Source organism: Equus caballus, chromosome 19 (assembly GCF_041296265.1).
Source record: "Equus caballus isolate H_3958 breed thoroughbred chromosome 19, TB-T2T, whole genome shotgun sequence".
NCBI lineage: Eukaryota > Metazoa > Chordata > Mammalia > Perissodactyla > Equidae > Equus > Equus caballus.
In genome coordinates this window covers 63721538-63791097 of record NC_091702.1, presented here as the reverse complement: position 1 = coordinate 63791097, position 69560 = coordinate 63721538, and the positions used below count along the sequence as shown (strand labels likewise).

At 39.1% G+C, this 69560-nt stretch overlaps 1 long non-coding RNA gene across 3 annotated transcripts; it reads left to right on the top strand.

Moving 5' to 3' along the window:
• The first annotated feature begins 19050 nt into the window (after positions 1-19050).
• On the top strand, positions 19051-69323 carry LOC111769114 (uncharacterized). 3 transcript variants are annotated; one of them, XR_002801889.2, is made up of 6 exons: positions 19051-19239; positions 26474-26560; positions 40648-40833; positions 51004-51765; positions 52369-52424; positions 68689-68991. It is a non-coding gene; the product is annotated as an uncharacterized lncRNA (long non-coding RNA). The 3 variants fall into 3 exon arrangements; XR_011428884.1 differs by lacking the exon at positions 68689-68991 and having other exon boundaries at positions 52369-53559; XR_011428883.1 differs by lacking the exons at positions 51004-51765; positions 52369-52424 and having other exon boundaries at positions 68689-69323.
• Positions 69324-69560: the final 237 nt, after the last annotated feature.

Sequence of the window (69560 nt, the reverse complement as noted above, 5' to 3'; positions counted from 1 at the left end):
TTTTTGTGTGATTTACAGTAAATGTGATTTTTAATCTCATGATATTGGCATTTTCAGCTATACCTTTAATCACAGAACAAAAGATTTTCTTTTTGGTCTCCGGCTGAGGGAATTTCGGGTGGAGAAGCCTTGGTGGTGAAGCGATGGGGGACACCAGGAGGAAGACGTGGGGTGGTGAGCCCCACACCCCTGCTCGTCTCCCCAGAGGGGACAGGTTTCACGAGAAAAGACGTGAAGTAGCTACTTCTTTGCTTACTTTTTTCTTTAAGTGGATTTTGATAGCTCTCCTCTGTCAGATGATACTTAAGACCCATTTTTCACCCTGCATGACAGGGAAAGAATGGGGTTTAAAGGAAATAGAGCTCTCCTCTGCTCCTGGCTTGTTGATCTGGGCAAGGTCCTTACTGCCTAGTGCCCTCAAGGGATGGAGGGACGAGTTCCTGCTGCCGTTCTGAAAGGGTTTAGAGAATGAATCAAAGTTTACAAAGTGCATTGACTGAACAATCAAATGGAAAAGTTTTTTTTTCTGAGGCGGATTAGCCCTGAGCTAACATCTGTGCCAATCTCCCTCCACTTTCTATGTGGGTCTCCGTGACAGCATGGCCCACCAGCAGTGTAGGTCCACATCTGAGATCCAAACCTGTGAACTGGGCCGCTGAAGTGGAGCATGCTGAACTTAACCACCACAGCATGGGGCCAGCCCTGAGAAGTTTTTAACAAATACAAAATATTATTAAAATGGAGCGTGGGTTATGTGCAGTAACTTTGGTTTGAAACAGTCTCTTAAAAATTGAATTATCTTTTTTCCCCTCTGATTATAAAAATACTTAATAGCAGTGTCATCTTGTCTTACACCCGTTGCACAAGGGCGGTAGAGAAGAGGGTCAAAATGCAGTGATAAGCATATGATGGCTTGTGTGGGGAACCACAGAGAGCTCGCAGCATTGTGCTGCCCACCCTGTAGCTGCTATGTCAGGAAGTGATCAGGAAGATGGCTCTTCTGTTCTTGCCTCATCAAGTCCCCCTACTTCCTATTTTCTGACTGGACTACGAGTTTTGTGCTAGTTTGAAAGTTTCTCACGTCTTTGGACCATGCCAAAAAGCAATCCCACGCTCTTGCTGCTGGAATGTTTTTCGCGTTCATTGAATTTATTGTGACCTGAGGGCTCCCATCATACAGGGAACTATCATGAGAAAATCTCCTATGATCTCACCCTTGTGTTGCATGGTCACAGCTCACTGGTCATCCCTTACCTCCTTGATGAGTTCCTTTCCCTTGACCCACAAAACAATACTGGCTTAGAGCCTAATCATCCTACGGCAAAGTCTGCTGTCAGGTCTTTCCTATTTTCACAGAGTTTCTAATCTGCTTTTTGTGTCTTAAATAAGTTCCTCCTGAATGTGAGTGGACAGTTAAAGATCCCTAGTTATTTGAGGAAAAACTTTAACATGAAATGAACCCAGAAGAAGCAAAAACAATGTAGGAAACAAAGATAAAAGAAAAGACCAAACAGATTCTCAGAGAGATAAGAGAAGATAACGAAGCTATGAACAAGAAAAGGACACAAAAAAATAAATAGTAAGAGAATAAAAAGAAGTCTACATATAAAAGTTAGGAGCAGAAGTTTAAAATTAAACCAAAGGGGTGATAGGAATTTGAGTAAACGTTAAGTCTGAATTGTGTCCCTCCACCACAGCCCCACATGGAAGCCGCAACCTGCAGGGCCTCAGAACATGCCTTTGAATGTACTTCAGAGACCGGGCTTTAAAGAGGTGATGAGTTCAACGAGGCTCCTCGGGCGGCTCCAATCCACTCTGACTGGGGGTCTCGTAAGAAGAGGAGATTAGAACACACAGAGAGACGGCAGGGGCTGTGCGCACAGAGGAATGGCCACGTGAAGAGGCAGCAAGAAGATGGCCATCTGCAAGTTGAGGAGAAAGCCTCGGAGGAGACCAACTCCACCCGCAACTTGACCTTTGACTTCCAGCCTCTGGAACCATGCGGAGAGTGAATTTCTGTTGTTTAAACCACCCATTCTGTGGTACTGTGTTATGGCAGCCCTAACAAACTATTACAGTAAGTTTCCCAGAAAATCGAATTACAACAAACAAAACAAAACAATATGAACAAACCAAAACGAGAAGATGGAAAATGTGCAATGAAAGGAGAAAATGAGAAACAATCCGAGCAGTTCAAGATTTCACAGAGAGAAAATGGACAAATAGAAGGAAGAAAGGTATAAAATAAGTAATATAAGAAAATAAGATTAAAAATTTTGCCAAGTGCCTGGTATAACAATCGAAACAAACCACACACCCAATCATACCATTGTGAAATTTGAGAACGCTGAGAATAAAGAGCAGATCTCAAAATCATCCAGAGACAATGAGAAAGAAAAAGAAAGGTCAAAAGTTGATCCCACTTAGAATGAAACAGAAACCAGAATGATGTCGAATTTGTAAAGAAGAAAAAGTGTACGTGAACAATTGTAGGTGAGTAATTATTAACTCATTTTATTGATTGAATTTGTTTCTATGACAATATCTTACGAAATTTCAAGGAAATTTTCTACCAGAGTAGGAATGACTTGTGTCTAACCCAAATTATTAAACACCATTACACTTAGTAAGTTGTGATGTTTTCTGCATCCGTGCTCAATAAAAGTTAAAGGAAAAGAAGAGGACAGACTAAAGGTGATATGGCAGCAGGATATGCTGCCACCAAAGAATTGTACCATTGTGCTCATCTGATGACATTTGGGTAACAGGATTGTCTTCTAAGCCACAGAACTAAAAGAGACTTTTTCAGAAGACAGAGAATAAGAAAGCAAATTAAGTTGGAGTCTACTCAAGCAAGAAAATAATGAAGGAAATAAGGATGTCAATGCTGAAAAAGAAATGTCTTAGTGCAGCCAAGTTTTAGTCTTCAAATAATTAAAGTGCCCTTACATGGAAGAGGGATTAACCTCTTCAATGTGGACCAGAGACCAATGGATGGAAGCTTCAGGAAGAGCTATTTTGGTTCAATAGAAGGTGTATTAGTTTTCTTTTGCTGCTGTAACAAATTGCCACAAACTTAGTGACTGAAAAGGCCACGAATGTATTATCTTGTGGTTCCAGAGGTCAGAAGTGTGAAAGGGGTCTCACCGGCTAACACCGAGGTGTCATAGGGCTGCATTCCTTCCAGAGGCTCCAGGGAGAATCTACTTGCTCATCTTTTCCAGCTTCTTCAGGCTGCCTGCATTCCTTGGCTCATGGCCCCTTCCTCCATCTTCAAAGCCAGCAGTGTAACATCCTCCAATCTCCAACTCTGACCCTCCTGTCTCCCTCTTATTAGGAACCTTGTGCTTACACTAGGTCCACCCCAATAATCCAGGATAATCTCCCCATCTCAAGATCCTTGACTTAATCAGAGCTGCAAAGTCCTTTTGCCCTATAAGGTCACATATTCACAGGTTTTGGGGATTAAGATATAAAATCTTTGGAGGGCCGTTATTCTGCCTACCACAGTAGGCACAAATTTTCTAATGGCCATGGTGATTTAGACATAGAATGGATTTCTTGGGAACCAGTAACTTCCATCCATTGCTGGGAATGTCCAATCAGTAGGAATGCTGAGGGGGGATATTACAGGCAATTGCAGTAGGTGACTCTTAAAGTCCTAATAATATTGACTTTTTTTTTTGGTGAGGAAAATTGGCCCTGAGCTAACATCTCTTGCCAATCCTCCTCTTTTTGCTTGAGGAAGACTGGCCTGGAGCTAACATTTGTGCCAATCTTCCTCCACTTTGTATGTGGGTTGCTGCCACAGCATGGCTTGGTGAGTGGTGTATGCTTGCGCCCAGGATCTGAACCTGTGAACCTGGGCCGCTGGAGAGGAGCACGTGGAACTTAACCACTACACCACTGGGCCAGGCTCCACAATCTTGACATTTAAAAAAATAATTATTCTGTTTTTCATGATGTAGAAAATTGAGTCTGGGAGTGTATGACACTAGAGCAGCTGGATGAAAAGAAAAAAACTTAATTAATGTTATAATCTATGGTGTTGCATGCACATATTTTAGAATTATGCATGCACAATCTAAAAGTTAAGTAAGAAAAATAGTTTGATGCTCTACCCTATAGAATCAACAAGTGGATGGGGATGATGGAATATGTTGGTCAGCTCTAATAATCAGAAAGCCTTTTTAAAAACATGTTTCCCTATCCCATCAACTCATTGGTCCTATTCTGCTTTCTGGAGCCACACAGATTAAGCTCCACCTTTTACATAAGACAGCCCTTCAGATACATAAAGAGGTCTGTCATATGCCCCAAGTTTATTCTTTAGTCTAAACATCTTCTGTTCTTTGAATAGACTATAGTGCATAGGCATTTATTTCATACTAATTCTGGACATTACGTTTCTTTTCAATTTAATCTCAATGGTTAAATCAATTGGCTAATTAAATTGGTTAAATTTAATCTCTTTGGTCTATCATTCTGGCCAACAATATATTTTTAAAAATTTATTCTTCACAGTTTTTAAAAACTTTTGAGATCCCATGAGGAAAACATTATTTTCATGACACTTGTAGTCGAGGAGGGACCTCTATTTGTTGGGATTCATTCCTGCATTGGGTGGAAAGTTTTAGTAAATGGTGTTTCAGTTAACCAGTGCAGCAAACTTCATTGAACATTCCTAAACTAAAGCAATTTGGGGAAATATAAAGAAGTGGCCTTTGCTTTCAAGAATCAGCTTTGATATTCTGTGATGCTGTGCTTTGCCTATTTGTCAGGCTGATCACGGAACCAAACGAACTTGTTATCAGTACCATACACAGGAGGCTGCCCTCCACTGATGAAACCCACGAGAGCTCAACTCTATTGCTTGGTTTATTCCTCTATTACTCAAAATAGGAGGGGAAGAAGGAAGCATTTTTGTTTACTCTAGAAAATTCTTACTCTTCCAAATAGAATATTTCCTCTCTTATTACCCCTAAGCACCAGAGATGCCCCAAGGATCAAGATGAGACTAAAGCATAGGAGAGAAGGCGGTCAGCTGTGTGGTGTCTACTCTCATATATTTCTCACCGTAGCCTGTATGTGTTGGATATTCAGTTATTTACCATTCATTCCTTTATGCTCAGCCTTGCCCACTCCTAGTAATCTCCTTTAGAATTCAGGATTTTTTCCCCCGCAAATCTCTCAGTGTGGATTAGTTTAATAAGGCAAATTTATTCTCTAAGTTTTAGAATTAAGCTGCATCAGATGATTGAGAAAGGTCTTGGGCAGAAACCCTAAAACAGGGAGCTGAAGAAAGGAGCTGCAGATTCCAACCATTGGTCTGTTCCACAGGTGTGCCCACCACCTGCCCCATCTAGGATGGTTTGAACCGCGACCTCCCTGCCCCAGGAGGCCGTGGAGCTGGGCGACAGGAGCTGAGCGCTAAATGAGTGTTGACAGTCCAGGAATAGACAATGCATTTGGCATCTTGAATACAAACAACATTTAAACATAAAAAGGTCTAAAAGTTAGTTAGCATTTGGGTCAGTTTAAAAATACACACATACATAAAACCCTGAAGAAACAAACAGTGTCCTGCAATTGAGTCAGGAGAGAAAAACTAGGTCATTTTGACCCAAATATTTACCTTTCTCCAACTTTCTGGCCAGTTTAGATAAAATATAAGCACATTGCCCTCATTACTCAGATAATCCTGTTTCCATTAATTTGGCATTTTATTCAGTAGATAAAAATAACATACGTGGTTTATTTCAGAAATGATAATTTTATGAAGTTATCTTCTTTTCAATGCAGCCAATTCACCAGACTTCACGAGAATGGAATGAATAAGTATTACACATTTTTTGGCAGACTTTACTGAAGATTTGGAGGGTCCTAAAGAAGGGTCATGTCACACACGGCAATCCATCATTTTCCTTGCCCTCATTCCCCCTCTTTTTTGATTCGAATTTCCCCGATGATTAGTGATGTTGAGCATCGTTTCACACACCTGTTGGTGATTTATATGTCTTCTTTTGAGAAATGTTTATTCAAGTCCTTTCCCCATTTTTTAATCGTTATTTGTTTTTTTACTATTGAGTTGTAAAAGTTCCTTATATATTTTTGATATTAACCTTTTATCAGACTATGTGGTTTGCAAATATCTTCTCCAATTCCATAGGTTGTCTTTTCACTCAGTTGATTGTTTGCTGTGAAGCAGCTTTTTAGTTTGATGTAGTCCCACTTCCCTATTTTTGCTTTTCTTGCCTGTGTTTTCAGTGTCATATCCAGGAAATCATTGCCAAGTCCAACATTCTGAAGCTTTTCCCTTATCATACTTTTAGATTTTTTGAGTTGCCAATTGGTGCGGTAGATGGTAGACGTTATTACCTTACTCTTGAGTCTTTCCTCTTCCTTCACCTCTACTCATCGCTGACATCACCAGCTTGAATCAGAGCTGCTTATGTGCATGACGCCCCTTCGGCTGGGCAGTGCATCATCTGTCCTGCTTTGAAAGGTGGCCTCAAATGGAATATGTTTGAAAGTATTCAATATTTTCTATCTTCAGGCAGGCTGTTGCTAATTGGTAATGATATGGACATCCTTTGGCTGCTTAAAAGTCCATTAAAAGGGATAAAAGGGGAAAGGAGGTGTTGGTAATGATGGAGTGAGGCTCAGGAATTGTATCTCTCTTTGCAAAAAGTACACTTAAGTCTTTTTATTTTAACCTTTCTCTGGACCACCTAAATGACTATCTTGGTATATGCGCTGACAAAAAGAATGTAAGTTTACCGTCTCCACTTAATCCCCACCCACTCACTTCTTAACCTCCTGTAGCCTGACTTCTGTCCCATGCATCATGGAGAGCATACTGCTTCCAAGAACAATACTGACCGCTTAATTATGACTGTCAAGCAATATGACAGACATCCTTCCAGAGGAAGCTCTCTAGTGTGAAGAAAGCTCAAACTAGGAATGTATTAGTTAACTTTTAATGTCTCTCCACCAATCAACTTTTTTTAAAAGACAGAAGTAATGTATTTGGAGGCAACAGTTCAGACAATGCAGAGTTGTTTAAAGAAATGTTTAATTATTTCGTCTCTTCCACTCCAGTCTCTGAGTTATCAAATGTTAACCGTATGGTGTGTATCCTTCCAGAACTTCCTCTATATTTATACAAAGATGTACAATAAAATTGCACATACACACACACACACACAGTGTTTTTAATTTTAAAAATGAGATTATGAAGTGTAAGTAGTTCCACAGTTTACTTTACTGACTGATATATTATTGCCATCTTTCTAGGTCAATATATGTGTATGTCACTCATTCTAAAATAGCTGTATCATCTTGCACATAAGGGAGATCCCGTAATTTATTCAAGCATTCACATACTGATAGATATCATATCAGGAGTCTCATGGCACATCCCCTTGACCACTCTGATTTCAGACACACTTGAAGTGGACAGTTCCATTTGAAAATAGAATCAGCTTGAGCTGACTGCATGTTGCTCCAAGCATGTGCCTTGAGTCTTCCTGCTTTTTACCTCTGGAGCTTCTCTAAGGCTGTGCTCCCACCTCCTGACCTCGGTGGACCATGCTGTAAGCTATTCAGGTGGCCAGATCAAGGGCCTGTTGCCCTCAGAGGTGATCAGTTCCACTCTTAATTTGGCTCTTCTGTCTTCCCTGTCTCACTCTCCCTGGGCTCTCATTCTTGCCTCTGGAATCGCCTCCCAAATAAACTGCCTGCACGCAAGTCCTTCTTGCTGATGACCAACAAACAGATGGCTTTTACTGTTGAGAAACAGTGCTCCTTGAAACTTTTCTTTTTTTAATGTTACGTATCAAAGCTTCTTAAAATTTCTAAGTGTTAAATTCCCAAAATGAAATGTGTTGTCAGATTGCATTTCTGAATGGCTACAGAAAATCACAGGCCTGTCGGCAGTCATACGAATGCCTGTTTATAGACGTGCTAACCAGCAGGGGCGTATTACCCTAGAATTTTTGCCTCTCTGCTTTGAACAAAACAGTACGTCACATTGCTGTAATTTTCCTTTCAGTGACATTAAGGAGGTCTGTATCTTTTCATGTTCTTAGAGATTTATTTACTTCAATCCATGCAACAAAAATAAATCCCAGATTGATTAAGGATATAAATGAAGAAACATAGTAAAAGTATTCTGAGCTATTTTGGGAGAAAGGTTGTTTAACCATGCCTGAGGGAAGACATTCTTAAGTATAAAGGAAAGACATTCTCACCCATAAATAAAGATGGACGGATTCAACGACATTAAAATTGCATTTTTAAAATTTTAGTTGAGCAAATGATACCGAGAGAAATTTAATGAAAAAATGCAATTGCCAAAAGGCAAATGATGGATTGGCAAAAATATCCACAAAGCGTTTAACAGATGCTATGAGTTGATATGAGAAAGTCAAACTGTCTTACAGAAAAATAGGCAAAGAATGAAAACAGAAGAGAAAAGCCGTGGCGCCTGCTCTGCTCTTAGCAGTGTGATTTTCTGTGTTATTTTAAGTGCGTACAGAGACACGCAAACGGAGGCCCGTGAGCCCAGAACCGATCTTTTCATGAGAATTTGCCCGACAGTTTACTTTGACTTGGGAAATACAAGTCAACTGCTCTGGAATTTGAAGGCCACGTCTATGTAATACAATGGAGGTTGGAAATGATCTAATACATTTTGTCTACCTAGACTTGAGCATAATTTCCTTGTATTATCTGGACTGCTATTCACACACCTAAATTCACTTGGCCTGCATCATTCAACTGATTGCTCTCGATATATTGGGTTAGGCAATTCCCAGACCTTATAAATCCACTTTATGTTTCTTTATAGTTCTCCCCATAATACCAGCCACCAGATAGAACCCCCAAGGCGCCACCAGTCTGCACAATTTATTTTGATATCTTAAAAGCATTTTTTTAAAAATCTCATTTTACACGGAACATAAACTAGATATATTGCCATGCAGAGATGCGAGGTTGGTTAACACTTCTATTTCATCTTTACTCAATGCTCCATGGTGAAATAAAAGTCTTTCTTTATCCTTGTTTGTACTGACTGAAACACCATGAGTTATGGCTCTGTTCCAAAGCTGGTGAGTTATAGAGCCATAATTCTGCTCACACACAAATAAAATGTTTATCTGTATTTGGCCTTTGGACATAGCTTCAGCGGGGGAAAATCTCATGAGATCTCAGATCTGTGAGCTGTATCAGGTGTGTCAGAGGTTCTGTCAACATGAGCTTTCTAGATTAATTCTAAGTTTAAGATTTTAATAGGCTAGCGAAGCACAAAGGTTGGAGCCAGTTTTCCTTCTCCATTGAATTAATCACTTATTGCATGCAGTCTATTTATCCTAAGTGTAGCTAGAGAGAGGAAAACGTCTGCAATGCAAGTGCTTGTTGGGAGAGAAAGGATCAGCTCTTCCTGGTGTGGTTGCTGTTGTTAACTTCCCTATGAAAAGATGTTTGGAGATGGTAGCCTGCGCAAAGTGACTTCAGATGATGTTTTTAGAGCCTGGGATAAACAGAAATCCGATAGTGAACTAGATATTCAAACAACTGAGCTGATTTCATCGACCTTTTACCAAATTGTCTAAACTCTTAGCTTGGAGGATATTTTGCAGTAGCTTAGGTTCAAACTTAAATTCCTTAAAAGCAACTAATGCATATTTAAAAAGGGAAATAAAGCTTCCCTCTACATATTTTATTTTATATCCGGAGCACGAGGTTGTGTGTTTTGTCCACGGCTGATCACATGCTCCTAGTTTACCAGGATTTAGTGTCTTGGGTAGTTAACTGTGACTACCTGTGAAGTCCAGAAGGGTGCATTTATGGTCCTCACATGAAAGACCGCAGCGCAGGTTTATCTGCGAGGCGGTTATGGGAAGGTTATAGAGTGATCTCAGTTGTCTGCTGCGTCTTCCATTGACGTCAAGAGCATTTCATAGTTTGGTATATTTTTAGATTCTAAAGGCATGGCCAATGTATTTAGTAGCATTAATCTCTGACACAGATTCATTGTTACCCCTTTTCATTTGTTTTGAATAGAGAAGTAGCTATGGGTTGGCAAAACTTCCCCACTCTTTCAAGTGCTCTTTTTACTTGGAAAAAGAGGTCCTTAAATATTTCACTCACATGCTATGAAATTAGGAGGCTTTAGTAATTAATTTAGAAAGAAAATGTGATTGGGAACAAGAGCAGGGGATGTGGAATCCCACAGTGCAAGTGCTATTTACTGTATTTATATATACTCTTCAATTCTTTGTGTATATATGCATATATATATAACCATCTTTCTCTCTCTATATGTACGCCGCATGAGGGCTATCTTTCAAAGTTATCATCCTAGGAAGGTTTATAGTTACTTCAATGGTGGAAACTTGGCTCAAAAAATATTTAGATTAGAATTTTAAATTTTAAATTTCTGACAATAGTCTGCTTTAATTACGTGAGGTAGCTTCTAAGTTTATGCACCCATATGTATCCAACCAGGATCTGAAAAGACTGAAGACTGTTCAGTGGTGACTCCACACACCCTCGCTTCCATCTCATTTCATGATGTGAAGAAGCAAGAAAGACACTTGACAGAGAGAGCCCTGGGGTGGGAGTCCCAAGGGGGCTCCTGTTTCTGGCCCTGCAATTTGATTTGTATAACCTTAGGTGAATCTTTTAGCTCCTGAGACAGATGTAAAAGAAAGAAATAATGTTTGCCCCTGGGAAATGCTACGAATTTCTTTGATAGTCACAGAGGAAAGGTTCCATGTGAAACCAGGTTATAATATTTGTCTTCTCAAGAAGCTGACGTGGCTAGTCTTTTGTGAAATGGGTAGGTAGATAGTTGGCAGATGCAAATGAGCTCCCTGAAGAATTTTCACTTTGTTCATTTTGAAGTTTCACAGCCATTTCTAGGACACAAGATAATAAAGATTTAAGACCGTTACCACTGAAAAAATCTCTAGGTCTGGAGGTGGAAGGAAGCCATATAATGGTCTGGGCACCTTATTTTACAGGTGTAAGGACAAGAAAGGGTACTTCATTCTTGTGATAACTTTTTTATTTACTTTAGCAGAGTCTAGACGTTAGTGTGTCCTACCAGTTATTAGTACATACAAGTTAATCCCTGATTATCCCAGAAATCACTTCTAGTAACAAACAATGCTGCCCACACAACATCGACTGTTAGATGACTGGACTTATGCAACAGCTCTTTCACAGAGTCCAACAAATTGTATATTGCTCAAAATTGATTGGCTTCATTTTAGTAAAAGGCTATTTCAATGTTATATACCCTAGGTTGATTATTTAATTTTTCTCAATTTTAGCCTTCCTATTAGAGAAATGGTTTACAGAGTGTTTCTCATAACACATACACACACACACACAAATCCAATAACTTTTTTTTTCTTTAAAGTTGGCACCTGAGCTAACATCTGTTGCCAATCTTCTTTTTCTTCTTCTTCTCCCTTCTCCTTCTGGTTGTGTTACGTGGGACGCTGCCTCAGTGTGGCCTGATGAGCAGTGCCATGTCCGTGCCCAGGATCCGAACGAATGAGACCCCGGGCCACCAAAGTGGAGCGTACAAACTTAACCACTCGGCCACAGGGCTGGCCTCTCGGTACTACTTAATAACTTTTTAAAGAAATAAATAATAGAAATAAGAAAGAAATACAAATTCTGTATCATAAAAATACTAATAGCTATTATTTATCAAGTACTTATTGTGGGATAGTCTCTGTGCTAAACATTTTACCTGCATGATTTCACTTAAGCTCCTCAATAAATATACGCGGTATCTACTATTGTTATCATCCCAAGTTTGCAGGTGAAGAAATAGGCTTAAAGAGGTTCATTAACTCACGCAAGTTCGGTCAGATAACTGGTAAGTGGCAAAAGGGGGTTGAAACCTAGACCATGTGGCTCTAAATCAGTCCTTTATTAAGTGAGCACATACTGAGAATTATACCATATGAAGTAGTGGCTTATAAAAAAATGATTAAAGGACAAAGTCTATCATTTCATTCATACTGAGCCTGATTTCCTCAGGGCCTTGATTTCCAATGGTCAGTAAATATAGCTGGCAGCCAAGGCCAGTCCTGCCAATGCCCTGGCCCAGGGTGGGCTGAGCAAGTCAGCATTAGGAGGCCATCAGACCATAGCTACCCGTCTCATCTATAAGCCTGAGAAGTGCAACAGTGATGGGGCCTGACCAGCCCTGGCCTGGAACCCTCAGGGGATGTGTTAATGAACAGAGAACTGTTGTGTGCTCAATCTGATGACCAGGTCTCCCATGGAGCCCAGGCTGCCCTTTGCTCTTGCAATGACTTTCTGGAAAGGTCTTCTTCCGTTAGCATTATCTATGATGGCTGCAGACAGCTTAAAGGGCAAGTCATCCATTCATAATCCTAAACCTGGATGTTGAAGATGATGGTGAAGAGTGTGTGCTGTGTAGTATAAATGATTCTAAACTGTGCTTCCCCGAAAGCCTGTGAGGGGCAGGCTCTAAGCCTCCCCTTCCTACCTCAACCAACCCCTGCAACACTCTTCCTTCTACCTGATATCTGCCTTGGGACTCTGTGTGAGATTTCATGTGCATATTTCCTGGTAACAAAACATTCACACCCATTAGTGTAGTGCGGAGATGGATTCATTATTCCATTAGGGGGAAGATGCACTCAGACCCCAGGGATGCATTCATTATTGCATCCTTTCAAGATTCACATGAAGGGTGCAATTCATAAGATATGGCACTTTTGCAACTGACAGATCTTTATTTTACGCCTTTTTCTTGTTAGGATATTAAGCCTAAGAAGGATTTGAAGACAAGGCATTTAGAATGATTTTTAAAAATTCCTGTAGAGGAAAGGAAACCCTTTCATAAGTTGGTGTAAATAAAAAAACTTTGGCTCTTATTCCGGAAAAAGAATAATGCATGGAAAACCCCCAATTGAAAGGTCACTTTTAACTGAAACTGAAAGAAACAAGTTCAGGCTATAAAACCAGAGAGAGAGGGACAAGCTAATATTCTTTAAGCTGAAAAGAAATGGGATACTTTTCTAAAGTGTTATCTTTGGGAAAGTTATGAAATCATTTGTCGTTTTTCTTGTTCTAAATTATTTCATCATCTGTTTAGAAAACAGAACTAAATTTCTTAAGAACTTTGAGGAGAATGAATCTAGCCCTACACACAGGGAATCCTCTTTTCTTCTTGGACTTCCTTTAAGGGGAATTTTTCTTGTTGAAGGAAGGGTTTCATTCACATTTTATGTAAAGTTCCCTTACAAGCGGGTCTGATTGGTGGGGGCTCTGTAACGTGGTTAATGTTGGCGTTGAGGATTTTCTGTGTAATTTGTCAGTAGGGGCTACTTCATCTTCAGGGGTCACGGAATGCCTGGGGAGATGATTCTTGTGCTTTGGAAGGCAGCTGGGGTCTTAGAGTTGTCTCCGTGACAGAAAAGTTGTATTCCTGGGTTCTCTTCTGAAGAGGATGGCGCTGGAGCTTGGCTTACCTGCTGGAGTAGTTCTGATACCAGAATTGTCCGCTGGCGTTGGCCCCCTTACATCCTTTAGAAACTCTCCCCTGTATTGCCACAGCCAGAAGCTTGGGAACTAATTTTCCTGGGCTCCTTTGCTATCACGGTTCCAAATTAGCAGAGCTCTGCCACTGAGATGCTCTCACAGGGGACCAGAAAGGTGGCAGAGGGAAGAGGGCAGACATTTACTTTTTCTTTCCCCTGGCCGTGGTGGGGGGCTGAGGAGGAGGTTCCTTGATGTCCTCATGTGGGTGGTTCCCTTTCACCCACTTTGGAGCGTGAGAACCTGAGAGTTGGCCACAGATCCTTGCATGCTTCTGATTTTGAGTGGCAGCAGCTTCCTTTCTGCTAGTGGTCACAAACCTGAAACTTAGGGCAGCTCCTCCTGACTCTGCTCCTCCAGTCTTTCCAATAGTCTTATAAGCACCTACTTCTTCTCTTGAACGCATTCCTGGTTAAAATACTTAGCACAGTTTCTGATCTCCTGGCTGAATCCTGACTGACATAGGGGATTTTCCCCATATTTATGTTTTTCCAGTGAAGGAGACTTTCGTTCCTGGTTGCTGGAGTCCACCAAGCTTTGGAAGAGAAACTTTTAGATGGGTCCCATCTTTAGCAAGCCAATGAGATGTGGTTTTTGATTTTATTTTTTAAAGTCAATTCAGGAGACCATTCAGTTTTTAATCAAAATGATATGTGGCATCGGCTGTGGGTCGGACTCCAGTGGCCTTGGGTGCCATCACTGTGCTAGGAAGACACTTGTGCCTTAGCCTTGGCTGTTAAACTCTGTAAATGTCAAGAGGGAGAGATGAAGAGGCTTCCTGTTAAATTAGCAGTGCTGCCCACCAAGTCAATCATCGCCCTTCTCTTCTTCAATCAATGCACGGTGCTTTTGTCTACCTGTTAGGAACATAGATGAGAATCAGAAAGGAAGTAAAGAGATTCTGAGTAACCCAAATAGACGCTGCAAAGTCCTTCCATTGAGTCTTATATTCTTTTTCCCTCTAGCTTTATTGAGGTATAATGGAGAAATAAAAGTGTATATATTTAAGGCGTACATGTGATGTTTTGATATACGTATACGTATATTGTGAAATGACACTTGTTGTGAAATACGTATATTGTGAAATGATTACACAAGCTAATCACCATATTCATCACCTCTCATAGTTACCTTTTTCGTGTGTGTGCATGTGGTGAGAACCTAATATCTATCGTCTTAGCAAATTTCAAGTAAAAAATACAGTATCATTTACTATAGTCACCATGCTGTGCATTAGGGCTCCAGAACTTATTCATCCTGCCTAACAGAAACATTGTACCCTTTGACCAACATTTCCCCATTTCCCCTACCTCCTTCTCCCGCCCCCACCTCCCAGTCCCTGGCAACCGCCATTCTACTCTGCTTTCACAAATTCAACTGTTTCAGATCCCACATATAAGTGATATCACGGAGTGTTTGTCTTTCTGTGTCTGTCTTATTTCATTTAGCATAATGTTCCCCAGGTTCATCAATGTTGCAAATGGCACTCTCCTTCTTTTTATGACTGAATAAAATTCCACATATAAAATTATTTATATGTTTATTCCATATTTATTAATATTTTCTTTATCCATTCTTCCTTCATTGGAAACTTAGGTTGTTTCTATATCCTGGCTACTGTGAATAATGCTGCGATGAACATGGAGTGTAGATATCTCTTTGAGACGCTGATTTTGTTCCTTTTGATATATATCCAGAAATGAGATTTATGGATCATATGGTAGTTCTATTCTTAATTTCTTGAGGAATCTCCATACTGTTTTCCACAGTAGTTGTATCAGTTTACTTTCCCACCAACAGTGCACAAGGCTTCCCTTTTCTCCACATCCTCACCAAAACTTATCTCTTGTCCTTTTTTTTATTTGAGGAAGATTAGCCCTGAGCTAACATCCATGCCCATCTTCCTCTACGTTATGTGTGGGACGCCTACCACAGCATGGCTTGACAAGCGGTGCCATGTCTGCACCCAGGATCTGAACCGGTGAACCCCGGGCAGCCGAAGCAGAACGTGCACACTTAACTGCTGTGCCACCGGGGCGGCCCCTATCTCTTGTCTTTTTAGTACAGCCATCCTAACAGGTGTAAGGTGGTATGTCATTGTGGTTTTGATTTGCATTTCCGTGATGATTAGTGATGTTGAACACCTTTTCATGTACCTGTTGGCCATTGTATGTCTTCTTTTGAGAAATGTCTATTTAGGTCCTTCGCCTACTTATTTATTTAGTTTTCTTATTGAGTTGTAAGAGTTCCTTATATATTTTGGATATTAACACCTTATCAGATGTATGGTTTGACAATATTTTCTCCCATTCCATAGGTTGTCTCTATTCACTCTGTTGATTATTTCTTTTGCTATGCAGAAGTGTTTTAGTTTGATGTAATTCCACTTGTCTATTTTTGCTTTTGTTGCCTTTGCTTTTCGTGTCATATCCAAAAAGTCACTGCCCACACCAACGTCAAGAAACTTTTCCCCTATGTTTTCTTCTAGTGGTTTTACACTTTCAGGTCTTATGTTTAAGTCTTTAATCCATTTTGAGTTCAGTCTTGTGTGTGGTGTGAGATAAAGGTCCAATATCATTCTTCTGCATGTAGATGTCTAGTTTTCCCAACACCATTTATTGAAGTGACTATCTTTTCTCTATTGTGTGTATTCTTGGCATCCTTATTGAAGGACACCATAAGAGAAGAAAATTATAGGCCAATATCCCTGAGTAACACAGATACAAAAATCCTCAACAAAATACAAGCAAACTAAATTCAACAGCTACATTAAAAGGGTCATATACTATGAACAGGTGAGATCAACCTTTGGGATGCAAGGATGGTTCAGCCTAAACAAATCAATAAAAGTGATACACCACATTAACAGAATGAAGGATAAAAATCATAGGATCATCTCAACAGATGCAGAAAAGCATTTGAGAAAATTCAACATCTTTTCCTGATAAAAACTCCCAACAAATTAGTTATGGAAGGAATCTACCTCCACATAATGTCCCCGGACATTATTTTTCTAAAGACAAGAAGGAATGAGTAAATATAAAAGAACGCTTTATTGTCCAACCGTGGTAGTGAAGGAGAAGATCAGAAGAAGAACAATGAGAACAAGAGGAGGGATTTTCCAGATGCAGTTGGTAGGAAACAGGACTTCTGCTCTTAAATCAGAAGAGGAGCTAGACACGGTAGTCAGTGTCAGTGGGAATTCCAGTTGGGTAGACTAACCAGGGCAGGTGGGCCAGAGAGACAACAAGCATTTTTATATTGCTCACTGCCTGGTTTGTGAAACCTGGTGGTATTACTCTTATTATCCCAGCCAAGTGGTATAGAATCACTGTGGGGAGGAGGTATATGTATGGCAAGTGGTTGGAACAAGCAGCTCAGAATCAGCAGCGTCATAGACTCTTCAGGGACTGTCTGAGTGAGTTCCCCCCAGCTGAAACAGCGCTCAGTCAATAGATTCACTCCACTCTGATGTTATACTCACTCAAAACAGAAACAAGAAAAAGAAAAGTGATTAAGTCATACTACTTCCCAGTGCTTCTTGGAATTTTCCCAGAATTTCCATTCCAATACCAAGATATATTAATTAAAATAGGATCAAGTAAACAAAATATAGAAGATTTTTAGGTGGGAGAATGGTAAACTGCTTGATAGAATTTTACTTACCAGAATAGTCTAGTAAAAATCTTCTTCTGTAGGATTTCTCCTTTATTTTTAACAAAAAAAGGAAAGGAGTGTGCTGCAAATACAGTATTTGCTTCTACATAGTGGAATCGGCTCTATATCATATTAAATTTTTTAAAAAATCCGATTGTGCATACTGAAATACTGGTGTTTTCTAGCACTTACTAACACAAGGGGTGCTCTTTTGGACATGAGAGATTTTATCGACACTTTTCAGTTTCTGAAGGGGCAGGTATTACATGGAAGGTCTGATGTTTAGCCTTCCATGTGGAGTTGTAATTCGGGTGTGATATCCTCCACCCATTCAACAAATATTTATTGGGCAGTGAGTATGTGCCATGGACTGTGTTGTTTTGAGGCTGTCAAAATGACTGGATATGAAACTATCGGATAATTTCCAGGCTTGAGATCAGTAGGCATAGGGTCCTTAAGACAGTATAAAGAAACAGGTGAAATTAATTTAAACAATACATTTTACTTAAACTACCATATCAAAAATATTATAATTTCAACATGTAATCAATAAAAACTTTATCCATGAGATATTTTACATCCCTATTTTTCTGGTACCAGCTCTTTGAAATCTGGTGTGTATTTTCTACATAGCACATCTCTGTTTGGACCAGCCACATTCAGGTGCTCAACAGCCGCATGTGGCTAGTAGCTTCCATACTGGACAGTGCAGATCTGAGACTGTCTTCTCTACCCTTCCTATTCCAGACGAAAAATCATGATAAATCGTCAAGCATTAAAATTCCTCTGTTAAGAATCTCCAGCCACCTGTTAACCTCATTTGTTTTCAGATCTTGTTCCTGGTGGAGTAGATCTGGTTGCTCTATCGCTAAAATGACTCTTTTCTGCCTTTATCCCTTTTCACACACCCCTCATCTGCCAACCCACCAACACTACCTGGTTCAAGAGCTGAATCCACTTCCTCTCTCAGGAAGCCTTTACCACATCTTGCTCTCTGCTCTCCTTGTACTAAGATTGATAATGAGGTTACCAGTCAATATCTACCCGTGGATGTAGCACCTGGTTCACATCATCTCCTCAACGAGAATCCTTTAACTCTTCTACAGCCTCTCTTTACAAGAGGTCAGAATGAGTGTTCATTGATTGGCTGACCAAGATTTGGTATGCTAAATTTTATAGAAGCATGAATAAATTAAACCATTGCACTGTATTTCTTATTCTATGTAATTTCACTGTTTCGTTCATTCATTTATCTACCAATTCTTATTTGAGCACTTATTCAGAGTCGAAGACTGTGCTAGGCAATGGCAATACAGTATTTCCAATACATCATGTGCATCTTTCAACGTCAGCACAATGTCTCACTCTGAATTTCACAAATGTGGAAACTGAAGTTCGTAAAGTTTCAGGAATTTACCTGGGTTGGGGAACTTATTGGTGGTGGAGCTGGGACGAGAAATAAGGTCTTATTTTTTCTCTACCACATTATGCTTCCTCTGCATTGTGATCCCTGGAACCAGTGCACGAGTTTACAAATCCTGTGTAACAATCCTGGATTTTACAGCATACAGCACAGCTAACTAACACCGTTGCATACTGGCACCAATTTTCTGCTTGAAAAATTTCTGTCTCAAGCAGTTTTCCTTTTCTTTACTGTGGCAGATTTTCAAAAGTTCTGCAATTTTCATGAGCAAATCTTAACTTGTGGATTAGAAGCCTTTAGAAGGAAGACAACATGTTCCCAAAAGTTAATTACAGATTTCATTTTTCCATAACTTTCTGCTTCCAGGATTCTGACTCATCAGTCAGTACAACTTTGGCGTGCTCTCTCCAACCGGAAGGGCTGCACGGAAATTTGACTAATGCCATTTCAAGGGTAAAATTCAGTTTAGCCTGGAGCTAGGCCTCAAAAGATGAAAATCCAACTTCACAACACTGTCTTCCACCTTGACAGGTGACAGAGTAAGCAGAGTTTGTAATGTTGGCAGTGTAAGTAGTATATATAATATTCTTTACTTAATATCTGAGTCTATATACACAGCTATGACATTTCTTAAACAAAATCTACTTAACTTTTTTCTGCTTTGAGTATTTTGAAAAAGTGTTTTCCTTAATTAGGGTGCTATTTTTAAAGCTGTTATTGTGGTAGAATATTATCTTCACAAAATATGTTTATTAAAGTATTTAAAATGATATATTTTAAGGAATAGTCTTTGTATTACTGGATCTGAACAACTTGAGGTGCTTATTCCTGGTGTTCACCCCAAACATACTGGATTTGCATTTTTAACAAATCTGTCAGATGGTTTTTATGCACATGAAATTTTGAGAACCTCTGATTTGATGGAGAGAAGAGTATATGTTTAAAAATATTTGTGTCCCTCAAGACACTGATGTTTTCCTTGCCAGCTGTTTTTCCATGTTATGTTACTAGCTGCAAAATCATCTGCTTTAGAAAGCAGTAACTTCTAGTAACGTCTATGTTACTAGAGGTAAAATCAAGCCATGAAATTTATTGACATTACCAGTTATTCTGAAGATTCTAGCTGAATCATTTGCTCAGTTAAATGGATGCATTTATTTAGTTTATTTGAATTTCAATCAGTTAAGTGATCAATAACTATTCTTGGAATAGCTACTTGAGTAATGCTCTGCAGAGAATGCTTACTAATCAAATGCATCACAGAGCTGAGTTTCCAGAGCATGTTGCTAACACTGCCATCATACTGTCAGCCCATTGTATTTACCACTGTGCTCAGTTGCTGTGTCTATCTACCTCCACGTGAATTCCATGACGGTTAGGCAACAAATCTTACTCATTTTTATGTCTCCAGCTCCCAGGACCATCCTTGGTATGTTATAAGCACCTATTTTATGTCTGTATTTGAATTTTCAAGGAACAAATATGTGGCGGCACAAACATGCGTGACCAGAATATGTTGCAGGAAGTAGAATAGAACGATCAGTGGTTGAATTTGAAAACCAGATGTGTTCAGAGAACACAGGTGACTCTAGAGAAATGTTCAAGGAAGGAAGTCTAGGTGGGTTTCAATTTATGCTTATTATTTTAGTTAAACGTAATGAAAATATACTCTATTAAATGTCATATGATACTTTTCCACATATTATTTCATAAGAATTTCCCAATGCTATTAAAAATTCTCTAAGCAGCATCAATGATTGTATAATGTTTAATTGAATTAATGTACACGTTTTGTACTAATCCCCTCAGGATTTTTCCTAATGTTTTCTTTTTTTCTCTCATAAAGATTGCTTCATTGAATATCATTTTACACATTTCTTTTCTGTCTTTGAATTACATTGGGTCAAATCATATTCACGTATTTTTGAGGTTATTTAAATATGAGATCAAAACACTTTACAAAGTCATACATATATCTTTCTATATATGAATGCCTGAATAGGGCATTTCTTAAAGATATTTCTTAAGGGAATTGCTTGAAATTTAGTGATTTCTCATAGAAGTGACATTCTAAACTGCAGTTGGGTTCCCAGACTGCTTTCTGAATTTTATTTTATCCTTAGAACTGGCTGAAATATTACTTATAATCCCAAATCCTACCTTACTCCAACACATTCAAGTATTGAAACTTGAACCCGATTGCAGAATCCAAGCCAGGTCCAGAGGCTTCACACTCCACATCCTTTGAAGCTTAAAGACGTCTCTAAATCTTCACTTCCTCTGAGCCCCAAGGGAGAAGAAGGGGAGAGGATGTGGTTGGTGGGTGGGATCTCCCAAGGCTGGGTGGTCTGGTCCCATGGCAGCTTGAGGAGGGGCTGGTAGCAGGGGATGTGTGTAAGGATAGATGGAGTGGCAGTGTCTACGAAGGGGATACTCATGCTGGTCACTGCACATTCAGGAAAATAAGCTTGATTATATTGGACCTCGACAAATCTGGATTTTACTCTGTAGCGGTGGGGTGCTGTTGAAAGTACTTTCTTTCCGTGTTTCTGCATGGTTCAAACACATGATTGAAATGAAATTGAAAAGGAAAAGACTCACTGTGTGGATTTGTTAATGCTCTGCCCGGATGCCCTTTGGTCCCTTTTACTGCTTCTGTGCACCCCTCCCCCAGCTTCTGTGAGCTTTCTCTCCTCTTTTTCTTTTAACAGCTTTATTGAGGTATCTTTGAAATATAAAAATTGTATATTTTTAGAGTGTACAACCTGTTGTTTTGATATATGTATATATTGTAAAAAGATCACCACAGTCAAGCTAATTAACATATTCACCCACCTCTACATAGTTACCATTGCGTATGTGTGTGTAATACCACCTGCACCTGCCACTCTCTTCAGAGGACTGCCTTGGGGCTGTGGGAGCCACTTTGCCACCGGCATGGGGAGCCTGGAATGCTTGGGACCTCACTTGGCAGCTGTTAGCTAGTGACTGCCCCTGGTTCCAAAAGATCGAAAGCTCAGCACTCTTGCCTTGAGTAGGAAAAACGGTGAAGTGTAATTGCACTTGAGAATTCCCCGCAGGACCAGGCTGAGACTGCTCCAGGAAAGACTGCCTGAAAGTCGCACTGTGCTTGGCTCCTTCCCTGCCTTTAGCTGCTCCCTCAACTCCTTTTCCAATGTCTGCTGGGAGCACTTCCGCAGTAAATGGTTTGCTTGCAAATCCTCGTTCCAGGGCCTGCTTTTGGGGAAGCCAACCTAAGACACCCTGCCATCATGTGGGTTCAGGCATCTATGCTTTCTCCTGTTCTTTTAATATCTAAAAACACCTCTTATTTTGAAATCGTACCACATATACAATCTACTTTTATCCCGTTCAATATTATTTCAACTTTGTTATTAGCAGCTATATAATCTTCCACTGGTATCTGAGTTTAATAAACAATTTTGAATTGTCAAATATTTATGCTGTTGCTTTAATTTTATAAGTAATGCTGTGATGAATAATTCAGTCTTTTCCTTACTATATCACTCTAGGATACATTCACAAAAGGCATGGACATTGTTATAACTTGAACTCTGCCAAAGTTAGACCATTTTAAAGACACTATTAATGAATAGGTGCACTAGTTTTGCCACCCCCTTACTGACACCCAATGAGAATATTATAAGTATTATGTTAACTTCTTAGGTATTACACGGTAATAACCACAGTAACATAATAACAACCATTTATTAAGCACTTCCTTTGTGTTGGGTATTTTATTAGGTGTTTTGCCAAGATTATTTTATTTAATCCTTCAAACAACCAGGTGAGATGAGTATAATCATGTGATGAGGGAACTGAAATTGAGAGATGTAAACACTTTACACGAATCTTATGGCATGGGAGTGGCCCTGCTGGGACTTGAGGTAGTGTCTGGTTCCAACTCTCTGCTCTCCTTCCATTTTCTATCTACCTTGTTGTTAATTTGTATTTCTGTTTTTGTTACTAGCTACATTAAGCATTTCCTCCACTTATTTTTTTGAAAATTATATTTCTTCTTGCATGAATTTTCTGTTTGTGTCTTGCCAGCTCATCTACTGGAGTATCAATGGTTTTTCTCACCAATTTGTGTGATCTTTTTGTATATTGTAGTTGGGAACCCTCTGTGAATAATATTTATTGAAAATATTGGTGTCTATTTCATTTTTTACATTGTATTTATTATAAATATTGAGTTGTTAGATTACTCTTTTTTCTCTACATAAGTTTTTCAAATTTGTCAAAGCATAGAATATTATTCTTCTAAAAAGCTGGTATGCTTTTCTATTTGTTACAATTTCTATGTTTAGATTTTAAAAACGTTTATTTAATCTAAATTGAGTAATATATGTGTGTATAATATATGTATGTGTATAGTCTTCTTTTGGTATATTGACCATTTTGGAGGCAGGAAGAGTAAACTGATGTAGTATAGTGTTTTAGCAAATGAATGTGGAAGTAGGATGGGGTTGTGTGAGGGGAAGTGTTAACACGTATGGAGCGTGTGCTATGTGCTCAGCGTTTTTTGTATAGTCATGGGATCTGGTTAGGAGACTTTCCTATCAACCCACCCTGAATAAGACAGGAGCCTAAAGTAGGGTCATTGCAATATGAGAAGAAAGAGGGAGCAGTCAGACAGGCTCAGATAACTGCTGCATCTCTCCTTTTCTCTTTATGCCACACATTCTGTGTCTAACACTATATCAGGTGGAGAATTTTGAGAATTCTTAGTAATTTTGGGTTTTACATAGAAAAACATTATTTTCTGGTAAGAATGGTTATATGAGCAATTCAGGTAAAAGCAGGTTAATTATTTTTTTCTGAAGAAGATTCACCCTGAGCTAACATCTGTGGCCAATCTTCCTCTTTTTGTATGTGAGCCACCACCACAGCATGGCCACCGACAGATGAGTGATGCAGGTCCATGCCTGGGAACCGAACCCAGGCTGCTGAAGCAGAGTGTGTGGAAGTTAACCACTAGGCCACTGGGGCTGGCCCAGCAGGTTAATTTTTTGGACCAATTTGTGGGTCTTTAGAAATGATTTTAGCTGATCAAGCTATAATCATGAGATTATTGTCTACTAAACCAGAGAAGTCATGTTTGCACCTATCTATTGTGACTTAAGCATTTTTATGGATTTGATGCTATCGAGAAGAGATTGTTGGAAGTAAATTATGTACTTTTGCTCTTTAGCTGTCGTCTGTAGCTGGTTGCTCATCTTCTGGTTTCTGTGATTTGTTGCAAAGGCAGTTCTTGTGGTGTTGGAAATAGGATAACAGAGTACAACCCACAAGTGGCCCTACTTAAAACCAGTCAAACTAGTTAACCCAGTTACTTTTACAGTTTGGGTGACAAAGTTTTATGATATTTGAGGAATATAAGGAAACAATATATATAATAATGGCTAACATTTGAATAGAATCTTACTGTTTACACATACTTTCACAATACATTATTTAATTTTCATAATAGCATAAGATAGAATTATCTTGAACCTGGAACCCCACTTCGGTTTCCATGTGTTACACAGGGCTGGAATTACTAGAAAAGAAGGTTTAGAATTGCCTAGTAACAAACTTCATATATAAAGGGATGTGACACAAAAGAGATTCTCCTTCTTAACTTGGAAAGAAAACACAGACAAACGGACAAACAAAAGGAGAGAGGCAGAACCTAAAAAGCAGATCTAAGGAAGAAATTCTTCATAGTGATGACAGTGTCTGAAGGAAGTTTCAGCATTTATTCTCTAGTTTAAATCTACTCTTTGGGATGATTTGTAAATACTTAAGCCTGATAGCTAGAAACTCAATAATTGACATCTCCAAATCACATGGGAGATTTTTAAAAAACTTTTTATTAAGATTATGATAGTTTACAACCTTGTGAAATTTCAGTTGTACGTTATTGTTAGTCGTGTTGTAGGTGCACCACTTCACCCTTTGTGTCCCCCCCCCCCCCGCCCTTTCCCCTGGTAATCACCAATCAGTTCTCTTTGTCTCTATGTTTAACTTCCACCTATGAGTGGAGTCATACAGAGTTCGTCTTTCTCTATCTGGCTTATTTCACTTAACATAATACCTTCAAGGTCCATCCATTTTGTTGTGAATGGGACGATTTTATCTTTTTTATGGCCTAGTAGTATTCCATTGTATATATATATATACACTGTATCTTCTTTATCCAATCATGTGTCAATGGGCACTTAGGTTGCTTCCACATCTTGGCTATTGTAAATAATGCTGCAATGAACATAGGGGTGCATGGGACTTTTGGAATTGCTGATTTCAAGTTCTTTGGATAGATACCCAGTAGTGGGATGGCTGGGTCATAAGGTATTTCTATTTTTAATTTTTTGAGAAATATCCAGGCTGTTTTCCATAGTGGCTGCACCAGTTTGCATTCCCACCAACAGTGTATGAGGGTTCCTTTTTCTCCACAACCTCTCCAACATTTGTCACTTTTTGTTTTGGATATTTTTGCCATTTTAACAGGTATAAGGTGATATCTTAGTGCAGTTTTGATTTGCATTTCCCTAATGATTAGTGATGATGAGCATCTTTTCATGTGCCTATTGGCCATCCGTATATATTCTTTGGAGAAATGTCTGTTCATGTCCTCTGCCCATTTTTTGATCGGGTTGTTTGATTTTTTGTTGTTGAGCTGTGTGAGTTCTTTATATATTATGGAGATTAACCCTTTGTCAGATAAATAACTTGTAAATATTTTTTCCCAATTAGTGGGTTGTTTTTTTGTTTCAATTCTGTTTTCCCTTGCCTTGAAGAAGCTCTTTAGTCTGATGAAGTCCACATGGGAGATTTTTAAGTAGTGACTCTCCACTCTTCAATGTTGATGGTGACGGTGATGAAAGTTAATGTTTACTGAGACTGTGGATCATGTATCATGCTGACAGATTGATATGAAATATATCATAATGCTCACAATAACCTGAGGAAACCAGCCCCATTACCCTCATTTTCAAACTAGGGAAGATGAAGCCTAGACAGATTGATTAACAGCCAGGAAGTCACTGGGCTGTGATTGGATATCAGATTACCTGACTGAAAAGTTTGCCTATGTAGAGATTATACTCCACTCTAGGACAGGTATTCGGGACCTCCTGGAGGAGTTGCCTGAACGAAAATATTGCTATTTAGCACTATGTTCTAACCAGGTCAGCTGCTCAGCCCAATTTCACACAATAGTCACTGGTTATTCATGTTGGCCTTCGCCAAGCAGCCTGGAGAACCTGTTATGCAGGCCATAGCGCTGAGTTCAGTTCTCCACTGGCCCACTGAGAAGTACCTGGTGCCCTCGTGAGGCAGCACTCACGGCCAGAAGTGGGAAGGAGGGTGAGGCCACTCAGCATCAACTCTGTTATCTCAACAACTGGCTTTGCTCTGTTACTAATCATGCCTATTTTATAGATGAGAAACCTGAGGCTCAGAGAGATTTTCCTGCTTTTCTTAAATGTTTATCCTTTTAATAGCAGGAAGAGCAGGAAATGTTTTGGACTTGAAGAGGTTTCCATCAAACATAAATGGTGTGGAAGATAAAGATCTCAAGATCTCCTCCTTTGGAAAGCACCTCTGGAAACTCAATACACTCCAGAACATCCATCACTCTAGATTATTTCTTTAGGGAGTAAAAAGCTTTCTATATTTGGTTCAGTTCTAAAAATACTAGGCTCTGATAGAGAAGAGATATTTCTCTGCTGTGAAAATAAAGTTTCTTCTTTTTTCTTCTCGGAACGGTGACTTCCTTGTTTTTTGCCTTTTCAGAGAATGTGTGTTCTGTCAGCAGCTAAGAGCACAGATCTGGGTGCTGATCAAGACCCCGAAGCAGGCCTGAGAAAACGCAGAACTGAGGTAAAGAGTTCCAGGAAACACTGCAAAGGCTGTCACGATGTTCTGTGGTATTTCAAGTGCTTAGAAGAAGGTGAACCTGAGGTGACTATGAAGAAGGTAGAGGCGCAGAAGAAGGTAGTCTGAGAAATGGAAAACTCTGAAAAGAAAAATGTGAATTTTTCTTTTCAGAGTAATGTAAGGATGGCTTTTTGTTTTTTTTTTGTTAAAAAGAGGAAACGTTAGCCAACTTGAGTTTGGGTCATGCTTTGGATAAAATTGAAATCCTTTATTACGCTCTTCAAGGCTTCTCATCTGTGGCTTCACTGAGCTCACCGCCTGCCACTCTCTCCTCACGCACGGTGCTCGAGGCACACTGGCCTTCCTGCGTTTCTGCGTCCACTTGCTTTGGCCTGAGGGCCATCAGCATTTGCCATTCCCTCTGCCTGAGATGCCTTCCCTACTCTGTTCCTCTGGCGGGTCATTCTCATCCAGCAGGTCTCCCTCGAATGCCTTTGCCAGATGGCCCTGGTGAGCCTGGTGCTCCCCGCCCCAGTCTGCTGCTCTCATCCGTGGTCCTCCTCTCCTCTGGGACACGTGAGAAGATCATACTTGCCTCACACCTTGTAGTCAGGCAGGATTGTGGTACAAGTTTTGGCCAACGGGGCATAGATGAAAGTGATGTGATGGTGCAGTCTCATCAGCCTTGGTGGTACCCAGGGGTGAGAACACAGAGCAGAGCCCCGCTGAGGCATGGGGTATGGGGCATGCATAAAAGAAAAACTCCAACTGTCTTGCCTTAGGACACTGAGATTTTGGGGGTTGTTTATTATTGCAAGGTAATTACCCCATCTGGTCTAAAACACCATCCTTCTGTTTTATTTTCTTCAGAGGACCTGTCCGTCTTTGAAAGGTTTCATTTCTTTATTATTAATCTGTCTGCCCCTTCCAAACATGGCCAGGTGCATCAGTAGCACACACTACAGTAAGAGATTAGCTTTCCATTTGTCTGTGGATCCGCATCCATCTCAAACAATCTTAAACAAGTCTTTCAGAATAGCCCTTACACGGGCTCTTACACGGATCTGGTGGATAAGGAGCGACCTGTGAACAGCCCTTGCTGAAGTAGGCTGGGTGCCCAGGCCCTCGATGCTCTCCCTGCCCCAGCCCTTTCCTCTGAGAGGGAAGTGCCTAACTTGTTCTAGAAGGGTTATAAACTGAGCAGGACCAGACAGAATGTGTATTGTTTCCCGTCCCTAAGGTGGGTCTCCTCCCAACACATACACTAGGAAAGAAGAGGGTGTGTGTTTCTGGAACCTCCACAGATTCTGTTCTTTCCATTCATCACTCTATTCACCTAGATAGGACCAATACCCCCCAGGTAAGTGCAACACGGTGACCCCGACTGTTGCAGCTCCCTAGTCCTGCCTTGGATGGGAATTCAGGGTGAAAAACCTTTATGGAATGCCTCCATTAGAAAATGAAGGGATTGTGCTGCATCAGCAGTTTCCAGACGGCGTCCCCTGAGGTGCCGTGGGGCTTCACAAGGGGAGCGGCGGGCATCTATTGCAAAACGACCTTCATCTCTCTTTCCCTCGCTTGCTCGCTCTTCAACCAAAGCATCTCTGTTGGTTTAATCTGTTTTATACATTTTGAGGGGTCTGTATAGTTTTCATTTGAAAAGGGATTTATTATTTTTAAAAAAATTTCAAAAAAATTGGACTAGATATTTCTAAAACCCCTTCTGCTTCTAATGTTCTAGGAATCTAGGAGCCTAGTATGGTCAAGGTACTGGCTGGGCACGGGGCACAGTGGGCCACCTGGAAGTGAGGAAGACATCACCGCTGACCTTCCAGGAACTGACTGTAGCAGAAGAAAGATACTCTTACATGAATAATATCAGGATATGAGTAAAGGTGGGGGAAGGAGGGAGGAGAGCAGAGAACCAAGTGTGGAATGTCGATGAAAGTCACCACCAAATGCAAACCCTACTCTTGTGGGCCCTTCCCAACCCCATCCCAGCAGCATGGTTGACGATGGGGAACCTTCTCCAAGTCTGGACACAGGCCCTGACTGCTTCCAAACTGACTTTGGTACCCCAGTTCCCCAGTACTGACCTTCTGGCTTTGTTTTTGTTTTTCATTCATGAGACTTTTTGTCTGATATATTCCATGTCCTTAGCAATCTTATTTCTTATCAAAAATGTTGGTAACACATATCTTGGCAATTTCAATTAGAAGTTAAATACTATGAAGACATAAAATTTACTCCAATGTTAGTAACTTCAGAGATGGGAAATGTTGACAGCTACGGCATATCAAATTTATAGATTTCAGTGTCACTGGCCACCCTGCCACCTGTGACCACATGGATATGAAGGTGTTGCCGTGTCTTATTTTAGCAGAGTGGTCCAACTCTCCATGCTTCCAGTGCAGGCTCTGCCACGAACTGCCTTGGGATTTCAGGCTATTTCATTTCTCTTGGCTTCAGTTTCTTCTGTGCACAGAAAAGTTAGACCTTATTATATTATTGTATTTTAATCTTTCTCTTCTTTTTGGTCATGCATTTATTTATTTAAATTTCTAATTTTTAATAAAGACAATATGTTCATAGGCCTTAAAATCTAAATGGTACCCACACATATACAGTCAGGCTTCTTGCTCCCACTCCTGTCTTCTGTTTGATCTCCACCCCTTCCCATAGGTAACTATTTTTATTAGTCTTTTTGGGTCTTCTTCCAGAAATTCTTCTTGCAGCCAGTCTGATAACAAATATGTTGTCCCCCTTGTTCTTAATACGACAGGAGCACATTGTATGTATCCTCTGTACCTAAAAATCTACCTTTTCTATAGATAGAATATGCCTTCATTCTTGTACAGCTGGTTAGCATTCCATTTTATTGATATAGTTTAATGTTTTTGGCTAATCTGCTAATGATAGCTGTATGGATTGCTTATCTTTTTCTATTATAACTATGTTGTGATAAATAATCTTGTGCATATGTCATTTCTAATGTGTGCAAATAAAACTGAGAATAAATTCCTAAAAGTGGGATTGCTAGGTCAAAGGGTGTACACCCTTCGTAAATTTGATAGCTATTGTCAAATTGCCCTCCATAGGCATTGCACTACCTGACCCTTCCGCTAGGAATGTATGAAAGTGCCTGTTTCTCCACAGCCTCACCATCAGAATGTGGCATCAAACTCTTGAATTCATGCTAATCTATTAGCTTAGATATGGTATTTCAATGCAATTTTTATTTGCATTTCTCTCTTTATGATTCAGGTTAATCATCTTTTAAACATTCAAGAACTCTTTGTAATTTTAAGAATCTGTTCTTGAGCCTGAGTTTTCTCATAGGCTTATGGCAAAACAACGCTCCCCTGGTTTATCCACAGCTTCATCAAGCCACATCCCCAAACTATGGATGCCCACAGTGTTCTCTCTAGCCTTCTCATTGATTTTACCCTGGGAAACACTCCTAGCCTATCCTTCATCTTCCCCTGTTCATTTCTTTTTATGTCAACATTATGCTTTCCTTTGTATGGAATTGCTTTCCAGTAGGAACTCTCGTAGCCAAAGCACTTGCTGATACATTCACTAGGATTACCTCATTGCTACACAATTCCCTACGGTCTCATTAAGTATAAAAATCAAAAACAAAAGAACAAGGAACAACAGCCAAAAACTAGACCTTTCCCTCTTTGTGTTCAAATCCAAGAAGACTGGATATTCTTTCACTGAAGAGAGAGTGATCAGTGTCATCAACATGTGGAATTTTCTTGTGATTTTGGCCTGACAGGACTATTTGTACATAGATACCGTGTAAAGTCATATTTGTATCCAGATGCTAATTCGAGGCGGAGACCGAGAGGGACTTGGCAAAGAGGATGATATGTGAGGGTTCTTGGCAAATATGAAAGCGTGTAGAAAGAGATCGTGGGGTGTGGTAGCATCTGATCTCTACATCCTGATGCATCCATCAACTTTGTTGCTTTTAAAGTATCTGGGTTATAGTATTGGACATGGCACAGCGTCTATATCCTCTGGCTGAGGGCTTTCAAAGACAAAGCACGGCACCTCAGCTTTCCTTACGCATAGTAAGCCCCCAAGCACATTATCTAGATAGTCACCAGCATAATGCAGATAATTTTGACAGGATGGATGTGACCCAGGGTTGGCTTCATGGGTGTGTGAACTGTGCAACTGCATAGAGCCCTGTACTCAAAGGGCCTCATGCTTGGTTAATGCTCTGCTGTCACCATAGTGAAATTCTTAATAATTTTTGACCAAGGGGGCTGGTCTCTCATTTTTATTCTGACTGAGTCCCACAAATTATGTAGCTGCTCCTGAAGTTAAATTGCCTGGTAAATCAAGTCTGTTTGTAGAGCAGAGTCCAAGGGATTAGTATTATGAAACATCTGTAAATATCCTTCCTTCTATTAAGGTAATTGACACTTCTGTTTGTAAATTTTGGTTGGAAGTGATACCTCTATCATTGGTTTCGACAGAAAACAATGTGTATTTATTTTAATCTTTCATACCCTACTTTAAAGAGCAGACCAGATACAGCCATGAAGTGCAAAAGGATGAGTGAAATATTTTCCCTGTGCTCCTGTGAGTCAAGACAGAGAACACCACTAAAATCTATTTGAAAATTGTACTAAGAGTAGCCATTTCCTTCCCCCATAGACATGCTATGTCTCATTCCCACATATAAATTTAAGTTTAAAATCTTAATTCAAGTTATTTGCAAAGAAGACATCCAAAAAGACTTGAAGATTCAAATATGCCTCTTGGGACCTAGAGTTTTAACCATTGTTTGATAAGTGGTTACAAAATAATCCAATACTAAAACAACCTTCCAAATTAAGATACTCAAAAGTTTGACCTGAAGATATTCTAAATAATTTCATTCCCTTCTTTGAGTCTACAAATTTAAGAAGAAAGTGAGTAATCTGCATTCAGAGGGTAAAACTCAAGGCAAGCATGTATTGTTCTGGGTTGGGATGAAAAAACAAACACACCCTCTAGAAGCAAAAACAAAGTTAGGCTGACTTCAATGTTAGGGATGCTGTTGCACAATCAATTCACTGTGTTGTAATTGGAAGTGTGAGAACCCCGTTTAATAAAGAGGTTGAAGCCCTAGAGAAGGGAGGAGTACATACGAAGTTATTTTTGTTTTTACCAACTGGGACCTCTGTGGTTTGGTGACAACTACTGTGCTTCTGCATATGGCAGGAAGGCTTGATTTAGATACAGTGCCTTACTCTGTGTGCTTAAATACAGGGCTACAGTTTAATTTTCTCATCAGCACTTCCAGCCCAGATGTAATATTCCTTTTGAAAACTCCTTAAATAAATATTGCCAGAGATCCCAGAGAGCTCCCTTGATGCCAGTAACTGAAAACATAGGTCACTTTCTTCAGCTACAAGAGCAGGATAGCAAGTGTGGTAGAGGTATTGTCTCTAGGGGCTGATCCTTTTTATCCATCTACGTGATTTTGAATTTAAACCATTTTTCAACTTGGATAATTCACTTTCTTAAATTTTAATGCATTTCAGTTGGTAGTTTCATGGTTGTCTTTCATTATCTCAAGAGGTATTACTTTCCAATTTCCCATAATTTTTAGATATAGCTAAACAAGCAGTAGAACACATTTGTTGACTCAACCTGATTCCACCAGGATCTGTGTATAATAATTAAGAAGCTATTGCTTTAGTCTTTGGAGATTGATGTGTCCAATAGGAGCAGTTAATTTAATTTTAAGTGTCTTCAGTCTTATTGTCATTGAGAACCTGTCCTTGGCTGAGATTACATTTGCTTGGTCATTTCAATGAGGCTGCTCTCTGGGAACTTGACCACAGGATCACTGGTTTCCACTGATTTGAGCTAAAGTTGGAATAGCAAGTAGGGAAGATGGGGTGTTGGGAAGCTCAGTATATTATGAGTTTAACAAGTCATTCAAAATCTAATGCATAATACTAGTGCCATTCGTTGGGTTTCTTGTGCACATTAAACTCTTTATTTTTTTAAAACTTTTTTAAAGATTGGCCCTGAGCTAACATCTGTTGCCAATATATTTTTTTCTTCTTCTCCGTAAAGCCCCCCAGTACGTAGTTATATATTCTAGTTGTAGATCCTTCTAGTTCTGCTATGTGGCACGCCGCCTCAGCATGGCCTGTTGACCAGGGCTAGGTTCGCGCCCAGGATCTGAACTGGCGGAACCCTAGGCCGCCGAAGCGGAGCGCACAAACTTAATGACTCAGCCATGGGGCCAGCCCCTAAACCCTTTAAAGATATGTGTTCATCTAACTTCCCCCTCCCCTGCCACCAGTAATCTCGTATAGTGTTATGATCAAAGAGGTAAGAACTTGCTTGAGCTCTTAGAATGTAACAGTGTTGAAGGTGTGCTGACTCCAGGTCCCACTCCAAAAATCCAGGTTTTAACCACTCTCTCTTACTTGAATTTTTTAATATGGAAACCAAATGATTTTTATTATTGAGTCCTATTAGGGTACAATTATTTCCTTCAAGTCCTTTGGTAAGTAAACAATAACATCATAGGCCACTTAGGTTCCAGCTAGTGTCATCTGTGGCTTTTTATGGTTTTTTAGGAAGACAGATACTCCGCACATGTACATTATCGCTCTCAGGGGAGAATTATGCTTCTTGGTAATGCTAATTTCACTTATTACAGAGCACAAAATAAGACCATCACTAACCGTCTACCAGAGAATCATTTCCACTGCCGGATATAGCGAGTTTAGGGGCAGTTATGCAGTTCCGGGCACCATCATCCCCATCATGATCAATAATAGCAGCTACATGTATTGAGCACTTACTCTTTGCCCAGCTCTACTCTAAGGGATTTATAAATGTTGTATCTAATCTTCACAGTAACTGCACAAAATAGGTCATCCTGATCTTCCCATTTTATGGTGGGGAAAGCTGGATTCAGAGTTAAATAAATTTGCCCAAGATAATGGAACGAACTCATGACTTAGAGTTGAACATCTTAGATTCACATCCAACTCTGTATCCTACCAACTTCTCTGCAGCTTCAGTTATGTTATTTAACGTCTCTAGGCTTGTATTTTTGCATTATAAAAGTAATAAATGTTCATGCTGGATAATTTGGAAAATATAGAAAAAATATTGGGGAAAGGAGAACAATCACCTAGGTCCTACTACCCAAACACATTCACTGTTGACGTGTTGGTAGCTTTTATTTATATACTTAGTAATGAAGAGAGCTGTTTTCCTTTTTCTTTTAAAAACAGAGTTGTAATCTCACCATATGTAGAATTTTTAAAAATAGATTTTATTGTCTAGGACTGTTTTAGATTGAAAGAAAAAAATTTTGGAAGATAGTACAGAAAGTGCCACATTCAATTTCCCCGGTTATTAGCATCTTAATTTAGTACAGTGCATTTGTTATAGTTAATTAGCCAATATCAATACATTATTATTATATTAAAATATTATATGTTATATATTATATTATTATAATCCCCATAGTTTGGTCAGACTTCCTTAACTTTTTCTAATGTCCTTTTTCTGTCCAGGATCCCATCCAGAACCCCACATTGCATTTAGTTGCTATGTCTCCTTAGTTTCCTCTTGGCTGTAACGGCTTATCAAACTTATCTTGTTTTTAATGACCTTCACAATTTTGAGGAGTACTGTTCATGTATTTTGAAAGGGTTTGCCAAATCTGAATTTTGACGGTAATTTTAAGGTAGGAGAGTTCCGAGTGATAGTGCTTATTATCAAAATAAAAATTTTGATTTGGGAAAGGGTATGGTAGCTTTAAGAAGTTATTAAACAGGTGTCAATTATTAAATTGATTAAATTAAATTGGGTTGAAAATTGGTAGTTCATATAAAATGCATTTAGAAAATATATAAAATAGTTCATGTGATGAGACAGAAATTAAGGTATGGCGGTTTCACAGCCTGTCTCCCACCTTTTCACCCACAGCCAACTAATCCACCCCAATCTCTGAGGATAAAAAGGGCAGAAGTTGTATAAGTAGGTTTTCTCAAGAAAATTAATCAAGAAAACAGGAACTACATTCCCCTGGGTCCTGCATCCAGTGAGGGGATGGCAAATACTAGCAGTGTTCAATATAGTTAATGTAAATATTTTGAAGTCTAATGTGTTTTGTCACATTGTTGATCCCGTTGATTTGCATAGATCCACATCAAAAAGACTCAGAAGGATAGATTAATTATGCTGAGGTCGATATTGTTGCTGTGTGGAGATGGGGCCAGAGAAATAGTATCTGATCATGTTAAGGATGCAGAAATCATCTGTCTTAGCTCAGATGCCAAACAAAATATCATAGACTGAGTGGCTGAAACAACAGAAATTTATTTCTCATAATTCTGGAGGTTAGACATCCGGGGTCAGGGTCTGGCCAGGTAGGTTTCATTCTGAGGTCTCTTCTCTTGACTTGTAGGTCACTATGCGCTCACATCACCTCTTCTTTGTGTGCTCATGGAGAGGGAGAGAGCAAGCTCTCTAATGTCTCTTCTTATAAGAGCATTAATCCCATCATGAGGGCCCCACCCTCATGATTTCTTCTAACCTAATTATCTCCCCAAGGCTTCATCTCCAAATACCGTAGAATTGGGAAGTAGGGCTTCAACATATGAATTTTGAGATGACAACATTCAGCCCATAATAACATCTGAGATTTAACGAAGCATACTTGTGCATGTGTGTATACACCACGTTCATACATACCACGTACACAAAGGGAAAGATGCATGGTAGATCATGGACTGCATATTAGTTACTTCTGTTATTTCCCATTTAAACTACTACATCAGTTTTTTAAAAAGTCAGGCGCATTTAATAGTAAACATGAATGTTAGTAATTAACTAAAGAGTGGTTTGTTTTCTCATGTAACAAGAAACCCAGAGATGGATGGTGGTGGTGGTGTTGGCTCAACAGCTTGAGGCTGTTGGGACTGAAGTCTTTATGATTCTCTTGTCTTTCTTTCATGGCTGCAAAATGATGGCTGTAGCTGCCTTTTCAGCGTTCGTATCCACATTCCAGGGAGGGGAAAGGAAAAATGGGAAAAAGCAAAAAGGTGCATGCCAGCTGAGTCTTTTAAGGATTTTTCTAGAAGCCCCACCCAATGACTTCAACTTACATTTTTTTTTTTTTTGGAAGATTAACCCTGAGCTAACATCTGTCAATCCTCCTGTTTTTGCTGAGGAAGACTGGCCCTGAGCTAACATCTGTGCCCATCTTCCTCTACTTTATATGTGGGACGCTTGCCACAGCATGGCTTGACAAGCAGTGCCATGTCTGCATCCAGGATATCCGAACCAGTGAACGTCGGGCTGCTGAAGCAGAATGTGGGCACTTAACCGTTGCGCCACCAGGCCGGCCCCTCAACTTACATTTTATCGACCAGAACTATGTTCCATGGCTACAATTACCTGTAAGGAAAGCTGGGAAATATAAATTTTATCAGGGAACATTAGTATACCCTCTAATGTGGATTCTGTTAATAAGCGAGAAGAGAAATGGATATTAGGTGGGAAGCCAGCAGTATGTGCCATAGCTGCATCCCAAGAGCTGAAAAAAAAAAGGGAATTGACAGACTCTCCCTCAATGGGTGGCTAGTCCTCTCACACAGCAAAAGAGAAGTTTAGGAAATTCCTGCCCCAGAGTTGTTTAAACAGTATACCTCAAAAGGAAGTCTTATTTAAGGGATAGGAGAAGACAGCATACTTTGGACACCGGAGTTTTTACTGAGAGGACAGCCATTGGTTTAATTCATTTCCAACCTGAGGACAGTTTTTGGTAGTTGGCAGGTGTGCTACTTCAAGACTGACTTTTGGCTCTCATGGTGGTTTCCGCTTCCGGCTTCCTGTGGTTGGAGTACACTGTTTTCTTTCATTCAGAGACATCTTGTTCCTGTCTGAGTCACTATACCATTACTCATCTTGTGTTGGCTCCTTGCTGGGGTTTCCTTAAGGCCATCCAAAGAGATTTAGGGCCACGAAAACACTGAACTGCTGAAGATCAAGGGTAGGGTGTTAGGAGATGTGCACTATTTGTAGTTCTTTCGGGGTCACACTGAGCAAGTCAAGGTTTTTAAATTTGTAAATCAATGAATAGCTACTCCCTTTTCTGATATAAGAAAGATGGAAAGGAAATTCACTTGCTTCCTAAAAAAGCTAAGGTTCTAGATCACTATGGTCACAATGCATAACGTGAGTCATGTGGAGGATGGAATAGAAGCCAGAGACACTCGGATGGGACTTTCAGTAACCCAGGTGAGGAGTTATGAGAGAAAATAGGAGATTCATGCAAGAAACAAAGCTGGGACAGAAGGCACGTGGTGTGGCTACTGATCGGATGTATAAGAAGAAGGAGACAGAGGAGAGAAGGCAGAGGGAGGAGTCACAGTTGACTTAGGCTTCAGGACTCTTGAGTCTGAGAGAATGGAGCTGCCGTGGGGGTAGAGAAACTCAGGGTGGGATGTGTTTGGGGGTGACAGTAGGGACGATGCGTCCTGTGTCTGTCCCTCATATACATTCTGGGAGGTCGAGGATGGAAGTCTGGTTGAATGGGCGGACTGAGAGAGGGTCAGCCGTGGCTATTAAAGTGCTCAGTTGCAAATCTCTTCCCAAGCACTTTGTGACAGCATTGGATTTGAATCTTGAATTCAGATCCTTTGGGCAATGTGCATAAAACTACATTCTACATTAAATGCAGTCAGAATTTGCATTTCCTCACTATCCCATCTCTTCCCATCTCTTCCATATCCCTGAGCCTGAATGATCACATGCTCCAGAAAGAGGCAAATTAAGCTTAATGTTTTAAATACTTTTTTCTTTAAAAATTTAAAATAATATTGCCTATTTCAGATTTAAGAGAGCATCATTTTGTGTTTGCCAAATTGCCACCTGGTTTTACCAATCCAACAGTTTCCAACTGGCAGAGTTCCATCCCTGCGAGATGAGGGCACACCAAAACAGGATCCTATCTCTTTTGAAGACCTTTAAGCTTGCTGTTATATAGCTCTGCTACTAAGTGTGTATGCTTTATTAGCTCTATCTTGGTTCCATTTTATGTTCCCATCCTTGTTTATTTAAATCTATTTAAAGTAATATTTTATATATCATATATCTCACTGTAAGCTTCTTCAAGTGATTTTTAGAACAGGAAGTACCTGTGTAGGCATCAGTGAGGTCCCAGAAGCTCCCTCAAGTCTGATTGTGGAAGTGGATTAGTGATAGAAATCTTTTCTGTTTTTGCTGAAGAAGTTATTTCTTTCATATATTTTCTTAGATGTCACCAGTCAGTGGGTACACATATCAGTCAAAAAACAACAAGAAAAAAACCTAGAGTTTGTTGAGCATTTTTTATGTCAGAAACCCTTCCAAGGTCTTCATTATTTAATCCTCATAACAATTCCATGACTTAGGGCCTACGATTATCCCCATTTTACAGATGTGCAAATTGAGACTGAGAGATGTTAGCGAATGGTTTGCACACTGTCACACAGCCAGTTAGTGTGGAGCCTAGTTTGAGGCCAGGCCATTGGATTCCTGAGCCCACATGATTAACTAGAGCATGATCTTGTTCTGTTATAACAGGAATAACACCAGTTATACAGGCCCTGGCCCCTCTGTTCTCACAGAAACTCAGTTCCATACATTGTGCCCCTGAATGTGTTTTTTGCCAACAGAGATTGTGTCATGTGCTCACAAACCGCTTAACTATTAAAGGTCACCCCTGTGGATCCTTCCATGTCCTCCAGGCACTAATGGATCCTGGGATCCTTGAGAAGCCACTGCTGTGGAGTGGCGCAGGCAGTGACAGTGGGGAGAGAAATCTTTTTCCTGCTGTGTCACGCTCCGGGAACGAGGCCTCAGAACTGTGATGAGGTCTTCCTGAGTTTAAACCGCCTTTTCAAACTTTTATTCACAGCTCCCTCTTCTCTAGTCCTCAGATATGAGTCCAACGGGAGACATAGAGTAACAGCCACCATGTTGGTCTCGCCCTCTCCCACCCATCCCTTCATACAACCAACATTGTGATTAGGCTCGTTATGCATGGCTCCTTCTTCAATGTGAATACTCTCCTGAGAGGCTTCTCAGACACACAAGAAATAGCTTCTATCAGCCTGTCTTCAGTTTCCTAAACCTAATCAGGCATGCCTGAATCACACAGGAGGCCCATCTCAACCCTCATACCGTCCCATGAGCAGCCACCAGTTCCCACACATCATAGCTTTCCTTCTTTCTTAGACTCCCACAGCTGCCATCGGCTCCATCCAGCCCAGAAGGGCAGGGAAAAATCAGTCTGCTTCTCTGACTTGCACCCACTCAAGCCAGGGTCTAGAGGCTAACACTCCAGACATTGTCGTTTTATGGGTTTGCTCTGACAGGCTGTAATGATCAACTTGTTTTGCCCATCTGCCTTAACCTGGTAGTGAAAAAGTACATGTGGCTCATCGAGCCTTGAGGTTTATCTCGGGGAAAGCAGAGGTTCTTTCATTCCCAGAGCTTTCACTTGTGTTGACAAGGTTTTAGATTTCTCACAGCATTCTCACTTGTATGTTCTACAAAGGCATGAGTGACAATTTTGCTGCCGTTCAGGCAGTTGGCACGTTTTCTCATAAAATCCAAGATGGCTGCTCTCTCTTTACCTTGTGTCACTGAGTAGCCTCACCAAGGGTGAGAATCTGGCGATTCTTCCTGCCTCCCTGGAAGCCTGAGCTTCCTCACAAGCTTTCCCTGGGAACACCCTTTATAGGCCTTGATCGAAGTGTGTCTCATCTGCTTGCCATTTTGCTACCTCCTTGGCTCTTCTCTGCTTTGACTATTCTATTTTTAACAAAACTACAAGCATTTTCCCCACTGCCTTGTGATGTGCATTTAGAAAGGTAACCTCCTCTCCTCTATGCTCCCCAACACCATACGTGTGTCTTTTGATACGAGAGGGTGATGACAGAGGTATCCTAGGTCCCTGATGCTCTTAAGTACCAGAGCCTTGGCACACTTTGGTTTATTTTCCTTCTCTTTCTATTCACCTGCATTTACATCTCGCTCCACCTCATCCCACCCCAGAAGACTTGTGCTGTGGGGGCTGCTGTCTGTCTATGGCACTCCCTGTATGTTGGCCAATCACCAGGGGATTCTTTGGGGCAACTGGGATGGTTTTGGCACTTTTTAGATTAACTCAGCTTGCTAGGGGTCTTGCACCACTTTGAGGAGTCATACAATATTTTTATAGATTTAATGCCCATACAAGAGGGCTACAAATAAACTCCCAAGGCTTACTTCTGAGTCACTTTGGGAAGGAGCTTGCGACATTGTGCAATCTTGGGCAGGTCATTAAAAACCATGTAGGTCTTCCCGTAGGTATATCTGGATACACTCATCCCTGTGGGTTCCAATGGTCCCTGCAAGGTGGTTTCCATAATTCCCTCTCACTTCCCTGGGGATACACAGCCCCACATGCATCTTTGGCGTTGCTTGGCCTGTAATTTGGCAGGCTGTTGAGGAGGAACTGACAAATCCTAATAACAATAACAATAACAACTACTAATAGCCATATTTCAAATGTACCCATCATGTTCCAGACACTCTACCAGAGACGTTCTGTATATTATCTTATTTTATCTTCATATAATGGGGTAGGTATTTTCCATATTTTACATATGACTAAGCTCAGATTAAGTAACATGTACAAGGTCACCCAAGTTCCCAGTGCCTCAGCAGGATGGCTATAAGCTCATGCACTTTCCACTGTGCTCACCTCTGCTTGTAGGAACCTGGGTAACAGAGGCACGCAGACAAACCATCAGCTAGTCCAGAAATTAGCAATGATGTCCTATTGGAGCACTCCCAAATGATAACTTGAATTTCAGATGCTACTGGGAAATAGCCTTTTGTCTCAAAAACCCAGTTTGAGCCTTCCACCAATTTGATAGGCTTTCTGAAAACTGGAAATTGGAGGATGGTAGGATGGAATCTGCTGGACTGAGAGAACTTTTGGTGGTCTACCTTGGGACCTCTTGCCAATAGCTACTGATTGTTCCTTCTTCTTCCTCTTCCTTCCTGATTTTCTCTATTAGAATGTAAACTTCACGAAGGAAAATTTTGTTCACTGCTGTGTGCCTAGAAAGGACAGTTCCAGACACTGAGAGAAAGATAAATAAATATTTGTGGAGTGAATGAAAAATTGAATGAAAAGATGACTGCCAGACCTCTGAGCACGAGCTGTTCCTGACATCGTTTCTGTCAATTTCCTAGAGACCCAGGTAATCTATTGTGTGTATCTGCTGTTTGTTGATTGGCCTGATCTTACCACTGCTGTGTAACAGGCAAATCCCACCTTCTTCTGGACAGTTGTTGAGGCCCCCAAACAGTCAAAGAGCCGAAGACACCTGTAGGACTTGGACTGGAGGGCATCTGGTTGGCCTCCTGTGTCTCTCTGCATTTTCATGTCTCGAACTCTTCCTGATTCCTGCATGAAAGAGGGAGCACCCACAGCATTCATCATGGCTTGCCCGGGAGACCATTCTTGAGAGAAGTACTGTGTCCTTACAGTTAACCCCGAATGTGTTGGGGACTCTGATTCTTTGTTTCCTCATTCTGTAAGCACTAGCCTTACTTTTCCTAATTGAAAGTTTCTGGTACTAAAAAACAAAAACAGCAGCGAAAAACAAAACCAAACCCATAAACAATAGAATATAGATGCAAACATATTTCTGCATCATCCTTTGAAGCCAAAGTCCTGTGGTAGAAGTTTTCTCATCATCTGGCCCTCTTCATTAGGCAGAAGTCCTGACTTCCAGGATTTCCTGTAGATTAACTGCTTCTACGGCATTGGGAGAAAACAGATGCATGTCCCCCATAACTTAAATAAAATAAATGTATAAACTTCACATAGTCAAAGGAGGAGATGCCAAGTGCAGCCTCTAGATTTTGTGTATTTACCTTTCTATGGAATCTCATAAATATGGTGAGTAGATTTTTGATGTGCCAAGTTCTGTTTCACTATCAAATTGACTTTTAAGAGAGTTTTGTATGGGCCAGCCTGGTGGCGTAGTGGTTAAGTTTACATGCTCCGCTTCAGCAGCCTGGGTTCACAGGTTTGGATCCTGGGCGTGGACCTAGCACTGCTTGTCAAGCCACGCTGAGGCAGCATCCCACACAAAATAGAGGAAGATTGACACAGACGTTAGCTCAGTGACAATCTTGCTCAAAAAAGAGGAAGATTGGCAGCAGATGTTAGCTCAGGGCTGATCTTCCTCACAAGAAAAAGAAAGAGTTCTGTAAATGGACGTAAGCAATAGATATACTCACTTCTGTTGGTGTGAATGAACAGAGCCTTCTGGAAGGAGGGCTTCTGATGAGTTAGTTCCTGAGCCTTGGCCTGGGGTGCATTCTCCCACCAAGCCAACCTCCCAGCTCTGGGGTTGCAGACCAGACCCCAGCACTGGAACTGTTGACTTTGCAAGTCAAACAGTAAGTTTCCTTGGTTTCTCCCGTAAGGTGTGTTGTTGAAGATGGCTATCTGAGGGGCAATGTGAAGAAGTGTTTTCAGGAAGAACGAGTGGACTAGAGTGGAGCTAGCTGGGGAAGGACACAGCACAGTACCTGGCACATAGTAGAAGCCAACATGTGTTTGTTGAATAAATAAACAAAAGAATGAATAAATGAGTTTGGAAACCGGCACTGTTTTGAGCCACTGGTAACCCAGTGCTCTATATGGAGGCTAATTTCTTGCTCTCAATTTTGCCATCATTTGGAAAGCATTTCTCTGAGTAGCTTAGTAGGTGGGGGAGCAGAGGGGTGAGCGATGACTTTGCCAACTGAAGGAGAGGTTTCAAGGCAGTGTGCACCTGTGACGGGAAGTGTAACGACAGACCCCTGAGGGATGTTGACTTTCCAGGTTGTGAGTTTGTCTTCACGCTTGAATGAAGTGGGCTGACCTGCAGAGTGTATAGCTGTGTGACCAGAGTCAGTTTATTGGTAATGCGAACGTAGCAATAGAAATGCTTTAGTTTTTACGACATTCCGTGGTTTTCAAGATATATTTACTTATTTTTACTTAGTTAACATTTTCCTTATTCACATGCTCACTCCATCCTGCCTCTCTCCTTTCTTCAGTTTTGCTGTTCATGTTGATACACAAAATATATCAAGTTCTTCAATGATGGAAACAAGTTGTTTTTCTTTTTCTCTGTTTGCACACATTGTGTGACCCTGAATGTACTTCAAAAGGGGAAACAGTAAACGGAAATTAATCAGAATATCTGTGTGTTTCCATGGCAGCCATAAAGAATGGACTTTTCATGGATAAAACAAGCTTTAGTTTAAATCGTCTTCCCTTGAGAGGTATCAGTTAAGGTCAGCCATACAATTGCCCGCTAGAGAGCAGACCCGGAGTACTGCTACTAGGTTAAGACATTTATAAAATCATATTCTCAGGGTTGGCTTGTATTTCCACAACTAGGAATGAAACCCACGCTTGTTGTGGGATAGGAAGTTAATCATATTCGCCCTCCATCAGAGATGAGTATTTTTCTGCTGCAACAGAGCTGGGCCTGTCATCCCTCTCAGCTGCTGGCTCTTTCAAGGTCCAGCTGGGCTTTATTCATCCATGCACCTCCCCGCAGACCAAGGAGTTCTTGGCACGTAGTGAGTCAGTATTTCTCTAACTTTTCCGCTAAAGTTTTCTAAGCGTAGTGTGAATTTGTATTCCTTGGGCCTCGGTGGGGTCTGGGGGCAAATTTAGAAGCACCTCATGGCACCCATGACAGTTCTCTGCTATTGTGTCTTTAAAATTCATTTGTATTTTGTGTTCTAAATAACAATGTATCCCTTTGTTTGAATTTTAAAAATTCAAGTACCGTCAATGCCCTTGAAGGATGCCCCACGTTTACACTGTGGCTTTGGGTACCCACTGGCTCACCACCACATATTCCCAGAGGCACAGCAAACTTCAGGTTTAAAAATAACTGTAAAAAGGATTTGTCTTAGTCACTTTGGGCTGCTATAACAAGAATATCATAGATTGTGTGGCTTAAACAGTGCACATTTTTTTCTCACAATTTTAGAGGCTGAGTAGTTCGAGATGGGGTGCGAGCAGGATGGGTTCTGGTGAGGACTCGCTTCTTGGTTTCCTCCTGTGGTGGAGAGAGCTCTGGTCCCTTCGTCTCCTTATAAGGGCACTAATCCCATTCACGAGGCTCCATTTTTATGACCTCATTACTCCCAAATGCCCTGCCTTCGAACACCATCAGTGAGTGTTTAGGCTTCAACATATGAGTTTTGGAAGGACACAAATATTCAGTGCCCGGCAGTATTCAAGAAATACTTGTTGAATGAACAAATGACAGTGACTGAAGAGTTGGGGGGACATGTAGAACTTAGGAGCACAATCTTTTTTCCAATTCAGCAATTCCTTCTGCAGTGTTCCTGAAAGTCATTCTCTCAGCCTCTACTTACAGTAACAGACAGATCACTGCCTCTCAAAGAAGTTCAGTGTATTTTGGGATGTTATTTTTAAAATTAATAGGCCTTCTTTTTTTAGAGCAGTTTTAGGTTCACAGCAAAATTAAGCAGAAAATACAAGAGTTTCCACACCTCCCCTCCCCCAAAACACATACAGTCTCCCACCCTATCAACATCCCCCACCAGAGTGTTACACTGCTGTAATTGATAAACCAGCACTGACACATCATTATCCACTGAAGTCCACAGTTTATGTTAGGCTTCGCTCTTCATGTGTATTCTGTGGGTTTGGACAGATGTATAATGGCCCGTGTCCACCACTATGGTAGCATACAGAATACTTTCACTGCCCTAAAAATCCTCTGGGCTTAGCCTATTCCTGCCTCCCTTTCCACTAACACCTGATCTTTTTACTGTCTTCATAGTTTTGCCTTTTCCAGAATGTCGTATATTTGGAATCAAACCGTATATAACCTTTTCAAATTGTCTTCTTTCACTTATTAATTCGCATTTCAGGTTCCTTTATGTCTTTTCATGGCTTGATAGCTCATTTCTTTTTAGCCCTGAATAATAGTGATTGTCTGGATGCACCACAATTTATTTATCTGTTCACCTACTGAAGGACATCTTGGTTGGTTCCAAGTCTTGGCAATGAGGAAGAAAGCTGCTATAAACGTTTGCGTGAAGGTTTTTGTGAGCTCAGTGTAATTTTTACTTGCTCTTTTTCCTTACACAACGAGGAAGTCTAACGTCCAGAAACTTCTCTGCATCGGTGACCTGATATGCTGTCTAGTCTCTCTTTTGTACGTGAAGACAGCTATCTAGGAGTTTCTATGGTTTTTCAATTTTAAGCTGAAGAGCATAAATTCCGCCAATTTTTTCTCATGTTGTAGGATCTCCTGTCCCTCCGGTTTCCTGGTTACCTACCTCTGGGTAAGCTCCACTGTATGAAACAAGGAGACAGTGAGCAGATACGGTGGCATCGCCCCAGAGTACACAGGGGCCATTACTCCCCTGTTCTGGGCAAGATATCCTGTTACTGTGACTTAAGTTTCTATTCACTTTTTTGGAAACTGTGCTAGTAAATTCATTTAATAGTTGTATGTTTATTTTATCAAATTTATTGTTAGGCTAGTCTTCTCCAAATTGTACTTTTCCAGAGGACTTTAACTTAAAAGTTAGACTGTCTACATATACCTATTAATCTTCCTCTTGTTAATTTTGGTCCATTGTTCTAGTTTCTTGAATGTGTTTTCTCTCCTTTGAATATTGGTTCTTTTGTCCAATATATTATCCATTGCTCCTTATTAAAAATGTTGGTCTTATGATAAAGGATCATCTATTCATGACAGAACTTTTAGAAAGTATAGATCAGCTAAAAGAAGAAAACAAAACTGTTCCCTAACTCATTACCAGAGATAAATATTATTAGCATTTTAATATATCTCTGCCTACTTTTCTTCTCTATGCACATATGTATGTCCCTGCATACACACATACAGTACATATACGTTTACTACCATACCATATACATATGATATATATGATCATACCAGGCAGTTTGGTTTATAATTTTCTTTTTTCCTCGCTTCATTCAACTTTTATTGATATATGTTTTAAATTCTCACAAAGTGCATAGTATTGTAGGGGGCGCTGGGAATGCACTGGTGGTCAATGCAAATGTACTGCGGTTTATTTAATTAGTCTTCTATTGTTTGACATTGAGATTTTTCCTAATATTTTGCTATGACTAACATGTATGTAGCTAGATCTTTGCAAACATCCATGACTATTTCCTGAGGAAGTGGAACTGTGAGTCAGAGTAAGTAAAATTATAAAAGGTTTTTATATGTTTTGGCAAATTGTCCTCTAGAAAGTTATGAAATAATCTCACTGTTATTTAGTTGTTTGAAAACTTGATATCTGTTCTTTTTATTTGCCCAGCAAATTATTGATAAATACATTGAGTAAGAAAGGATCAATGACAAGATTTTGGAGAAAACTGGTAAATCATTTTCCCTCGAAATCTATTAGTTCATTAATCAACATTCTTTGGGGAAAATTGTTTGCTTAATTGCATTATATCATGTCCACATTTCCTTATTTTTATCAACTATGATTTTCATAAGAAATGTTTTGGGATGTTTTGCTGAAATCAAGATAATCTATATCTAGGTACTCCTTGTCTCCTACAGTATAACGACCCCATGAAATGAGAGAAATTTTATTAGTTCAGTATAACATTCTCTGTACATTATACCAGTTGCTAATGCTTACTGCTGTCTTTAACAGCACTGTCCAGTAGAACTTTCTGCCATGATGGAACAGTTCTATGATCCTTGCTCTCCAATATGGTAGCCCCTAGCTATATGTGGCTTTTGAGTGCTTAAAATGTGTCTAGTATGACTCAAGAACTAATTATTATTTTTTTAAAGTTTTAAATAATTTCAATTTAAGTAGTGAGATGTGACTGGTGGTTACAATATTGGACATCACAGCTTTGCAATATCTGACAAACCATCTGTCTAATAACTATTGCATAATTTAAATTGGAGTTTAATATTAAGCTGAGATTCACGGTTCTTGAAATGCATGGGTCTCTCTTTCATTCCATTTTTAACTGCAATATTTTTTCACTGCACAAACTCATAATTTCTTAAAGATCTCTGATGAAATGATTCATCTCAGCAAGTTGTGTTCATACCCTGGGATATAATTGAATCTAGCGATAATCATTTCTTTCAAATAAACCAACCTGGTTTCATTCCTGCTAACAAGATTTTTTTACCCCTTCTAAAGTGAACATCATTCTCCTTGATGAAAAAAGATGTAAGCAAAAAGAAGTTGAGTAATTTTATTTTCTACTTTTCATCTTTGACATTATTCCCCTCTTTCCCAAACAATGGGTTTTCCCGTTACTTATTCTTCTTGAAGTTGATGTGGCTAATGGGGCCCTTTCTGTTGTCAATAGCATTTTGTTTTTCAAGCCTAGATCATTCTGGTTACTAGAATTTCTAATAGAGTACTTGTAGCTTAAACTACTCCTTTATGTTCTTCCATATTCGTAAGGTTTTATTTCCTCCCTAGTTTTTTTTTATGTCATTTTAAAATTTGAGTTTGACAGGAACATGCATAGCCATATAGGTTTCTTTAACTGCTTCTTCCTTTGCACCCCCTGGGAATCAGATTTGATTATATTTTAATTTGGTTCCACTGATCCAGGGGTGTTGACTGACCCCTAAGTGCCAGGTCCTGAGTTGGGGCTGGGGATTCCTAGGTGAATTAAACAGGGACCTTGCCATCGAAGGACTTATACCCAATTAAGAGAATCAATCTCATCTGCTACAAGCCACATGCAGTGCAGTGTATACTCATCAACAGTATTCACAGTGTCCTGGGGCAGCCGAGCAGAGAGACAGTGTTAATTCTGCTTTCGGGGCATGTAGAATGGGACAGGGAGGTTGTGAAGAATCAGAGGTCTGTCTGAAACAGAAATGGTGTCTGAACAAAAATGATGAAGAATTTGCAGGACAGAGAAGCTGGGTAACATGGTCTCCTATTCATGAATGAATAACATGAACAGAGCCAGAGTAGGTGACATATTCTGGGCTTCATAACTTAACTATTCCGGCAGCTGGAGTGTAGAGTACTTCTTAGAGGGGTGAACAGAGATGAGGCTGAAATTAAAGAGTGGCTAAATCGTGAGGGACCTTGTATGTTATGCTAAGGAATTTGGATTTATTCCAAATGGAATAAACTTGAATGTTCTTGAACAGAGAAGGAAAATAGATTTTTCTTTCAGAAAAGCAATTCTGGTGACATCAACTTAAGATATGTTAGACGTTGGAAAACTTGTGGATGGGAAATCATTAGTCAAGAGGAAGAGGAAAGTACTGACTAGTGCAGTGTGGAGTAATAGGGAGGAGGAGCTCAAGCTCAGCGACATTTAGGAGGTGGAATTGACAGCACACGAGGCTGTTGGATATGAGGGGAAGGAAGAGGCAGGAGGATGGCTCAGAAGTTCCTCATATATTTTGTTGTTTTTGTTAGAGTCCACTTTTTCTCTTGAATCACTTTCCCTTCAGGATCTCTGGATGTGAGATCATGTCTGTCTTTTCTCTGAACTTTTGGAAACTCTTTTCCCAATGATGAGTGAGTGTGTGCTGATTTTATTCAGTGTTCCAGTCCTCCTGTCTGTCCTAGGAATTCCAAGATGTGCTCATCACACTTTGTTAAACTTCTGTGTTTCGAGACCATTTTAGATTTACAGAAGTGTTGCAGAAATAGTTCAGTGAGTTACCATATATCCTTCAACCAGCTTCTCCTTGTTAACATCTTATGTAACCATAGAACAATATCAAAACTAAGAAATTAACCTTAGAACTAAATTACTATTGATTGAATTATAGAATTTATTTGGATTTCATCAGTTTTTCCATTAATGTCATTTTTTCTATTCCAGGATCCAGTTAAGGATCACGCATTGTATTTAGTTGCCACATTTCCTTAGTATCTTCTAATTTGTGACAATTCCTCTTGTCTTCCTAAAAGACAAGTCTTTCCTTGTCTTTTATGACCTTGACATTTTTGAAAAGTGCTGGTCAGTTATTTTTGTGGGATGCCCATCAACGTGGGCTCAGCTGATGTTTTTTCATGATTACATTGAGGACATGCTTTGTTGCAAAGGATACCACAGACATGATGCGCCCTTCTTGGTGCTTCACATCGGGAAGTATATGATGTCAATAAGTATTACCAGTCGTGTTACCCTTCATCACTTAGCTAGGATGATGGCTTCCAGGATCTCCACTACAAAGCTACTATGTTTTCCCTTCTTCTTATTCAATATTTTGTGGGAGATAATTTGAGAGTGTGCAAACATCCTGTTTTTGCTTAAACTTTCACCCACTAATTTTAGCATCCTTCAGTGCATTTTGCCTCCAGCAATTATTACTGTGGTGTTCTAATGGTTATTTTCTATTCATTAATTGAAATGCTTCTTTTTTTTTTTTAAAAAAAAGGCTGATTTAAACCAAACTTAAGGAGATAAAAGTGTGCTAAATTTTTTCAGCTTTATTGAGATATTATTGACAAATAATGTATGTAAGTCTAAGGTGTACAACATGATGATTTGATATCCATATATATTGCAAAATAATTACCCTGATAAGCTTAGTTAACACCTCTATCCCCTCACATAATTACCATGTTTGTGTGTGTGTGAAAATAACATTCAAGATTTACTCTTTTAGCTTTCAGGTATATAATACAGTATTGTTAACTACATTCACCATGCTGTACCTTAGATTCCCCAGGATTTATTCATTTTATAGCTGAAAGTTTGTAGCCTTTGACTAACATCACCCCATTGCCCCCATGCACCCCCTACCCCAGCTCCTGGCAACCACCAGTCTACTCTCTATTTCTATGAGTTCAGCTTTCTTAGAGTCCACATGTCAGTGAGAACATATAGCATTTGCCTTCCTATGTCTGACATTTCATTTAGCATAATGCTTTCCGGGTCCTTCTATGTTGTTACAAAAGGCAGGATTTCCTTCTGTTTTACAGTTGAATTAAGTATATCTATACACACACACACATATATGGTTGGATAATGTAAATATAATATCTATCTATCTCACATTTTCTTTCTTTATTCATCCCTCAATGTACACTTAGTTTGTTTCCATGTCTTGGCTGTTGTGCATAGTGTTGCAATAAACATGGGGGGGTGCAGATATCTCTTCCAGGTATTGTCTTCTTTTCCTTTGGATATATACCCAGATGTGAGATTGCTGGATCATATGGTAGTTCTATTTTTAATTTTTTGATGAAATCCATGCTGTTTTCCATAGTGGCTGCACCAATTTACCTTCTCACCAACAGTGCACATGGGCTCCCTTTCCTCCACATCCTCACCAACACTTATTGTCACTGCCTTGTTGATGACAGCCTGATAGCCGATCTAATAGATGCGAGGTGATATCTTAGGAAAACTTTTCATAAGAAAGAATTGTCTCTTCTTACCCATTTATTTATATTAGGGTGGATTCATGGATATTAATTTTATTATTAGGATTATAATCCTACATTACTATTGCTTGATTTGTTCACGAAATTTTTCCAACCTTGACCATTGGCTGCTCTTTCAGGCTCCTATGCCTTTTTCACATGCTTGGTCCTTTCTTTTTGAGCACTTCCCTGTTTTTTAGAATCACAAGATGCTTTGAGCTCTTCCTGTATTTCCCAGCCCCAGCCCTAGAGTCAGCCAGATCACCATGGAGTACTCACAACTTTTTAGCATGTTCATATAGCTTCCGCTTCACCAAGAAGTTCTTCATTGTTGATTGGAATTGAGTCAAAAATGACAGAATGACAGATTAAGAGTTCTCTTTTGTTCTTCCTCAAACTTTGGAGAGAGAAAAATTTTCAGTGAGACATGTTGAATTTGCCTTCAACAGATATTTGTTAAGAGGCCCCTCTATGGCAGTGCTGGGTTAGGTATGAGCATGTGTGCGGCCCCTGGCACCCGAAGGAGTGTTCTTTCGGCCCCTTGATCCATATTTTGATACCTCCTACTGGTACGAGAGCTCTTCTTTAAGGAACCCGAGTTTTGCTTGTCATGCCTCATCTGATAGCATAGGACTCCATTAATCTCAGAGGTCCCTCAACTCCCAGCGTGTGAGGTGCGCTCAGGGGGTGTCTCATATGTGCTCAAAAACAAGGCCAGTGAGTCATGTTCAGTCACCATGAGGAAGCCTCTGTTTGTTCCCTGTCCTGTTCCAGCTCCCTTTCTCTGTCATGAGTCAACAGAAAAAAATGTTTTCCCCTTGAAAGAACTTTTAGTTATTATGGCTCCAAAGCAGGGCTACTTTGCTCCAAAGTTTTACGGAATTGTTAGTGAAAATGATACTTTTGGTTACTACTTATGGCACTCATCCATCTACCTCCTCACCTCTCTTTCTTAGGATCCAGTCACGAGTCCCTCATGGGGCTGGATCAGGAGACATCACCATGCATTTGTCAGAGTCCATTATGCCCCCTGCTGAAGAAGGCTGTGATCTTCAGTCGACCTCTTTGTGTCCACTGTCCTCTTCACTTCCAGTGAACGTATCCCGGATGATCCTCAGTCTGTCTTGCAAATAGACTTGGACATGTCCCTTCAGATCGGCAGACAGGCCTGACTCCAGCAGTGTGTTGGGCTTGAGCTCAAAGCTGGGACACAAACGATGCTTATATTGAGCTGAAAACAATCACTCTGCATTTATTACCCCAAAGCCCTTCTTATACTCCCCAGGACTACACAGAACAAGCATAATTCCCTTCTAACATGTCCACCTAACAAGACTGAAGCCAGCTCTCTTTTCCTGCTCCCCTTAAAACTATTTTCTAGGTAAAGCACGCTCAGGACTTTCTACCATTCTTCAGATGACACGTTTCATGTTTTTTCATCGTTTGGGCCCCATTCCTCTTAACATGCTCTGGCCTGTCTGTGACCTTCTAAACATGTGAGGTCAAAGAGACTATCTGCCTGGCCAGGAAAGATTGGAGTAGACTATCACCTCTTTTATTCTGCCTACTATGCATTTTGTGGTAGTATAACACACGATTCTTTAATATTGGATTTACTGTTAAGCCATAGCTCTACAAATAACTGAGAAGAAGTTCAGAATTGAGAAGTCATTATTTAATAATCAAAGATGTGATGAAAAATAACCATACTGATTTTGGTATGTACCTTTTTAAAATAATGTAATTTCTTAACTATATCTAGTTACATCCTTGAAGATGTAAGTGTTAACGAGAAACACTAACAAAAACCAGGAAAAAAGGGAAAGGGTCGGAAAAGCTAAGTTATGTAACTTCTGGACATCCTAAAATTTAAACATGTGTTCTTGAATTTTTCTCAGCACAAATGATAAACTAGTGTGTCTATTGGCTGAACCCAACCAGGGTCAGAGAGCAAGGGGGTCTGTTGATGCTCTCCATACAGGCCAGCATTTCTGGACACAAAGTGGAGTGCAGAGAAGTTCTTCAGGGGCAAACAGTGCATATCCAGCATACCGTAGACAAGGGTCACAAAAGAAGGAAACGGGAGGACGGTAGACTTTTACCTCATGTAGCCTGACTCTGAGAATTCAAGAATTAAATTGTTGCTCATTAATTTCATATTTCAGCCATACTAAGTAGCATTATTCTTAGGGGTCTTTGCACCTGAAGAGCAAAGGTTAAGAGTGCAGTTTTGGAATTAGTTTGACCTGGGTTTAAATTCTGGCTCCATTCTGTAGATTATATTTCTTTGACAAAATTATTAATGTCTTTTAATCCTGTAGTTCTTCACCCAAGAAGAGTGTCTGCCTCGTTGTTTATTGGAGTCTTAAATGAGATGGTGCGTATAAAGTTCTTAGCACAGAACCTCTCACATTAGTAAGCATTCAGTAATGTCAGCTACTGTCATTTTGAATTATTGCTTACTGAAATAATAACTAGAATTTTCTTCTTTGCATCTTGCAAAGAATATTCACATATTTTATATCATCTCTTTCTTGTGACAACTTGTCAAGTAGGTACGTAGGTATTATTATTACATTTGGAAGGTGGAGTTAAGTGACTTGACTTTAATTAATAGAAGAACAAAGAGTGGAAGCCAGTCTTCAGACTCAAAATTCCATGAATTTTCAAATAAATCACAATGCCAGTGTAAATTCCATCCATGGGGAACAGACAGAAGAGCTGGTGTGTACAAAGTAGAACTGCTAATATTAGTATCTGACAAAGACATAAAAACACAAAATGTATATAGATAGTGTCTTTTTAGCGGTGCTCTGAAGATGCTCTCTGAGGAAGATGTAACCTTGAGTTTCCTTCTGCGGAATGCATTCTTGTCATTAAACATGAAGATGATTGAAGTCTACAGAGATTTTTTTTTGGCAGAAGGAAATTAGAGCTCAGAATAAATAACTTTTAAACAACTACCTCTGATATTTGGTGACTAAAACTGTGTTCTGGATTGAGAAGAAAATAATTATTTTCTTTATGGAATAGTGAGTATTGTTAATTTAAAGGACCTAAATTATAGAACAGTGATCAAAAGATACAGTATTAAAGTTCTAGTTGGCCATCCTGCGCGAGCTGTTCTGGCTGCTGGATGACTTTGGTCAAGTCTCTACCTTACTTAGGATAACTTGATCAGAAACTGACTGAGGTATCGCTCATTAGTGGAGCAAAACTCCCTTGGGGAATAAGATGTAATTTGAAGATTAATCTTAAATTGAAGGCTAGAGAGCATTTAAACCATTCAATTTAAAGGTTACCTTGCTTCTCTTAAAAACTTTGCAGAGAAGATGATTCAACGCTAGAGGCATACATAGTTTACCAACTAATTGTGAAAATGCAATTTCTTCGTACCTCCATTTCTTTTTTAATAAAATAGGAGTAAGCTGTCCTGATTAAAAAGCTCAACAAAGGCCACAAAAACTCCCACACAACTAATTTCATGGAAAATTGTAAATGAAAAAAAAAAAGCCAAACAAAATACGTGCAAATCAATTCTAGGAATATTCTACAAATAATACACAAATAACAAGTAGAACCGAATCTAGGAATGTGACAAACAAAATAATCCAATAATAGGTTACAGGAAGAAAAACATATTAATAAATGAACAAGAGGAATTTGATTTAGTTCAATATCTACTGTTAAACTCTTGGTAAAGTCAGAATAGAAGAAACAGGGTTTTCAAAATAAGTAGAAAAGAGGTTCATGGACCTATAAGGAGAAGTATGTCATGAACTAAGAGTTTTGACTTTCCTTTCTCCATCGTATTTTCTTGATTCCTTTGTTGAAGATTAGCTGTCTGTAGAAATGTGGTTTTATTTCTGGGCTTTCAATTCTATTCCATTGATCTGTGTGTCTGTTTCTCTGTCAGTACCATTTTCTTTTGATTACTATAACTTTGTAGTATATTTTGAAGTCAAGGATTATGATGCCTCCAGCTTTGTTCTTTTTTACTGGGTTGCTTTAGTTATTCGGGGTCTTTTGCTGCCCCATATGAATTTTAGAATTCTTTGTTGTATTTCCATGAAGAATCTCTTTGGGATTCTGATTGGGATTGCATTGAATCTGTAGATTTCTTTAGGTAGTATGGACATTTTTACTATGTTTATTCTTCTAATCCATGTGCATGGAATATCTTTCCATTTCTTTATGTCATCATGGATTTCTTTCAGTAATGCCTTATAGTTTTCATTGTATAAGCCTTTCACCAACTTGATTAAATTTATTCCCAGATATCTTTGATTCTTTTTGTTGTGATTGTAAGTAGGATTGTATTGTTGACTTCTTTTTCTGTTAGTTCATTATTAGAGCATAGAAATGCAACTGATTTTTGTAAGTTGATTTTGTACCCTGCAATTTTGCTGTAGTTGTTGATTATTTCTAATAGCTTTCTGATGGATTCTTTAGGGTTTTCTATATATAACATCATGTCATCTGCAAACAGTGAGAGTTTCACTTCTTCATTGTTTATTTGGATTCCTTTTATTTCTTTTTCTTGCCTAATTGCTCTGGCCAAAACCTCCAGCACTATGTTGAATAAGAGTAGTGAGAGTGGGCACCCTTATTTTATTCCTATTTTCAGAGTGATGGCTTTCAGTTTTTCCCCATTGAGTATGATGTTGGCTGTGGGTTTGTCATATATGGCCTTTATTATGTTGAGGCACTTTTCTTCTATACCCATTTATTCAAAGTTTTTATCACAAATGGATATTGGATCTGGTCAAATGCTTTCTCTGCATCTATTGAGATGATCATGTGGTTTTTATTCTTCATTTTGTTAGTGTGGTATATCACTGATTGATTTGCAGCTGGTGAACCATCGTTCTGTTCTTGATATAAATCCCACTTGATCGTGGTGTATGATCCTTTGAATGTATTGCTGTATTCAGTTTGCCAATACTTTATTGAGGATTTTTGCATCTATATTCATCAGTGATATTGGCCTGTAATTTTTCTTCTTTGTGTTGTCTTTGTCCAGCTTTGGGATCAGGATGATGTTGGCCTTGTAACATGTATTAGGAAGTGTTCTTCAACTTTTTGGAGTAGTTTGAGAAGGATAGGTATTAAATCTTCTTTGAATGTTTGGTAGAATTCTCCAGAGAAGCCATCTGGTCCTAGACTTTTATTTTTTGGGAGGTTTTTGATTACTGTTTCAGCCTCTTAACCTGTGATTGGTCTATTCAGATTCTCTATTTCTTCTTGATTCAGTTTTGGGAGGTTGTATGAGTCTAAGAATTTATCCATTTATTCTAGATTGTCCAGTTTGTTGGCATATAGTTTTTCATAGCCTTCTCTTATAATCTTTTGTATTTCTGTAGTATCTGTTTTAATTTCTCCTGTTTCATTTCTAATTTTATTTATTTGATACTTCTCCCTTTTTTCTTAGTGAATTTGGCTAAGGGCTTGTCACTTTTATCTTCTCAAAAAACCAACTCTTAGTTTCATTGATCCTTTCTCTGTTTTTTTTTTTGTTTGTTTGTTTCAATTGCACTTATTTCTGTTCTAGCTTTTGTTATTTCCCTCCTGCTGACTTTGGGCTTTGTTTGTTCATCTTTTTCTAATTCTGTTAGGTTTAGTTTAAGATTGCTTATTTGAGATTTTTCTTTTTTGTTAAGGTGGGCCTGTATTGCTATGAATTTCCCTGGTAAGGACTGCTTTTGCTACATCCCATATGAGTTGGTATGGTGTATTTTCATTTTCATTTGTCTCCTGATATTTTTTGATTTCTCCTTTAATTTCTTCAATGATCAATTGTTTGTTCAGTAGCATGTTGTTTAGTCTCCACATAGGTATCCCTTTCCCAGCTTTTTTCTTGTAGTTGGTTTCTAGTTTCATAGCATTATGGCCAGAAAAGAACCTTGATATGATTTCAATCTTATTAAATTTATTGAGGCTTGCCTTATTTCCCAACATATGGTCTATCCTTGAGAATGTTCCATGTGCATTTGAGAAGAAAGAATGTGTGTTCTGCTGTTTTTGGATGGAGTGTTCTATATATATCTATTAAGTCCATCTGGTCTAGTTTTTCATTTAGTTCCACTATTTACTTGTGGACTTTCTGTCTGGATGATCTATCCATTGATGTAAGTGGGGTGTTAAGGTCCCCTACTATTGTTGTGTTGTTAATACCCTCTTTTAGGTTTGTTAATAGTTGCTTTACATACTTTGGTGCTCCTGTGTTGGGTGCATATCTATATAAGTGTCATGTTTTCTTGGTGGAGTATCCCTTTGATCATTATATACTCCCCTGTTTGTGTCTTATTGCCTGTTTTATCTTGAATCTACTTTGTCTGATGTACGTTTGGCAATACCTGCTTTCTTTTGTTTGCCATTAGCTTGAAGTGTCATCTTCCATCCCTTCACTCTCAGCCTGTGTTTCTCCTTAGAGGTGAGATGTGTTTCCTGGATGCAGCACATTGTTGGGTTTTGTTTTTTAATCCATCCTACCACTCTGTGTCTTTTGATTGGAGAATTCAATCCATTTACCTTTAGGGTGATTATTGATATATTAGGGCTCAATGCTGCCATTTTATCACTCATTTTTGATTGTTCTGCATTTCTCTTGTTTCTCATCCAATGTACTTTGGACTACCAATTCCCTTTGCTAGTTCTCTATGATCTCTTTATTTATCATTTGTGTTTTAATTATTTGTTTAGTGGTTACCATGAGGTTTGTATAAAAAATCTCATAGATTAGATAGTCCATTTTCTGATAGCCTCTTATTTCCTTAGTCTAAGCCAATTCCATCTCTTTTCTCTTCCCCTTCTAAGTTATTGTTGCCACAACTTATTCCATCTTGTATTGTGAGCTGGTGGTTAAAATGACAAGATTATAGTTATTTTTGATGTTTTTCTTCCCTTTGTCTTTAATGTTATAATTAAGTATTTGCTAACCTGTTCTGATAGAGAGCTGCAATTTTCTGATTTTGTCTGCCTATTTATCTCCTTGCTCAAGGCTTTGTAAACCTTTCTTTTTTTTGTTTCAGATACAAGGGCCTTCTTGATCATTTCTTGTAGAGGGAGTCTTGTGGCAATGAATTCCCTTAGCTTTTATTTATCTGTGAAAGTTTTTATTTCTCTATCATATCTGAAAGGTATTTTCACTGAATAGAATATTCTTGGCTGAAAGTTTTGTCTTTCAGAATTTCGAATATTTTGTTCCACTCTCTCCTAGCTTGTAAGGTTTCTGCTGAGAAATCCACTGAAAGCCTGATTGGGGTTCCTTTGTAAGTTATTTTCTTCTGTTTTGCTGCCCTTGTTATTTTTTCTTTGTCATTAACTTTTGTCGGTTTTACTACTATATGCCTTGGAGAAGGTCTTTTTAAATTGATCGAATTAGGAGTTCTGTTAGCTTCATTTGTATGTATTTTCAGCTACTTCCCCAGGTTTGGGAAGTTCTCAGCTATTATTTCTTTGAACAAGCTTTCTGCTTTATTCTCCCTCTCTACTCCCTCTGGAATATCTACAATCCTTATGTTGCATTTCCTATTGAATTGGATATTTCTTGGAGAATTTCTTCATTTCTTTTTAGTCTTGATTCTCTCCTCCTCCGTCTGAAGCACTTCTATATTTCTGTCCTCCAGATTGCTAATTCTGTCCTCCATAATATCATCTCTGTTATTCAGGGAGTCTGGATTTTTCTTTATCTCATCCATCAAGTTTTTCATCTCCAACAGTTCTGATTGGTTTTTCTTTATAGTTCCCATCTCTTTCATGAATAATTGTCCCTCTTCATTAATTTTGTTCCTGATTTCATTGAACTGTCTATCTGTATTTTCTTGTAACTTGTTGAGTTTTTTATGATAGCTATTTTGAATTCTCTCTCATTTAGATTGTAAATTTCTGTGCCTTCAGGATTGATTTCTGGGTGTTTGTCATTTTCCTTCTGGTCTGGAATATTAATGTATTTCTTCATACTGTTTGATAGCATGGATTTGTGCCTTCACATAGTGATAGTATCTAAAGATTCCTTCTCTCGCCACTGGGGGTGGTGGTCATGTCAAGAGCTGTGTATTCTGAGTCTGCCACAATCCCTGGTGTCTGTGCCTGTCATTTGGAATCTATGCTGATGTGGCCCATCTGCCATTGCCAGCTTGCTCACTCTCACCTGCTGCTTTTCTAACATATGTGCAGGCTCTCTGGCTGACCAGCTGGGCTGGAGTGCCTGGAAGGGGGAGGGGCTCTTTCTTTCATGTGCATGATCCTGGGGACATTTTTGCTCTACCCTTTCTATCTGCTCTTCTGGGGTATTGGCTTGATAAAGACACCCCTGCGATAGCTTAGCCTCCTCTGTGTGGAACTTTCCTATGGGCTGTGAGAGAACTTGGAGAGAGAAGGTGTTCCTGAAGCAAGCCACCCCTCCCCCCGTTTTCTCAGAGGTGCATGCAGTCCCACACCCTGGGTCACTGCTGGAGGGGAGAGAGGAGCTCCCCTTAACTCCTTCCACTTCCTCCCAGGGGTCCACCTTCAGATGTATGGCTGTGTGGATCTCTCAGATGTCTTTTGAGTTGTGTGAATGTCCTCTGTTGGTTTATGAATGTCCTTAGCATTGTATCTTGAGGGGAGAGTCTAAGGGAAGAGTTCACTCCACCATGATGCTGATGTCACTCCTCTCTTTTACCTTCTTTCTTGAACATGTTAAGAGAGCCAGGGCCTTCCTTGGAGATGGTGATTTCTCTTGACTTCTTGCAGCTTGTAGTGAGCAGGCAAGGAAGAGCTGTTCCCCGGGCACAACAGCCCCTTGCCTCTCTCTGACCCAGTGAATGGACCCACAGGGCAAACTAGAATCTGTTTGTACATCTGATCATCTCTTAATTAGAGGGTGAGAAGTCTGCCTTTCTTTCTTTCCTCCTCTCTTTCCTTCTTCCTTCCTTCCTTCCTTCCTTTCTCTCTCTCTCTCTCTTTCTTTCTTCCTTCCTTCCTTCCTCCCTCCCTCCCTCTCCCTTCCTTCCTTCCTTCCTTTCCTTCCTTCCTTCCTTCCTTCCTTCTTTCTTTCTTTCTTTCTTTCTTTCTTTCTTTCTTTCTTTCTTTCTTTCTTTCTTTCTTTCTTTCTTTCTTTCTTTCTTTCTTTCTTTCCTTCCTTCCTTCCTTCCTTCCTTCCTTCTTTTTTTAACATCTTCTGGCCAAAGCTGCACTTGCCAGCTAGTTTTGATCAGAGCCCTGTGTTGGGGCAGAAGGGAACATTTGTCAAGCTTATTTTGCTGTTAATCATTATCTGTCTGATGTCTTGCCAGGGAACTCAGACTGGACAAAGAGCAAATGGATTACGATACCAAAACCCCACCTTGAACTCTAACAATTTTCATAGTTACATGCAAAACCAATACACTTCTTCTGACCTATTACTCCTAGTCCTTTTCAGATGCATAATGCTACCTCTTTTGTTGTGACACTTAGGGATAGCCCAGCTCTCTTAGGAGACAAAACAACATAGCAACCCAAGGCCATTGTAGGCTAGCAGCCTGACAGGGTAATGGGCTTTGATAAAGGCTCCTACATTCCATGGTCTGTTAACCTAAAGTTTCCAGGCTACCAGGGTGCTTAAAGCCACCACTTTTAATGTCAACCCTTTGTGTAAATGCACAACATCTCCAGGAGCTTTCTGATAAAATATAACTGTGTTACTTTGGAGAAAGAACACATCAACTCAAATTGCCTAAACATGGATTGGTTTATCAAGTTGTGTTTGAGAGGAAGGGTTGAGAGGAAGGGTTCAAGGAAAGAATTACAAAAAAGTGCTTTCTATAGGGAACCATGAGAAGGCTCAGGGAAGCTAGGAGAGTAGGAGAAGTGGAAGGAAGAAAAGCATGGGGAGATGTTTGGCGAGGAATGACCTGCACAGGGAGAAGCCTGGCCAGAGAGAGATAGCAAAAACTCTGAGTTTAGACAAACATTGTGCATTAGAACTTTCTGCAATGATGAAAATGTTGTATATCTGTGCTATTCAATGCAGTAGTTATTAGTCACATGTGACTATTGAGTACTTGAAATGTGGTTAGTGTGACTGAGAACTGAATTTTAAATTTAATTTACTTTTAATTAAAATTTAAATAGCCACATGGCTACTGGCCCCCATATTGGATGGTGCGTGTCTAGATGAAGGATATGGGGGTTGTGGAAAAAAATCACAGAAAGGCAAATGTGGGGCAACCAGAGATATTTTACTGATTTCACACTTTCTATGGTATCACTTTGCATTCCCAGGCAACAAGTAGTTTACAAATTACAAGTTATATTTAGCCAATTAACCCTATACGTCATTTTGTGTAGAATAAATAGATTGTTTATAGTAAGCCAAATTGATTAGATTTTCCATGTCCTTCATGATCTTATTTTACTCATATAAACTCAGCCAATGAAGAAAAGGAGAACATTGACTCAGAATTATCAGAATGGAGATTCTTTGCTGAATATTCAAGAAAGGCTGCAATTATTTTTCCCAATATGTAATTGCAAGTTTTGCTATATTTTTTCTCTTTGAATAATGGTTGTTTTTCTTCACTGCCTGTTGCCTAGATCAAGGCACTTACAAGGGCCACAGTCACATTCACTGAACCTCAACTAGGGTGAAGCCAAGGCCATTCTTCCTACCACTCTGAGAAGTATTGCCACCCCTTGGAAGAAGAAACCAATCAAACAAACAAGTCCAACAACCTCTCTTTCAATGTTAGTTGGACATACTGGCATAGAAATAGAATTTTCCTTCCTGGTATTACTGAGATGAATAATGAAAGTATTTTTTTGATTGTTTTTTTTTTCTTTTATTAAGGCTAAGCTGTTCAGAAAGTATTAATTAACTGGCACCAGAAATTTTGCCTAAATCACTTGGTGGGTGCTGGGAGCCCTGGAACCTAGATAGGAATGCAAATAATCTCTTTAAGCACAGCATAAGCCAGAACAATCCTTCTGCTGTTGTTCAGGAGGAGGAAGGGTGCCCTGTGGAATCTTTGAAAGGTCCTCTTAATTAACGTGGGCATAGTTAGCATGTCATTCCCATGCCAGATGGTTACACTAGAAATAGAATTTTGTCCACTCTCCATTTCAAGCCACGTAAAAATCTCTTGCCCCAAACTTTCTGCCTGTTTGTAGAATTCTTACATTCTTGTGGTCACCCATGGCTCCAAAATGCTGTTTCCTCTGAATTAATTGGATTGGGTCATGAATCATCTTGCTATCCTGTAGCTGGTTTCTGTTCTGTATTGTGTCAAACCAAATGTGAAACTTATTTCTTTACTCAGTTTCCACAGATTTTTGCCACCACAAAGCATGGGTATCAGAATTAAAGATTTTATTTATGTCTAAGTTAAGACCTAGGACTCTCTGAAAATTGCCTTGATGTCAGTGGAGGTGGAGGATCCTGTCTGTGATACTTAAATGGGGGGAGAGCAAAGAACTGGTGACACTCATCAGGGAAAGCGTAGGGAAGTGGACCTGCGGCCATAAGTTAGCAAACTTCAAAAAAGCTTTTCGAAAGGGATGAATATATGTTTGAAAGGGGCCATGTTATATAAACAGTAAATACAAGGATGTAGCATTTTGCTGAAATTGTCTGCTTCTCACTACCAACATGTAAGGCTGTCTTAATGCGGAAGGCCAATTTCCTTCCCAGTGGGAACCCAGAGTTCATTCTTTTAATAAGGGCGCTTTTGTTCTGTGGTGACCTATGTGGAAGAGAGGTGCAGGTGCAACATCATGAAGTAGAAATAAAACAATTCTACTCATCCTTACCAGCTGTCTTGGTAAGCTGTGCCACCACCTTTGCACTGTCCCTGCGGGTTCACCAGCAGCTTCTTGGAGTTCCTGAGGAGTTCATTCCATTTTCAAACCCTCAGTCAGGAGCTAGTTGTCCAAATATCAGTGCTATTCTTTCTACCTCTTCTGGTTTCTTTCATGGACAGTTCCCCCCTGGACCTGCTTGAAATTTTGTTGAGGAGCTGCTTCAGAAAATTTATAAAGTTAGGACTCCAACTTAATCCTCGAGCCTAATCATTTAAAAAAATCTGCGTTTAATTGTATGAGTAATTAAACATATTCTCTTAATGGAAAGAATGGCCTAGAAAATTGTCTTCAGAGTATGCAATTTCTTAGCGAGGCCACATAGACTAAGTTATTAAGAAATGGGAACATATTCTTCCTGGGATGTTCAGTAACAGATTATGCAGAGGATTTAGCTGTGTTTGTAATAAGGAGCTTAGAGACTGGACTCCAAGATTTCTGAAGCTTTCATGGCTAGAAGCAGGAGAAGATTACTAAATAATCTTCAAGATAAAATTTATTTATGGTGAAATTCACGAGTCCAAGGTGTAAAACTGAATGAGTTTTGATGAATGAATACATTTGTCTAACTACCACACAAATCAAGATAAGAAACATTTCCATCATCCCTGAAACTCCCCTATGCTCCTTTTCAGACAATCAGCACTCTCCACAGGCAACCACTGTTCTGAGAAATAGCTTAATTTTGCATCATGTAAATGAAATAATAAAGAACATATTCCTTTATGGCTGACTTCTTTCGTTCAACATAATGTTTTAAAAATTCATCCATGTTGTTGCATGCTTCAGATTTTTTTGCTGAGGGAGATTTGCCCTGAGCTAACAGATGTTGTCAATCTTCCTCTTTTTGTTTGAGCAAGATTCATCCTGAGCTAATGTCTGTGCCAACCTTCCTTTATTTTTTTGTATGTGGGTTCCTGCCACAGCATGGCCTCTGATGAGTGGTGTAGGTTGGTGCCTGGGAACTGAAGCCTGGCTGCCAGAGTAGAAAGCGCCAAATTTAACCACTAAGTCATGGGACCAGCCCCTTTGTTCTTTTTTTATTGCTGAGTAGTATTTGTCATATATCTCCATTTACTTAACACTTCCTTTACTTTTTTTATCAGTGTTCTGAATACAGATTCTGCATATATTTTCGAGATTTATACTTAATTGTTTCTTTGATTTTTGTTTATTTATTGGAACTGTTGTATATGATAATTTCAAAAATTTCACTGTCCAATTATTTGTTACCATATGGAAATACTATTAATATTTGAATGTTGATTTTGTATCCTAAGATCTTGCTAAATTTACTTATAAGTTCTAGGAGCTTCCCCAACGTTTAAAAAAATCCCTTCAAATTTTCTATGTAGACAGTCAAGCCTATCAGGTTAAGTAAGTTCCCCTCTATTTCTAGTTTTCTGGCAGTTTTCATCATGAAAGATGCTTGAAGTTTTTCAAATGTTTTTTCTACATGAGTTGATATGATCATGTGGCTTTTCTTCTTTAGCTTGTTAGTATGATGGATTACATTGATTCATTTTCACATAGTGAATCTACCCGACATTCTTGGGGGAAACCCCCCCAGTAGTGGTGTATTATTCTTTTTGTATACTGCTGGATTTAATGTGTTAATATTTTGTTAAGGATTTTTGCATTTATGTTCATCAGATATATTGGTGTGTAATTTTCTTTTCTTGTACTGTCTTTTTTTCTGGTTTTGGTAGAAGAGTAAGTCTGGCCTTGCAGAATGAGTTGGGAAGTGTTACTTCCTCTTCTATTTTCTGGAAGATACTTGCAGAGTTGACGTTATTTCTTTTTTAAATCTTTGGTAGAATTCACCAGGGAAATCATCTAGGCATGGAGTTTTCATTTTAGAAAGGTTTATAAACTATGAGTTAAATTTCTTTAATTGGTATAGACTCATTCAAATTATATTTTTCAGATTAGATGAGTTGTGGTAGTTTGAGTTTTTTGAGAAATGGGTCCATTTATCTAAGTTGTCAGATTTATGTGTGTAGAGTTGTTGGTGGCATTCTCTTTCCTTTTGGTGTCTGCAGAGGCTGTAGAGATATCCCCTAATCTGGCCCTGATATTGTTAATTTGTGGCTTGTCTTTTTCTTTGTCAGTCTAGTTAGAGGTTATTAGTTTTATCATTGGTTTCAAAGGACCAGCTTTTGGTTTTGTTGATTTTCTGTATTATTTTTCTGTTTTCAATTTCATCAGTTTCTGCTCTTCATTATTTCCTTCCTTTTGCTGGCTTTTGGTATATTTTGGTCTTTTTTTTTTCCAGCTTAAGGTAGATTTTTATATTGTTGATTTGAGAAATGTCCTCTTTGATCCATAGATTATTTAGAATTGTGTTATTTAATTACCAGATATTTGGAGATTTTCTATTTATCTTCCTGTTGTTGAATTCAAGTTCAATCCCATTGTGATCAGAGAACATATTTTGTATGTTTTCATTAAAAAAATTTCATTGAGGTTTGTTTTGACCAAGGATACGGTCTATCTTGGACCATGTTTCATCTACCCTTGAGTAAATGTGTATTCTGTCACTCAGTGGAATTTTATAAATGTTAATCAGCCCCATTTATCTATCAGTCTGTTCTTCTACATCTTTGCTAACTTTTAAAATCTTCTTCTTCTATTGATTACTGAATGAGAATTTTGAGGTCTCCAACTACAATCGGAATCTTCTTTTTAATTCTATCAATTTTTGTCTCATATTTTGAGGCTCTGTTGTTGGATAATGAACGTTTAGGATTGTTATGTCTTCTTGGCAAATTAACCCTTTAATCATTAGGTAATGCTCCTCCTCACCCCTGGTAACTTTTTCTTGCTCTAAGGTTTCTTTTTTTCTGTTATTAATAGTCACTCATTTTATTTTGATTAGTATTGCATGTCACATATTTCCTATTCTTTTACTTCTAACTTACTTATATTTAAAGTGGGTTTATTGTAGTGTATAGTTGTGTCTTTTTTTGTATATTCTGAAATTTCCATTTTTAAGTTGTTGCATTTAAAGCATTTACTTTTAATGTAATTATTTACATGTTTAAAATTTTTAAATATGTTTAAAACAGATAGGTCTACTGTTTTATAATTTTTTTTCTGTTGTTTTCTATAATTTTTTATTCCTCTATTTCTACTTTCCTGCCTTCTTTCATGATATTTGAATATTTTTTAGTATTCCTTTTTTGTGTGTGTGTGTGAGGAAGATTGGCCTTAAGCTAACTTCTGCTGCCAATCCTCCTCTTTTTGCTTGAGGAAGATTGTCACTGAGCTAACATCTGTGGCAATCTTGCTCTATTTTGTGTGGGATGCCACCACAGTGTGGCTTGATGAGCAGTGCTAGGTCTGCGCATGGGATCCAAACCTGTGAACTCCAGGTGGCCAAAGTGGAGTGAGCAAACTTAACCACTATGCCGCCAGGCTGGCCCCTTTTAGTATTCCTTTTTAATTTATCTGTTGAGTTTTTGACTATGCCTCTGTGTGTGTATGTATTTTAATGGTTGCTGTAGAGATTACAACATATTTATACTTAAATTTTCACAGTCTACTTAGAATTAATATTTTATCACTTCACATGGAATAGAAAAATCTTACCATCCTCTGGATTCCTTAATGTGGTTATTTTCATATGCATTATACTGACATACATTGAGGCCTCATGGGATGTTATCATTTTTTATTTCATCCATTATAAATATTTTAAAGAACTTAGCAGAAAAATAGTCTCATATTTATTCAGGTAGTTGCCATTTCTGTTGACCTTCCTTCATTTCCAAAACTTCAAGTTTCCCTTTGAGATCATTTTCCTTCTTTCTTCATATCTTCCTTTGGCATTTCTTTCAGTGTAGGTTTGCTGTTGACAAATTTTGTAGTTTTTCTTCATCTGATAATGTTTTAATTTCTTCTTCATTTTTGAAGGATATGTTCACTGGAGGTAGAACACTGAGTTGACAATTCTATTTCAGCACATTAAAAATTGTGTCCTTCAGGCATCCGTGGTTTCTCATGAGAAATCTACACTCCTTCACGTTGCTGCTGCCCTCTATGTAAAGGATTACTTTTCTTTGGCTGCTTTCGAGAAATTGTCTTGATTTTTAGTTTTCAGAAGCTTCATAATGATATGTTTGGGCATAAATTTCATTTAATCTATCCTGTTTTGAGATTCACTGAGCTTGAATCATAAGTTTGTATCTTTTTCCAAATTTAAGAAGTTTTCAGCCATTATTTATTCAAATATTTTTCTCTGTACCTCATTTTTTCTCCCTTTCTTTTGGGATTTCAATAGCATGAGTGTTAGATCTTTTGATATTGTTCTATAGGTCCCTGAGTCTCTGTTTATTTTTTAAAATCTTTTTTCTCTGTTTCATTCAGATTAGGTAATTTCTATTCATTTATTTTCGAGTTCACTAAGACTTTCCTCTATCTTCTCTATTTTGCTATTGAGCTCATTCAGTGAACTTTTAAATTTGGTTATTACATTTTTTAGTTCTAAAATTCATATTTGGTTTTTTTATATATTCTATTTCTATGCTAAGACTTTCCATCTTTCTATTTGTTTCCTGAGTGCTTACCTTTACTTCTTGAAGCACAGTTATAATAGCTGCTTTATACGTATTGTCTAATAACTTCAACATTCATGTCATCTTGGGGTTAGCATCTACCAATTTCCTTTTCCTTGCTAGATGTTGAGATTTTCCTAGCATTTTGTATATCAAATAATTTTGGAATGTATTGAAATTTTGAATATTCTGTTATGTGACTGTAGATCTTATTTAAATCATATGGTAATTTTTTTCCAGCAGACTGTCAACCTGGTTAGGTTCAGGTCCCACTCACCTTCTGTGACCTGTGGCTTCCCATCAGTTTAGTTTTCAAAGCTGGTGTATTGCTTTTCTGATCCATACTGTGTGTGTATCACCAGTGGCCAGTCTTGGATCTGGTCAGTCAGTGATCTACCTTATAGTTCACTTCTCAAAACCTGTGGTATGCTGTTTGGGGTTAGAGCCACACATTTACAGCTTTAAAGGGAGCCCAAGAGTTCATACACAACCTTAAGAGGTCATTTTCTTTAGCTCCATCCTTCTTGTAATGTGCCTGACTCTTTCTGGCTGCGAGTCTCCACCTCTCTTTCCCATTCCTCCAGCAGGAAAGTAAGAGCTTTAGTCTCTCCACTCTGTTGCACATTTCCTACAACAGCTTCTGCTTCTGGGGTTAAGCAGCAATAGGACAGAGAGAGAAAAAAGCAATCGGATTCCTTGTGCGTTATTAGTACCACCATGAATCAGGCCATCTGGTCAGCAAGAAGCGTTCCCCTCCTTCTGCTCATCCACTGCTGCCATCACCATCACCAGTACTGAGGGATTGCCTGGGAGCTGAGGTTTGCACACATAGTAGTTTAATTTCCTGCTAGAAAAACAAATCAACACACTTCAGAGGAAGATGATAGAATCCAGAGTCTCTATAACGTATCATTCACTATGTCTAGTATATAATAACACAGTAGACAATTAAATTACTGGATGATAAACTGAAATTTGATTTTAAGTTTGTTAGGTAGAAGACTGGTGTTCAGTTTTGTTTGGGTGAGTATGTGGGAAGCTCAAGATGTTTACCAAACCCATGCTCTACACTTTAGACTCTTCTTCCTCACAGGGTGCAGATCAAATCTCTGCTAACTTCTTTCAGTCTTCCGTTTATTATTTTCCACTAGGATCCTGGGAGCCAAACTCTGTCCTCTCACAGCTCAGACCAACAAGCTTGTAGCTTTCTGCTTGAATTCTTGGTGAGCCATGCAGACCAGGGAATATCCTAGTGGAAAAACCTTATACACTGAGATTACACACAATATGTTTCCTTCTTCCAGTTTCTACCTTCTTCTGGTCACTCTACAGTGGTTCTGAATAGTTACTTCTTATATCTTGGCCAGAGTTTATGATTGTTTCTGTGGGAGGGTTTCTCTGCTACAAGCTACTCTGCACATACCAGAACCAGAACTGCTAAATATATTGATTCATTCCTTTATCTACCACCTACATTCATAATATGTTAATATTTTGCCGTATTTGTTTTCATTTTATTTTCAAAAATAAAATCTTACAGATTAGGTTGAAGCCCCATTTATATCACATCCTCAGCCCCATTCTCCTCTCTTCTTCCCCAAAGACAACCAATGTTTTAAGATAGATGACCCTCTCTGCTCATGTCTCTGTAGATTACTGTCAATTTGTATATTTATATAAAATATATTTACATAAGTTATTTCACATTATTATTCTACAACAGTCTTCTATTTTCTAGGTCTATCCATATTGTAGATCTAATTCATTCATTCAAACTATTAGGTTACTATTTTAAAACTGTTAGTGATTTTCTCTGTTGCTTTAAGGGGGGGACACATAATTATCTTTTGGTCAGGGTTGTGCCTTTCTTTTGGGAAAAACTTTAATGCCCCTTCAAGTTATCTGTAGGTAAATCCAAAATATCATTTGGGATGGAGAAGTTACAGACAGGAGAAACTCAGCTGTTCTCTAATGGGAAGCCTGGACTCTGACGTGGGTAGAGTGGTGTCTCTGCAAATTGTATGATCTCATGTTGATGAGCTGGGGGAGCAATGGAAGCTGAGGACCCCTTTGGGATGTTTCTGTCTATAATAGATAAGATGGACCCTGAAAATAGCAGCGATCCGTGACACTAAAGAAGGAGAAGATGAGTTGAGAGACTTCCGGTGAAGAGCTGTGACCAATTCTCTCTAGAAGTAGAAATAGCTGATATCCAATTTTAAGTTTTCTTTGTCTGACTTTAAATTCCCCTTTATAACGTTCTAGTCTCCAGTGAAGATGGCTGGACTTTGGAGAGGTGCGGCAGCAGAGATCCTTGGAGCATCTGCCTGAATTGACAATGGATATAGAACAACCTACACAGACTTGCAGAACGTCTATGTCCAATCATTGGGACCATTAAAAATACTTAGAGAGAGGATCCTGTAAAAGATTGAACATCATGTTCAAGTGGAATGAGAGACTTTGGTTACTGTTATTTGGGGAAGTAAAGGGAAGACCCGTGAACACTGGAGTCTTTGTAATGTGCTTAATAAAAGGACAGAAAAAATGATTCACCTCAGGAGTACAAAACAACCATTTCCAAAATTATTAATCTCACCATTTAGTTTCATTTGGCAACCTCAGAATGCTCAATGCAATACTTGAGTTGTAGCAGGTGTTTCTGTAAGTGAGCTTTTTATAGAATCATGAAATAACAATGCTTTACTCCCTTAATGGGTTCAAGTTCTGGGTGGAGATAACGAGTCGATGTTTGATAGTTACCAGGGCCAAGTGCAGATCAAGAATTGCCTTAAAAAATACAATTCAGTAGGAAAAAGGAAATGTTTAATTTTCAAATGTCTTTTAAATTGGAAAATAAGCTTTTCAGTTAAAAGAAATATAAGCACTTTGGTGAATCCTACAGCAATTTTTGGTACTAATCCTTTCTTATTGTAGACATTTTCAAGCATTAGTGCCGAATGTTTCCATTCTTCAGGCTGCACTAATGAAGACTTCTAGGTAAGAGTCTTAGAGCACTGTGGGTTTATGAGTAAGAAACAATGAAAAAAAAGAAAACTCAAAATAGTGGTTTTCAATTTTATTTTAAATTAAATGAATTGTTTTTAATTAAGTGACTTTTAGAACCAGTAGTCTCC